Source organism: Pongo abelii, chromosome 7, assembly GCF_028885655.2.
Source record: "Pongo abelii isolate AG06213 chromosome 7, NHGRI_mPonAbe1-v2.0_pri, whole genome shotgun sequence".
Lineage (NCBI taxonomy): Eukaryota > Metazoa > Chordata > Mammalia > Primates > Hominidae > Pongo > Pongo abelii.
Genome location: NC_071992.2, coordinates 58,506,920 through 58,579,008, shown reverse-complemented (window position 1 = coordinate 58,579,008; position 72,089 = coordinate 58,506,920). Strand labels below are relative to the sequence as shown.

The window sequence follows — 72,089 nt, the reverse complement described above, 5'->3', positions numbered from 1 at the left end:
TCTAGTGCTTGAATATACATAGATATAAGTAATAATAGAGGGATCTGAAATGACTTTTTCCTTTTTCATGAGCCTCTATAATCCCAGGGTAGAGAAAAGTGTCTGTTCGCAGGCCATTTATGGACACTCTTCTGTGTAATAGGCTGATCTCTCTCTTCCCCTCCTAATCCTCATAGTGCTATTATTGAATGCCCAATACAGGCTTTGGCAGCCAACTGTGGGTGGCTCTGGAACCTGTCCAGGGTTGGCAGCTTCCTTCTCTTTTTTACAAATCTGATTTCTCGAATCTCTATGACACCCCATGTGGGAGGCTTCCTACAGTACAAAGCTGGTCTCTGTGCCAGAACATGCGAGCATGCTCTGCAGGCTACTTCAGAACAGATTAAACCTCTGCGCATTGACACCCCAAAGCCAGTGGGTTAAGAAGACTGATAGCCTTTTAAAAAGTCGTAACTCAGGAGAGAGTTCTAAGAGGCAAATTCCATAAAGTCATTCACTGACCAAGCGCTTATTAAACATTTACTATGGGCCCAGAACTCTGTCCCCTGCTCCCTATTTGACTTTGAATATGCCTAATGGATTCACCACCCTCTTCTTACTATGCTAGTGCTCTCTGCTTCTGGTTTCTCTAGGAAGAGCAGAGCCATCTATAAAGACTGGTCAGAAGTGAGTTAGAGTTCATTTTTGCCCCTTCCAATTATGGAATCTATATCTAAGCTTACCGACCTTTGAGATTTGTTGAGAGTTTACCAGTCACAAAGAGACTCCAGAGGACTGAAACTAGAGAAATAAAGAAATTGTACAGGTTTTGGCAGGTCTTCTAGTACAAATTTTGTGAACAATAGTCAAAATCCTTCCAATATTATACTTTGGTGAATTTACATGGGATCCCATATAAATAGATGGTTATAGTCACTTTATAAGTCATTCGCATCAAAAATATTTCTTGTGTCCCAACCTAAAATGAAGCATAGAGTTACAGGAAAAGTAGAGTTGACAACTTCTTTATTTGTTCCCTTTGCTGTCTCTAGAGCAGAGCTCCACAATAAATTTTTCCATAACTGAATTATAATAATGTATTTGCATTCTTGTCCCTTCCACTTCTCTGCACCTCACTGAGGACCAACTCAGGGTCTGATTCACCTTCATGTATCGAGTATTTGGACCGCTGCTTGAGACAATAAATGGTTTGTGAACACATAAATAAAAACATCTTGAGAAACAAAAGAGGTAAAGAGAGAACTACAGAAAGCTCACACATGGTGCAATGGGGGAACTACTGTAAGGTGAGTAGTAACGTATGTGATGATAGTCTGCATTTTTGAGCATGAGGGTTGGGAGAATTTCAGGTAAGAAAAAAAAACGTTTAGGGTTAAAATGGTCTATGCAGGGTTTCATGGAAGAAAGCATTGAGGTGGACCTTAAGGGATAGGATTTGAAATGACAGAATAAAAGCATTTTTAGTAGAAAGGCAAATAAGACTATAGAATGGAAATTTATAGAAGATATCAATGATTGTATCATAAGTTTGCTGAGTAGAGTAATGAATGAAAGGGGCTTTCTCTTGCTTGAAATCTCCCTCCACATTTTCTTTTGTAAATAGTCCACCTGTTCTTCAAAGTAATGTGCGTAACTCACTCTCCTTCCTCAGCTGACCCAGACTGACTCTTGTTACCTCCCATAAAATTATTCCTGCACATTATTTTCTTGTCCCATTTGATACTTAAAGTATACTACAGTGAAATGGTGAAAAGAAAGTCCCCAAAATTGACATTTCAATATTAGCTCTTCAACTGACTGGTTTGGTGACTTTGACTAATCGTTAAGCCTCCCGGGGACTCTCTGTCTCCTAGACAATTTCTAAGATCCTTTGCAAAATAAGAGCCTAAAATTTGTCTTTTTGGCCCTTTGGCATCAAAAGGAGAAAATATCAGACAGAGCCTTCAGTCTGACCAGTTTCAGAAACTCATATGCATTTTCTAACCCAATCCATGTCTTGTCCTGGTGGGGGAGGTCTTCTGTGGCCTTCTCTAGCTACACAAAGTATTCATATAGAAATTGACTCTCAAGTCAGACTGCCTTGCTTTGAATTCAATGCTATTACTTTCTAAGTGTTTAAATTGATCAAACTGCTTAACCTTACTATGCACAAAATAGGGCTATCAGAGTACCTACTCCGTAAGTTTGTTGCAAAGATTAAAAGAGATAATCCATAAAGAATTTAGCACAAGTATTCTCAAAGGACAAACAGAATGAAGTTATTTTCTTCCTCTCTTCCAGTCTGCTGAAACACTGCTGCAAGAATCATGACTGCCCTTAGCAGCCATTTGAGCCATTAACATTGCTGTACCTGGCGTAGTATAAGCTGATCTTGTCCACATTCTCGGTCCTTCAACTTCCAAGCTAATTTCTAGGTGTCATTCAATAAGAAATGTTTAGCTTTCTCCACAGGTAGTGATGGTCAGAAGAAATAAGATTAACATATATATATTCAACCCTAGGTTCGAATTCTCCCATCACTAAATGTAGGAGTGTTCCTGACATGTTCTAACGTTGTATTGCTCTATCTCTAAAGATCTTTGAGTTAAGCAGTTTCTAATCAACGAGGCTGAGGAGTGGACGACTTAATTTTGTAGGCAAAGAAAAAAACTATACATTTCTTCAGGGACTAATGAACAAGGAAGTGATAATTCAGGACAAGTGAACAGGCATTGTGGTACAAGAGGTACTGAATCTGGGGAAAGAAGAGATTTTTGTTCCCAAATGTGTGTGTTCCTTATGGAATTAAGATGTACTATATTTAGAAACACTTTGAAAAATAAGATCTCATCCAGGTGTCAAAATCTAATTAATAGAGTTCTGCTCTCAGAAGCAATTTGAAAGGAAGGGAGGAATATATTGAAGGAAGGAGTTTCAGAGGGAGGGAAAGACCCAAGAGATGCTTGGTTTGTTTTTTTAACTTTTTAATAATTGCCAGAATAGAAGTTATAAACAGAAATGCTAGTTTCTGACCTAAACATATTTTAAATAATAAGATTTTCATGTATGCCTAGGTTCTAGAATCCACAATAGTATTTTAAAATCTGTAGAGTGAGTTTTCAAATGACTGTTTTAATGGCATCTCACTAAAAGAGGAGCAAACAGACTGAAATTTTGAACTAGTATGTTTCATCTTCAGTAACTTGTCAAGGAGGCACCCCGTAGGTAATGTGCATTCTGGAAACTAAAGCCAAAACTGAGTTGAATTTGGTAAGGAAAAATGTTCTTAGCAACTATCCAAAATGAGCAAAGCAAAGTTTCATTTTCCTCAACCAATAATGGGAAAATGAATAAAAATAAACTATTATGCAAAAAAGTTCTGGAAAATAATAAAGTCATTTTTCCCAAATATAGCACATTTTTAAAAAATTGAATTCACCCTTTGAAAAAACACACAGGCTGAATGCAGTGGCTCACACCTGTAAGACCAGCAGTATGAGGGGCCGGGGTGGGTGGATCACTTGAGCCCAAGAGTTTGAGACAAGTCTGGGCAACATGGTGAAACCCCATCTCTATGAAAAATGCAAAAAATTGGCCAGGCATGGTGACGTGCACCTGTGGTCCCAGCTACTCGGGAGGATGAGGCAGGAGGATCACCTGAGCCCTGGAGACTGAGGTTGCAGTGAGCCAAGATCACATCACTGCCCTTGAGCCAGAGCAACAGAAAGAGACTCTATCTCAAAAAAATAAAAAATAAAGAAAACACACAACTCTAATTCCTGAAACTTCCCTAATTGCCCTTCAATTCAATTGCTATTCAACTGATCAAAGAATACAAGTTATATTATTCATAAATTCAAGAATATATGTTGCTTTATTGTGGTTTTTTTTCATAATTATAGTGAATTAAATGAGGAAATATAGCTCTGGTGTTAAATATAAAATATTATTTTCATATTATATAGCAAACATAAACTTAATTCAATTCAGAATGAAGTACACACTTAAATATGTATGATTTCACATATGATCATTTTATTTTTAATAAGAATTTATATTCATATTTTACTTTTTTATATCTAAAAGTAATATGAAGCTGTTTATATCATCTCATAACTCAATATATGCATATTTATCTTATAAATTATATTCCTTATTCCCGCTCATCTTTTCTTCTTCCCCCTGAGGAGAGACTGTATTAGAAGAAAGCATTCGAAAGAGAGAAGGAACAATGGCTTTTCAGGAAGAAGAGAAAGAAACCTGATTGGTAAGAAAAAAGCCCAGGTTGGGCTGGTGCTCTCAGCTTCCTATTGGAGAGGCACAGCACTGATTTCTAAGAAGACTTTGAGAGAGGGCAATTGTCAGACAGAAATTCCTATAGACCTATAAAATAACCTGACATACAAATGCTGCAAGCATGTGTCAGAGTAATTATGTTGAGGTGAGCCAAACTTAAGGCAAAAGATTCTGAAGAGGTGGTAGGTACACTAAATAAAATAAGAATTTGCTTCCATAATTTCCCACTCAAGTTGCTTTATTTTTATTGACATCCATATTTCTCGCAATTTGCTATTTGGTTTTTGTACAATTAACTTAAGGTGTTTTTGCCTTGACAGAATTTTTATGCTTTCGAATTCATCAATCTTTTCTTTTGAATATGGATTCTTAATCATAGTTTAAAAGTGTTTTCCTATACCTAGATTATAGAAGAATTCATCCATCCTTTAGTACTTTCATGGATTCTTTCTTTTTATCTCTTGTTCATGTGTGAGAGGTGAGAAAATGGTCTGACTGTATCTTTTGTCAAATGACTTAACTCTTTTTTTTAATTTATTTTATTTATTTTATTTTATTTTTTTTTTTTTTTTGAGACAAGGTCTCACTCTGTAGCCCAGGCTGGAGTTCAGTGGCATGATCTTGGTTCAGTGCAACCTCAACCTTTTGGCTCTAGTGATTCTCCCACCCTTGCCTCCAGAGTAGATGCGACTACAGGCGCATGCCACCACACCGAGCTAACTCTTTGTATTTTTTGTAAAGACAGGGCTTCGCCATGTTGCCCAAACTTGCTGGTCTCAAACTTCCGGGCTCAGGTGATCTGCCTGCCTTGCCTCTCAAAGTGCTGGGATTACAGGCATGAGCCACTGCACCTAGCCAACTTTCTTCTTTTCCCAGCAATTTATTTAAAAGTCTATCTTTAGTCTAGTAATTTGAGACATTACTTTCATTAATATTAAATTTCCATATTTACTTTGATCTATTTCTAGACTTTTTATTCTATTTCACTAGTCTATCTGCCTACTCATGTGACAGTACCACAGGTGCTAATTACAGAGGCTTTCTAGCACATTTTAATAGATGGTAAAGAAAGTCTCCTCATAGCTTTTTTTTTTTTCCAGTATTTTACTGGCTATTCTGGTTTTAAGATTGCGTTAAAGTTATAAACTAACGTAGAGAGAAATGACATCTTTATGATTGAGTCATCTTACCCAAAATTAATGGAGATCTCTTCTTTTTTTTAATTTTTTGAGACGGAGTCTCACTTTGTTGCCCAGGCTGGAGTGCCGTGGCGTGATCTTGGCTCACTGCAAGCTCCGCCTCCCGGGTTCACGCCATTCTCCTGCCTCAGCCTCCCGAGTAGCTGGGACTACAGGCAGGCACCCGCCACCATGCCCAGCTAATTTCTTTTTGTATTTTTAATAGAGACGGGGTTTCACCGTGTTAGCCAAGATGACTACGATCTCCTGACCTCGTGATCCGCCCGCCTCGGCCTCCCAAAGTGCTGGAATTACGGGCGTGAGCCACCGCACCCGGCCTCTGTTCAGTTTTAAGTATTTATCTTCTTTTGCTATGTAAATGAAGTTTTCTGTATCATTGTATCTTTTAGCTTGCTATTTTTATTTTGTGTATAAATGCTATTTCTATATATTAATTTTATATCCTGCTACATTACTGAATTGTTTTGTTATCTGAGTCCATGGACATTCATTTGAAAGCTACATACTACAGACATTGTGACAGATGACATTGCTTAATTGAGGATGCTGTACTTTGGTCAAGGGTATGTGATGTTATTTAGAGTTGAAGGAAAATAATCTACAACTATGTTGAGCCTTAAAAATCTGTTTGTTTCAAGAAGAAATCAGCATACTTCCTGATTTTAAAACGGTCTATGAAGAAATGGTAATGAAACCAGTGTGATACTGCTACAAGAATAGACATCTATACCAAATAAATAGAATTGAGAGTCTAGGTATAAAACCATACATTTACAGAATGGACAAATGGAAGCCAGGGCCAGAAAGGAAATTATGATCTGCTGCATAGTTCTGACTTTCAGAAAAGGGCGAGCAAGTTGGCCGGGTGCGGTGGCCCACGCCTGTAATCTCAACACTCTGGGAGGCCGACGGGGGTGGTGGATTACCTCAAGTCAGGAGTTCAAGACCAGCGTGGCCAACAGGGCAAAACCCCATCTGTACTAAAAAATACAAATAATTAGGCAGGTGTGGTGGCCAGCGCTTGTAATCCCAGCTACTGGGGAGGCTGAGGCAGGAGAATCACTTGAACACGGGAGGCAGGCTGCAGTGAGCCAAGATGGTGCCACTGCACTCCAGCTAGGCAACAGGGCAAGACTCCATCTCAAAAATAAAAATAAAAAAGGAAAGAGCGAGTTGATCAGTTCCCAACTACTTAATCTTTTTATCTGCCACTAAACTCTTGAAAGTCTAAAAGAAATTTTATAAAAAGAGCTATTGAAGAATTTAACATGAATATTCCATAATATGCATATTTATGGTAATAGTTACAATTATAATTCTTCCAAATTACTTAAACTAGAAATATACAGTGTCTTATTAAATTGTATTATATCAGATTTCAGGAGATTGTTGAAGGTAAGGAAAGAATTATGTGAGAATCACTAAATTTACGAACAAAATGAAAATTTGTAGGAGTTCTTTAATCTTTAAATGGACTCTGGCCTCAAAATTGTGATTGTGAAAAACTGCCATTCTTCATCAAATATTTGAGACAGAAAAACTAGTGAAACACAAAAGTCATGCATGCAAACGTACAGTCTTTATATTTTAAAAAAAATAGTAGCCACAGTTTAATGAGAACTTGCTAGGTTCTAAGTGTTGTGTTAGTACTTTAAAACGTTATATTACTGAAGCCTCACAAGCACCTAATGCAGTTGCTGTTTATAGTCACTACTTTACAGATAAGGAAACTAAATGTGAGAAGCAGTGGGAGTTTTGTCAATGGTCCACAACCACAGCTAGTCCATGGTTGAGCTTGTTACTTTAGCAGATGACTTGCTTTCACATAGCAGGGCTCCCAATAATTAATATTTCTCGACATGTTACCAATGAATAAAATAACTAAAAATGTGAAATTGTGTATATAAAAGAGGAACATTTTCACCATATTGTTTATCTTAGATTGCTTTAATTTATTATTTATCTTCTTAAAGATTTGGCTGGTCGTTTTTCACCTGTCTCTCTTTTGTCAGAAGCAAACTCAGTGTTATATAAAAATATGATCACATTTCCCAAAAGGCAAGGTAGTCAGAAAAAGCCAGTGATGATGATATGATACTGGACATTAAATATAGCCTTAAGCCAGACTTAAATTTCAGGTGGAGTCACTTGTCTGCCGAGAGAAATGCCATCATTGCTGATAAAGATTTTTAGACCCTAGCTTCAGAGTCCTGAGTTCTGAGTGATAGTTCCAAATGGGCAGTTAAAATCTGAGGTCAGAGCCTAGTGTGAATTCTATCAAGTCATGGCACTGAGTCCAAGAGCAAGATTGATTGTACATTTGCAGACTTGGCAGCTTTTGAGGTGATGATTTAGGGTAATCAACTTTCACCTCTTCCTTTCCTCTGAGATTTATGGAGAACATATTTAGTCTTGGAGGTATTTTTGTTTTGTTTTGTTTTGTTTTTGTTTTTGTTTTCTTACAGAAGAGGGATGCCTAGTTTTAGTGACACTCTAACTTCAGAACTAATTCAGAAAATCACACTAAAGTCTTTAATATGTTTGCATAATAACACATATTTAAAGCATTATAATTACAATAAAAGTAGGATAAATCACCTTCTGGGTATTTATAACCAACTTTAAGCTAAAGTAAAAGCTCAACATACAGTGTGCAAATTATTTAGATTCTCTGTTTCTTCTCCTGTGGTTTCTACCTGGCTTTTGGCTTGTTGTTAAAAGCTGCATAGAGTAGAAGAAAATAGCTTTGCAGGTATTATTTTTAAAAAGAAGAGAACTTGAAGTTAACTTGATTGCATTCTAATTATTTATGGATTAAATTTTCTATGTGCTGGTTGCCTATTCCTGTTAACCTCTAAAGAAGTTTAGAGAGACTTCATTGAGCATACATCTAAACTTGTGTCCTAAAATATAAATAAATTTATATAAAGATGCATTTTAGTGAGCACACACATTCCCTTTAAGAAATCAACAGGGAAATCACTAAAATATATGGAAAAAAATCATTGGATTGAGTCAGAGTCCTTTTTTATTTTTGGTGACAAATGGATCAGTAATCTCCAACATCAAGACTCCTACTGTCTTGATGTTGAAACTTTTCCTGTCCTTTGAATGTCTGCCTCAGTCTTAGACCAATGCATTGTCATTACCCCTAACAAGTGCAGTTGTCTATGGCTCTCAAATATTGCCCAGGTCAAAATCTCTCAGCCTAGCTTGTGTCCTCTCTTGTGACCTTCAGCCAGCCTGGTCCTGGCATTTACATAAGAACAGGATATTAAAACATTCCCTGTGTGTGTTTGAAGTTGATACTCACTGCACAATTATTTCAGAAACTTTTTAGAACAACTGCTCTATCTTTAAACTGTCTGCAGACAGGTGTCATAAATGGGCCATCCACGAATGTCAGAAACCATCAAAGCATTATTTGCAAAGTCAAAGCACTCTAGTGATGTTATTCATTGAACACAGTCTCAAAGTTTGCAGGTCATCTAGTCCAACTCTCTATCTAATTTAATAAATTCTTTCTCCAGCATTCGTGGAAGGGGGCCTGAGGGGAAAGAGCACACGATATTTGTGAAGTCAGAAGGCCTGGGCCTGAGTCCAACTCCAGTTCATTCTACCTCTGTGTAAGCAAAATACAAACTCTCTGAACCTCAATTGAACATGTTAAGTACTTGGGTACATAGTAAGTGCTTAATACATAATTTTGAATGAATAAATATGACAACAACATCAGTCTCTCGAAGTTGTACTTGTAATTTTCCAAATCATTCTCTTCCTCTCAACTGTGCATTTGCATATCCTATATTCTGCCTGGGATTGCCTTTGCACCATTTCACCTGGTTAACTAGTACCTGTCCAGAGAAATCTCTCCTGACAAGAGCCTCCTACCCCAGGCACCTGAAGCCTGTCTAAGGTACCCTCTTTAAACATTCTGTGCTTATCGAATTAATCATGTGTTACAATCACTTGTCTCTACCTATGTCTGCCTACCAAGCTGTGAGTTTCTTGAGGACAGGGACTATGTTTTATTCCTTTATTTATGTACTTTCTGCAGGTGCAGAAGGTCAAGTTAATCACATCTCTCAGTTCAGGGGAAATTGCCATTATTCCTGGGAAAGTCCCTTTCTTCTTTTCCCCCTTTGTTATATTACTTTTTAACTTATTCTTTTTTGTATCCCCATAACCATCTCCCATTTTTCTCCCCTGCACAAGCATTCATTATAATGCAACTATATGTATCTTTTTGTTTGCATGTATTTTCTAAATGAGCTATGTTGTTCTATATAGCTATGTCTTGCTTGATTTTAATGAATTGACATATTTTTGTACCAACACTTGTTTCCTGACTGGCACATCTTTAATTTTCAACAAATGTCTGTGGAATTACAAAGGAATAAGTTTAAAATGTGGTCAGTGAATTTACTGTGAATCTGGCTTAGAAAGAAAATTGTGAAATAAAGTATGTGAAATTGATGTACAAATAGTATATTACATTACAAGAGTTACTAGTAACTAGTAATCTTTTAGCTTTTTCTAATGTAATTTGAATGGCAGGAAACTCACTAGTTCACAAGAGAGTACATGGTAATCTAAAACAGGGATCCTCAACCTTTTTGGCACCAGGGACCAGTTTCATGGAAGATAATTTTTCCGCAGACCGACGTGGGGGCGGGAATAATTTTGGGATGATTCAAGCAGATTACATGTATTTTGCACTTTATTTCTATTGTTATTACATTGTAATATATAATGAAATAATTGTACAACTCACTGTAATGTAGAATCAGTAGGAGCCCTGAGCTTGATTTCCTGCAACTAGAAGTTTCCATCTGGTGGTGCGGAGAGACACTGACAGATCATCAGGCATTAGATTCTCATAAGGAGCACACAAACTAGATCTCTTGCTTGCACAGTTCTCAATAGGGTTCATACTCCTATGAGAACCTAATGCCACTGCTGATCTGACATGAAGTAGAGCTCAGGCATTAATGTGAGTGATGGGGAGCAGCTGTAAATACAGATGAAGCTTCCCTCGCTGGCCTGCCACTCACCCCCTGCTGTACAGCCCTGTTCCTAACAGGCTAGAGACCTGTACTGTGACCTGTTAGATCAGGGGACTCCTGATCTAAAACACAAAATTTGTATCATTCATTCTTAGTGAACCAATGCTGGCACTTGGTGATTACCTCCATCTTTTGGTTTGTAATGTTTATGAGGGTATTTATGCACAGAAATAGTCTCTTAGTCTACAATATAGGGTTTTCTTTTCTTTCTTATTGTGTTTTTCTTTTTTTTTTCTTTTTTTTTTTTCTGTAATTGTGCTGTCCTGACCCAGTTTGAAGCCCTGGCTAAAGGCTGATAAATTCCTTTTCTCCAGCAGCTGAGTAATTCCACACCTTGAAGACTTTCCTTATCATGCTCTCACACTCACATCTGCCCTAATCTGCCCTGGGACCTAGCACCAAACAACTAGGGACAGTCCCTAAACCCCAGGGCCCACCAAAATTATTTAAATCATCCAATCCACAGACAGCCTATGAAACCAAGCTAGCCCCACCCTGTGTGCCATACGTAAGCTGCCTCCTGTAGCTTGCAGTTACTCAGTTACTCGGTCCCCGACACAACTCCTGTAAGTGTCCACCATCAAAAGTCTTCAAATCTTATAAACAATTGGTACTGTGAGCAGGAAGGTGTGGCCATGATTGTGAACTCTTGGGTAGCTCCTTGCGGGGGCAGAGTGCAGGGTGTGAGGGTCTGCTCTTGGCTTACTCATTGGCTCCAGACCCGCACCAGCACAACTAGGGATGCAACTGCTGCCTGTTGGTGAGCTGCACTTTAGCTGGTGCTGCTGTGCCTGCCGGTGGTTTCCAAGTCTCTCCTTATCCACATTCCTGTGTTGGAATATTAAAAATGATCAGTGCTGAGTGGCTAAACTCCAAAGCTATACACTAGTACAGCTGGGGCCCACCTTAGACCATTAGGAGTGATGAGCCACTTGAGCTGCCCTTTGCAGGGTCTGCATTCCCCATGCTTCTGCTCATAGCCTGTGTTTGGCAGAAGCCTATTCCAGGAGTCTGTAACTTCTTTGGAAGCAGTGTTTCTTTATTATTATGTAGGGCAGAATCCTGTTTGTCTGAGTGTTTCAGGTAAACTTTTGTGGAGGAAAGTGTTGGTTGGGCTCTCCCACAACACAGAAATGGCACCCCGGTCTCATTGTCAACTCGACCAATTTAACCAATTACTATAAAGGAACTATAAAGGAACATAGAAATTGGTTAAATTGGAGGGCTTCCTACAGACTAATACTGGAGTTACAGCCTCAGCCATAGATATATTAATTGGCAAACAACCTGACACCCTATTAACCATATGCACTCAAATCAGGCCATATGATTTAAAACCTGTGTACAGCAGAACCCCTCTCATCACACGTCTAGAAAAACCAGGGACTGTTGAGAGCTTTTATATTCAGCTTCCTTTATTTTTATCAATTTCATTTTATTTTAAGTTCTGGGACACAGGTGCAGGATATGCAGGTTTGTTACATAGGTAAACCTGTGCCATGGTGGTTTGCTGCACCTATCAACCCATCACCTAGGTATTTAGCCCCACATTCATTAGCTATTTATCCTTATGCTCTCCCTCCCCCTGCCATCACCCCTGAGAAAGGCCCCAGTGTGTGCTGTTCCCCTCCCTGTGTCCACGTGTTCTCATTGTTCAGCTCCCACTTATAAGTGAGAACATGAGGTGTTTGGTTTTCTGTTCCTGTATTAGTTTGCTGAGGATAATGGCTTTGAGCTCCAGGATGCAAAATCAATGTACAAAAATCACAAGCATTCCTATACACCAACAGTAGACAAGCAGAGAGTCAAATCATGAATGAACTCTCATTCACAATTGCTGCAAAGAGAATAAAATACCTAGGAATACAGCTAACAAGGAAAGTGAAGGACCTCTTCAAAGAGAACTAAAAACCACTGCTCAATGAAATCTGAGAGGACACAAACAAATGGGAAAACATTCCATGCTCATGGATAGGAAGAATCAATATCATGAAAATGGCCAAAATGCCCAAAGTGATTTACAGATTTAATGCTATTCCCATCACGCTACCATTGACTTTCTTCACAAAACTAGAAAAAAACTACTTTAAAAGTAATGTGGAACCAAAAAAGTGCCCATATAGCCAAGACAATCCTAAGCAAAAAGAACAAAGATGGAGGCATTACATTACCCTACTTCAAACTATACTACAAGTTTACAGTAACCAAAGCAGCATGGTACTGGTACAAAAACAGATACATAGACCAATGGAATAGAATAGCAATCTCAGAAATAAGACTGCACATCTACAACCATCTGATCTTTGACAAACCTGACAAAAACAAGTAACGGGGAAAAGATTCCTTATTTAGTAAGTGGTGCCGGGAGAACTGGCTAGCCATATGCAGAAAATTGAAACTGAACCCCTTCCTCACATCTTACACAAAAATTAACTCAAGATGAATTAAAGACTTCGATGTAAAACGCAAAAGTAAAAAAAAAAAAAAAAACCCAGAAGAAAATCCAGGCAATACCATTCATAACATAGGCATAGGCAAAGATTTCATGACAAAAATGTCAAAAGCAATTGCAACAAAAGCAAAAATTGACAAATGGGATCTAATTAAACTAAAGAGCTTCTGCACAGCAAAAGGAGCTATCATTAGAGCAAACAGGCAACCTACAGAGTGGGAGAAAATTTTTGCAATCTATCTATCTGACAAAGGTCTAATATGCAGAATCTTCAAGGAACTTAAACAAATTTATAAGAAAAAAAATGAACAACCCCATTAAAAAGTGGGCAAAGCCCATTAACAAACACTTCTCAAAAGAAGACATATATGTGGTCAAGAAACATAAAAAAAGCTCAACATCACTGATCATTACAGGAATGCACATCAAAACCACAATGAGATATGATCTCACACCTGTCAGAATGGTGATTATTAAAAAGTCAAGAAACAACAGATGCTGGCGAGGCTATGGAGAAATAGGAGTGCTTTTCCACTGTTGGTGAGAATGTAAATTAGTTCCCCCATTGTGGAAGACATTGTAGCAATTCCTTAAAGACCTAGAACCAGAAATAGCATTTGACACAGCAATCTCATTACTGGGTATATACACCCAAAAGAATATAAATTATTCTATTATAAAGATACATGCTTATGTATGTTCATTGCAGCACTATTCACAATAACAAAGATGTGGAATCAACCCAAATGCCCATCAATGATAGACTATAAAGAAAATGTGGTACATACACACCATGGAATACTATGCCGCCATAAAATGGAACAAGATCCTGTCCTTTGTAGGGACACTTAGCTGCCTTTAATTGAGACTTTGATTGTACCATTCAGATTGTGGCACTTTGGTCCAATTATAGCAGTATTCTGGATGTCAGCATCTTTGCTAGCTGTGCATCCACAAAGCCTTTGACTTAAAAGACATTTGCGAATCAAGCTCCCAGGACCCAACATTGTATTCAAATTCTACAAATGACTCAGCCTCATTATAACACAACAGAGCCACAAAAATACGGCCCACATCAACCCTAGTGGGTATCCATTTGGGAAGGATACCCTAGTCCGACACTGCCCTAGCTCAAGACCACGCCATTAAAGATGACATGCCCTCTGCCTCCCAACCAACTACGAGCAGTGCCAACTACACCAGCACGTGGAATGTCTTGCCATTCACAGGAGACCAGAGGCTCTTGGTTTTCCAGTAGCTGGTTACACTGCTGACTTCTGTTTTAAAAAAGCAAGACCCACAAAACTGGAGTAACTTTCCAGACTTTACAGACACCTATAAAACTCTAAGTTCTGCTCCCTGTGATTGTAATTCCACTCTATACCAGGTTAAGCCCTTATGAGACCAAGTCCAATGCCTCCTTAATGCTTCTAAGATTCGGGTTCCTGCTAATCCCACCCACTTCTCCTGACTAAAGGGTAACCTAACTGAAGTATCTATCCTGTGTGCTCTCCTAGGAGTAAAAGGAGCATCTGCTGGTCTCCCACTGTCAAACCATTTATTCCCTTCCATCCTCTTCCCCTTCACTTTCTCATTGTCAGTATCCCTACTCCCACCCCCATCTCTTCCATCCTAACAGCATCTTCTCCTCTTGCCCTCTAAAAGACTACATAAGTAAAATTCAAACCCACTGTCCCAGCTTCTCTGATATTTATACGGACATCCATAATACAAACACATTTGACTGAAGTAGACTCTTCTGCACTGACTATCCATAACTCATCACCCTGCCTCCACATATCCCACACCACACATTTACCCAACTGATAATTTCCCCAGAGATGAAAAATACTGAGAAATGAAAACCACTTCCAAACGGCCTTTTCTCCTGTATTGTGGTGCCCCCTCATGGCAAGTGGCAACTGCACTCATATTTCCTCAATACATACCACAGATGGGCTACCCAATGAACAACTGCATATTCTCACCTTATGCCCAACAAAAGCCACTGTCTTCCTCCAGTCCTATTCTTTAGTAATTTCCCTTTACCTAAATCAAGGTACAATTTTCCAATCTAAAGGTAATGCCACAAAACAATATTGTGCCCCAACCAACAAGGGTGTTTATCCCCTCTCCTTTGCCCTTCCATTACTCTGAAACTGGAAGCCACGAGATGCATTCTGGCCTCTCTTGGCATTCCTATTTATATAAATGTTAATTATTCTTTCCCCACCCAGCCAAATGTCATTGATGTGCCACGTTCGTACCTATAATACAGGGACTCACCACTGCTCTGGGACTTGCTGCAATGGCCACAAGGACCATTGCTTTAGCCCAACAGTCAAAAATAATTGACGCTACCCTACAAATGTCCAAAATTCGAGTATATCATATTTCTAAATTACAGCAAATATTAGTTCTGCTAGACCAGGGAGCTTTGGCAAAAATGTTTTTTGACAGTAAATTTGTCCTTGATTATATGTTAACTAGTCAAAGAGGTGTTCGTAACATTATTAGAGCTTCTGGTTGTAGGTGGGTTAACACCACCAGTCAAGAGGTCATTCTAACAGAAAGCCTAGATCACAAAACCATCACCCTAAAAAAACATGCCTTACATATTTAACACACTCTGAAATCCAGTCAAAATATGACTAAAGGCCCTTGCCATGACTGATGTATTCTCCCGGCCAACACCAAACAAATGGGAGCCTGGTTACAAGTCAGCCTTCAGGGACTTGTCACATTTCTACTTGGTTTCTTCCTTGTTATTGTCATAATAAAATGTTTTCTATGCTGTTTGGTGCAACTTAGGCCTTATTCTGTAGAAGTCTCCTCTACTATTCAGGCCACTCAAATACCCCAAATAATTGAGTTCAAAATCGACATCAAGATATAAAGGAGTCAGTGACTAAATATATTTTATATATGGTATTTTTATTGATTATTGTGCTGTCTTGACCTAGTATGGAGGCCTCTGCTAGAGGCTGGTCAGTTTCCTCTCTTGAGCATCTGATTAAATCCACACCCCAACCACTTCCCTTATCAGGTTCTCACACTCCGGGGCCACTATGTACCCACTCTAATCACCACAGGGCCAGATATCAGACAATTAAGGACAGCGCCCATGCCCCAAAGCCTGCGAAAATTATGCAAATTATTCAACCTAGCTAACCCCACCCTTTTTGCTCTACATAAGCTGCCCTTTCCCCCTCCAGCTTGTGGTACCCGGTCCTCAGGTGCAACCCCTTGCGTGGTCCTCTGTGGCAGCCTTCTCTCATTTGGAGCTGTAAGTAACAAAGACTTCTGCCTTTCATCTAGCTGAGCATTGAAGTGTTTTGTCCGACAGCCAAAAGAATCTTTAAATCTTATAAAATACAGTCGTACCTACATCTTAATTACTATTCAATGAATGAAAGCTGTAAAGTTTAAAAAGCCTTTATAGTTTTTCTAAACCTTTTATATTTATCAAGCAGATATCTGTAAATCTGAAAAGGATAATATAAATTACCTTTTTTTTTTTTGAGACAGAGTCTTACTTGGCAGCCTAGGCTGGAGCACGGTGGCACCATCTCTGCTAACTGTAACCTCTGCCTCCCAGGTTCAAGTGATTCTCCTGCCTCAGCCTCCCGAGTAGCTGGGATTACAGGCACATGCCACCACACCTGGCTAATTATTGTATTTTTAGTAGAGGGGATTTCACCATGTTTGCAAGGCTTGTCTCGAACTACTGACCTCAGGTGATCTGCCCTCCTCAGCCTCCCAAAGTGCTGGGACTACTGCAGGCATGAGCCACCGCAACCGGCCAATATAAATTACCATTTAAACTTATTCCATGACTAATGTTCAATTTGACGTTAATTCCCCTAAACAATTAATGCAACTGATAGACTTGGTTAATTAAGTTCCTTTAAATATTATATATTATATCAATTACAAATTTATTCTACCTGAATCTCTCAAACATTTCAAATGCCTGACACATTAGTATCTTTTATACATCTTGCAAGTTTACAAAAGGAGGGAGGGGGTTCTAATAATTAAAGCAATTCCAGTAAAAGTAATAAACCAAATGTATGCAGTACTAAGTTATGTTCTCTTGAACATTCAAACACTGTGTATAGACTGAAGAAAATGCTCTTGTACTTTAAAATTGAAATTATATGGTTCATATATCTTATTTTCTAATATATCAGGTTATATTAAATGCTTCAAGTAACTTAACAAACAATCTTTCATAGGTTATCTCAAGGATTAAATAATTAAATTTCTAAAGTTAATACAAATGTGTTAATACTGTGGATTTGACTAACTTCAACATTCTTATAGTTATTTCTCTCTTCTCCCAGTATTGTAAAGCCACTTATGCAAATAAAGAGAATAGAAAGATGTATGATCTGATTGGGCTGAGGATACTGTATCAGAGAATCAAGGCCAGGGTTGAAGTGTCAGTTAAAGAATTTGAGAGAGGGTCAGGGACCTAATTAGGTACCACACATGGCCAGGGTGCCTCTACACAACCCAAAAGTCAATGTGCTGGGCATCTCCTTGAGGTAACAGAGCTTTCCAAACTCACAATGTTTCATGCAGTCTAGTATATCATGTGTACCCTTACCTAGTTTTATTTTATTTATTTATTTATTTATTTATTTATTTTTGAGACAGTGTCTCTGTCGCCAGGCTGGAGTGCAGTGGTGGAATCTCGGCTCACTGTAACCTCTGCCTCCTGGGTTCAAGCGATTCTCTTGCCTCAGTCTCCCGAGTAGCTGGGACTACAGGCATGTGACACCACGCCTGTCTAATTTTTGTATTTTTAGTAGAGACAGGGTTTCACCATGTTGGCCAGGATTGTCTCAATCTCTTGACCTCTGATGATCCGCCTGCCTCGGCCTCCCAAAGTGCTAGGATTATAGGTGTGAGGCACCGTGCCCGGCCCCCTTACCCAATTTTTAAAGTTACCTCTTTCATAACTTTTTTGTTTTTTTGAGACAGAATCTCACTCTGTCAACCAGGTTGGAGTGTAGTGTCACGATCTCTGCTCACTGCAACCTCTGCCTCCCGGTTCAAGCAATTCTCATGTCTCAGCCTCCCAAGTAGCTGGGATTACAAGTATGCGCCACCACGCCCAGCCAATTTTTGTATTTTTAGTAGAGATGGGGTTTCACCATGTTGGCCAGGCTGGTCCCAAACTCCTGACCTCAAGCAATCAACCAGCCTGGACCTCCCAAAGTACTGGGATTAAAGGCGTGAGCCACCATGCCCAGCTTCTTTTATAACTTATAACTGTGTAATTTGATAGTTGAAATTCCCTCTGTAGGATATTATTCAGTACTGGACTGAATTTAATCTCTTTATTGCCTGATTGGGGTCAACTTGTGTTTTACGTGTTTTATATCCAGTTCAATATCAAGAATCCTTTTGTCATTTTATTGGCCATTCCCTACGTGATTAACACTATCTACTGAACACTGTATCTTAGAATATTACCCACATTTGCATCAAGCTCATGATCTATAGCTCACCTACATCCACCATTCTATTTTTGAAATTTGGGATAGCAATTGCCAGGATACAGTTGTTCTGCCTGAGTCTTCACTGCACCTCAAGTTATTTTGAGGTTCATCCATCTTATCTGAACTTTCTCTGTGCTCTGGATTTTATTTCTCTCCAAGAGACACAAACTCATTTAGAGCATGTAGATCTTCCCTTGGGATGTTTCTGCCTATTTTATTCCTTGTTTCTATCATGCCAACATTTGTTCTAATCTTTCTATTTGTTCTAATTTTTTTTTTCAAAAGAAAAGGAAAAAAACAGGTATTTTAGGCACCACTGGTCAGTGTAGGGCCGGTGGGTGGGACATGGCATTAGATGTGCTAGTTGAGCAGAGCTGTGCTGTTAATTTTCTGAAAGTGGTAACAAATTACATAAAATAAAACAGTGCAATGCCAGGACAGGCCAGCATGAGATAGGTGAGTTCTTCCCTCCGAAGCCTTCCTTCCAGGCTGTTTTATGTGCCTTTCCTTAGTGTGTCCTTCCTGTCTAATTAGGTTTCTCTCATTGCCCTTGTCCTAATGTTTTACAGTTATCTAAGGTGGAATAGCACAGTGGAGAGAAGCAAAAATATTGGAGTGAGACAGACTTAGGCAGAGGTGGCAATATTGTAAAAATAATGATGCTTAAGATGTAAGACTATTCATTGCTTGATTTACTTCCAAGATCCCAGAAGGGCACAAGAAATGTGTTCACACAATCATATGTTTTAAATAAAATTTGCAAAAGATATTTAACCACAATCAGTCAACCCCATTATCATTTTACTCTGACTGTCCGGCATCATATTTCCTGTATCAGGTGGTATTGGAGGGTCTGTGGGCATTTTTGAGACCCAAATGGGGGAAGTTGAGTTGAGAATAATTTCAGTTTGGCTTTAGTGGGACATATTTATGTGGGTGTCAGTCATATCTGTATATTGATAATTTATTGCTAGCCATTCAGGGTAGCATCCACTATGCCAAAACAAATATGCAGGGCCAGAAGTCATATCAAAAAGTGAAAGTGTGCTTCCCAATGGCTCCCAGGTTCAGAAATTTGTAGGTTATTGAAGAGAAGCAGATGGTGAAATGCACAGAGACAAAGCTAATCCAGGGAAAATAATTTCAATCATCCAGTGTGTAAAGCTGCAGACAGAGAATTTGGTTTTAGAATTTGACCAGAAAACCTAGTTAAGACAGGTTCTGTCAGGAATGTATCTGATAATGTCTTATGTACAATTAAAACCACATCATACGTTACAAAATTTTTTTGATGAAAATAGTACAAAATTAAAGAATCCTGTGTATTAAGACGCAAACCTATAGCAGTACTTCAAATGTGTGTGAAATTTTATGAATCCCAGTATTAATAAGAACAAACATAAATTTTAATCAACTGTGCTTGAAATAAGACTGAAATATCTTTCTATTCTCTCTACAGAAAATAATATAAAATTTTTGTTATATGAAGAGATAATCCAGAATTATGAAATTAAAATATAGATAAAAGCTATTAGAGAATTCTGTCTGGCATTGGCTGAATATAAAATATTGTTTTTTTGATTATGTGATATTTTTGATATTTAACTTTATAAAATATTTGATTTATTATAAATCATTTTCTTGTTCTAAATAGATATTCACTTTTGTCACTAATTTTATTATTAATTTTGTATTCTTTTTGTGGTAAAATTAAATTTACTACTTTAAACATTTTAAGGTATACAGGTCTGTGGCATTAAGTACATTGACGTTGCTGTGCAACCCCCATCGCGCATCATCTCCATAACTTTTTCATCTTTCCAAATGGAAACTCCATATTCATTAAACAATAACCCCCCACTCCTTCCTTCCCCGAGCTCTGGCAGCAATTATTCTATTTTCTAGCTCGATAAATTTGACTATTCTAGTTATCCCATATAAGTGGAATCACACAGTATTTGTCCTTTTGTATATGGCTTATTTCACTTAGCACAGTGTCTTCAATCTTCATCCATATTGCAGCATGTATCATTTCTTTTAAAGGCTGAATAATATTCCCTTGTATATACAGTAGTCCCCCTTATCTGTGAGGATACGTTACAAGACAATACATGAAACCATGGCTAGTACCGAACCCTATAAACACTATGTTTTTTTTCCTTATACAAACACACCTATGATAAAGTTTAAATTATAAATTAGGAATAGGAAGAGATTAACAACAATAACTAATAATAAAATAGAACAACTATAACAATATATCATAATAAAAGTTATGTGAATGTAGTCTCTCTCTCTCAAAATATTGCATTGTACCGTACTCACCTTTCTTGTGATGGGAGATGCTGTGATGTCTCTGTGATGAGATGACAGGAGGTGAATGATGTAAGCATTGTGATGTAGCCATAGGCTACTACTGATCTTCCTTATTTCTGAATCTGTGTAACCAGCCCTTTGCGGTGTGGTGTCACTCATTTCTTGCTTGCTGAAGTCTTCGTAGATGCTCAGTGCTTTCTGGTGCAACAGGTTGTTATCAAAACATGTTTTCTATTCATGTCTTCCACCCACCCATTTAAAGTCTTTTCCGTCTTAACAAAACACCCATCTTCCACTGTAGCTGTAACTTTTACAGTTTGAGTTGCAACAGCAACACTAGCATGAATTTCTTTTTCCTCCTTCACAATTGCCTGGATAGAAGATTTGTTCTTACCATAGATCTTAGCAACCTCAGTATATGACTTTTTTCCTTTCCTTATTAAGCCAAAAGTTTTCAAATTTTCACTTAAAGGAAGGACTGATGGCTTCTCTTTGGCATATCCAAATTACCAGCATCACAAGTCTTGGGCTTTGGGACCATTATGAAGTAAAATAAAGGTTACTTGAACACAAGCACTGCAACATGGCAACAGCAAATCTGATAACTGAGAAGGCTACTAAGTGACTCAGGGGAGGGCAGTGTGTACAGAGGCGATACGATGGACAAAGGGAAGATTCACGGCCCCATCAGGATGGAGTGGGATGCTGTGAGATGTCATCACACTACTCACAATGGCATACAATTGAAAACGTATTAATTATTTCTGGAGGTTTCCATTTAATAATTTTGGACTGTGGTGGAACATACATAACTGAAACAGAGGAAAGCAAAGCTTTGGTTAAGGGGGAAACTACTGTATATATAGTACCACATTTTGTTTATTCATTCATCTGACGATAAACACTGGGTTTGTTTCCACCTTTGGACTATTGTGAATAACGCTGCTATGAATACAGGTGTACAAATATCTGTAGAAGCCCCTGTTCTCAGTTCTTTCAGATATATACTCAGAAGTGGAATGCTGGACCATAAGGTAGTTCTGTGTTTAATTCTTTGAGGAATCACTATACTGCTTTCCACAATGGCAACAGCTCTTTACATTCCCACCAGAAATGCACAAGGGTTCTCATTTCTCCACATCATCACCAACACTAGTTTTCTGCTGTATTTTTGTCTGGTTGGTTTTCTTTTTGTTTCGTAGTAGCCATCTGATGAGTACAAAGTGCATAATCTTTTAAAGACGGCCTCCCAAAAACCTGGGTCTTCTCTGTGCTCGCGTCTGAATTTTAGTTCTACCATGGCATATGGTCCATCGTCCATGATTTTGTTTCCTCGCTTGTAAAATGAGGATAAAAATAAACATGACTCTAGGATTGTTTTAAAGATTTGGTGAAATAATATATGTGAAACCATTAGCACGTAGTCTACACTTAAAAAGTAGCAATCCCTTTCATTATTATTTACTTACTTGTCTTTCTCCTGTACAACATTATGAGCTCCTCACTCATTTTCTGTCCTCAACACCCAGCATAGGACCTGACATATACTTGGTGTTTAATGGAGGTTTGATGGTTGAGCTTAAAATCATCCATAGAAGACAGGCCACAATTCTTTTAGTCACAATGCATATAGAAGTCAAAAGTTCCTCAGTGAAGAGGAACTGAAAGTAAATATCAGAACCTTGCTGCTCTGTAATTCACTGAGTGCAATCAAGTCTTTATCAACACAGTAAAACCTTTTCTGTTCTCATTCTCTAAAGTAGCTTCACTCACGCTCAGCAAATGATTTTATTTTTCTCATTAAGTTGTAAATCATATTACCTCTCTGGGTATTGCTTTAGACAAATATTTGTATTGGGTGGACCCTACCTGACTACTGCTGACAAGATTCTGGTGCACCAAAGGGCAAGAAAGTTTCAATGGCATGTGATTTAGGATGCTGCCCCAGCTGGGCTGATTTCTGCTTAGGTGTACTACACATGGCATTAAAGCCTGCAATATTCAGAGACCCCATTCTTTGGGGGTTGCCTTAGGATTCATGAAAGCCCAGAAACTGTATTCAAAATTGTGAGCATGTGTGTATACGCACACACACCTGAGAATATGTGCACTTTCAAAGGAAACAAACCTAACTTTTGTCATAATTTCAAAGGAATGCATGACCAAAAGAATTAAGACTAACAGACCTAGAATGCCTAGGGTGGCAGAATCATTATCAAGCCAGAGGCTTACCTTTAGGAAAAGAAACAGGTCTTGAAACAATTTGTGGCATGAGTTCAGATCTTTAGGGGAGCTAGAACCCCCAATTACTAGGACCAAGGCACAGAATCAGCTAACCAAACTCCAAGGATGAAGAGTCATTGGAGTTGGCAGGGCAATTTAAATCTCCTTTAAACTCCCTCTAACTGCACATAAGTTAAATCCAGAATCTGTGGATCCATCCTAAAGATGGCAGTAGTCATTATAGCTGGGAGCTATTCAGAGAGGCATTCAAATATCACAGTGTGTCATATGTTAAATGCAGACAACCAAAGGTGATAGAATTATGACATCAAATTTAAAATTCTTAGAAGTATCCAGAATAGTATGAAAATGTAAATTTAGCACTTCTAAGATCCATTTAAACACAATGGCAAATTATATTTTAACCTATTTTGTGTCTTAATCTGATAAGAAGAAATTTGAAATTGTGCATCTTTTAATACAGGACTGAATGAAATAATTTCTGAGAAAAGTCAATAAAAATAAATATTAGCTGAGAAAAGAAAATCTAAGACATAAATTTAAAATAGTGTATCCGTACATACTTATACTACAGGTTGTCATACATTTTGACAGTACTTGTAATTTTTAGAAAATTGAAATTACTTTCTATTTACTCTCTGTAAATAAAAAGCATCTCTACTGAGACATGGTTACTGAGTTCCATATTTACAGAAATGAGCTAGAATGTTTTACTCTCTAACTACAATAAAATCACCCAAGGTGATCATAAAGTTCCCATATCTCTTTCTAAAAAATAAAAATAAAATAGAACAAAGCTAAAAGATTTTAAAACTTTAAAAAAAAATCCAAGGTCTTAGTACTATTAAAAAATGCCTAAGTTTAGAGAGTTTTGATTCAATTTCCTCTTAATTTCACTCTTCCCATGATAACCAGTCACTACCATTTTTATCCCCAGAGGTTTGAATGAAGTCTGACAAAAGTTTACTTCAATTGATTTCCTGCCATTCTGAGATAGGCTGAGACTGTCAAAGTGAAGGAAAAACAGTACAAATAAACATATAAAATACAAGAAGCATAAATCTTTATGGGCTTATAAATTACAGGTATTAATATACAACAATCACTAGTTCTCTAGAACAGTCCTAACCCATTCTATGGCTGTGCCATCTAGCCCTTAATGACAGGGTTCAGCTTCAAAGAGAGCTGGTTCAACATCTCCCCATTTCAGTTCCTGGCCTGATTCCGAAAGGTTTGGTGTCATGTTATTTCTCACTACAGAGGAAAAAGTTTGCTAGACACATTAAACCCTACGTAGCCAAATTCCAGGGATCTTATTTGGTCATATATTACTTGGCTACTTGTTGAACTGTAATCCTATCCTCTACATACAAGTCCAGGACTATAACAGTTTCTTAATCATAAGTAAAAGTAATTTCCAATTAATAAGAAACAGACTAACATGGGTAACAGGCGTAAGGGATGAATGGAGAACATCAAGATTAACCCACCATAGTGCCAGGGTTCCCATTCATTTCCCCTTCAGGTAGCCATTTGGAGTATACTTTTAAAAGAGAACCCTGTTCACATGCTTTCTCTTAAGTACAACTTTTGCATCAACCAAACGTGGACTAGCTATTATGATGCAAAGGACCACGGGAAGCTGCTCTGGCTAAACATCTCCTTCTTGCTGGTCCTACCAGTCCACCGCATTTCATTGTTCAAAATGCATTTCTTTACTTAAGTTCGTTGGAGTTGAAAATCACTATGTAAAGCAAAGATGTGACTAGAAGTTACCACATTAAGCTCTTTTCTGTCATTAATGCATTGATATGAATTTGTTTCAAGATGGTTAACTAGCCAAGGTTAGGCATTGAAAGTTGGACAGATGCATCCTAGGCAAGCCGGGGTGATCTCCAAAGTGGGGTAACCAAGAGCATTAGGAAACTGAAGTTGGAAAAGAGAGGGTAGCATGAAAGATGAAATCTGATATAAATAAGGGGGTAGCAGGGCAAAGCCATTTCACAGATCTGTAAACAAACTGCAATGCTGACCTCTGGTTTCCCTAACATAAGAGCTTTCACAAAGTAAACATGTTATTTAAAAATAATATCTCAAATAGCCATGCAGTTATGATGCACAGTTTAACTGAGGCAGGGGAGATTCTCAGAGGGAAGAACCCAGAGATCAGGGTTCAAGGCTGGGAGAGAAGTGGCTACTTCCTTGGAAATGTTCCTAGGTGTCCTGATCTGCCACTGAGCTACAGCCTTCAAACTCAAACTACAAGGGAAGCTTTTTTTGAGCCTCCCTGGAAAAAACCCATGACCCCAAAATCCTTCCCTCGAAACTCTGTCCAGAGGCTTGGTACTGCTTCAAGTAGAAAATCTGATTTGGTTTCTGGGAAGGAGGACCTGTTGGAAAGTTACAAGATTGACATGACAGTGACAAGTCTGGAACCTCCTGGCTCTGATGCACAGTGCTTGAACTCCCTTAGAAATGAAGCATTGCCCCCAAGATAGTATAAAGTTACAGTTATCTAAAGTTTTCTCTCTTTTTTTTTTTTACCTGTTTCTCTTTCTCCAAAAAAAAGTTTAATTTTAAGAACAATGAAAAATCAATCTTAAACAATTATAGGGAAACCCAAAAGAGCACACTGTGCATTTCAGCTACTTCAGTCACAATGAAACAATCATTAAAAAGATATTATGTTTCACACAAAGAAAATGTGAAAAAAAAACCCTCCATACTGTTAAAGCAATCATGTACCACAACTAAAGACAGGTAGAGTTTTTAAATTTTAAATTTGGCCGGGTGCGGTGGCTCACACCTGTAATCTCAGCACTTTGGGAGGCAGAGAAGGGCAGATCACGAGGTCAGGAGTTCAAGACCAGCCTAGCCAACATGGTGAAACCTCATCTCTACTAAAAATACAAAAAAATTACCGGGGCATGGTGGCACACTCGTCTAGTCCCAGCTACTCAGGAGACTGAGGCATGAGAATTGCTTGAACCTGGGAGGCAGAGTTTGTGGTGAGCCGAGATTGCGCCACTGCACGCCAGCCTGACAACAGAGTGAGATTCTGCCTCAAAATAATAATTATTATTATTTTATTTAATTTTTTAATTTTAAAATTACAAATGATTCGTAAACATTCTGTCCTCTCTTCTTTCAATATTTTATTTATTTTCTAATATGTATAACTAGCTGGAAAATTGTACAGTTCATATTCTTTTATAACTAATGAAAAGAAAATAAGTGAGATTTAATATATATAAATAATTTTCTATTATTCTTTAATGCTTTTTATTTATTTAGTGCTTTTGTTTTATACAACATACAAAATACTACCGCAGCACATGTAGTGTAATAGACAGCTTAGTCGTAATCTTACTTTTCAAAAAATTGTATATAATACATAATCTCAACCCCAGTATCAGATATCACTTGTGTACATCTTGCCTTTATTCCTATTCTTGCTTCTGGAAATCTTAGCCATTTCTGGCAAAGGGTATACAAGGAATAGTTCTAAAGCAGTGGCTCTTTAAGTGTGTTCCCCAGAGCAGCAGTATCAGCATCACCTGGGACTTGCTAGAAATGCAGATTCTCAGCTTCCATCCCAGACCTACTGAATCAGAAACTCTGAAGGTGAGGCTGGGCAATCTGTGTTTTAACAAAGCCCTCTGATGCACAGAAATGTTTGAGAACCACTCAATTAAAGGAACCACAAGGCAAATATTTTTTACATGCTTCAGAACTTATCCCTAGCTTTGTTTTTCTCTTTTCAATCATTTAATTTAGATGTTTTCTCTTATGCCACAGAGTTGAGTGAGATTCCCCTGACTCCCTTGGTTTTTTTCAAACAAGTACATTTCTTTTCCTCTTAGGAGTATAATTATCATGTAGATCGTACAAAATAAAATAACTTCTCCATGTGTTCATCTGCTTAGGAGATTTCCAATTTTATAAGGCAATAAAATAGTATTCAAAAGGGGGCACAATAGCTATATTGACATGTCAGTAGACATGTAGAAACTATAGAAATGGTTCTTTTCCTCTTATAAACTTTTTTTATTGGTTAAAACAAGATTTTATTAAAATATTGGCTTATTTTTAGGCAAGAAATTTTTAATTTTTAAATTCTATAATCTGTCTCTTGGAAATTCTTCAGATTAATATCTCAAAATCTTATAAACTTTTAAATATGAGGTTAAGAAAAAATTTAAATAATTTTATTACAAAAATGATATATGTTCTTTGCAACTATCAAACAATACAGATGTAAATCAAGTAACAATTAACAATCTGTCATCTTTTAAAATCATAGTCTCTTCAAGGCAACAAATGTTACCAGATTGGTGTTTCTTTCTAATCTCTCTTCACTGAATGCATAAGTGTGTAGATGCAAAACAATTTTATATGCAAAATCAGGATCATATTATGCCATTGCTCTTCAATTCACTTTTTACACTTAAAGTATCACAAATGCACTTGTCTAGTATCACTATTTAATTCCATTCCCCTTTAGGTTATTTTGAAATGCCTGCTCTTATAAACATTGATTCAGTTAGCATCCTTGCACATTTATTTCCAATTACTCTTGTTAATTTTTCAATTACGCAGACTCCTAAATGGGGAATATTTGAATCTAACTCTATGTCCATTTATAATTTAATTAAATGCTGCAAATGAATTATTGGAGTACTTCGTGTTTCCACAGGAATATTATCAGTCTTTTGAATTTTGCCTCCCATTCCCATGGTCTCTCATTGTTTTGATCTACGTTTCTCTAAACAGTGGTCACATAGATGATCTTTTCTCACACTGTTGGCCATTGGCTATTTTGTGAGCAAAAGGTCAAAAGTCTTCCTTGGAGGCTAAGGGGGAAAAGTGACCTTTTGAAGCTCAGGGTGAGAAACAGCATGATGGGTAGCACACAGTAACTCACACCTGTAATCCTAACACTTTGGGAGGCTGAAGTGGGAGGATCACTTGAGCTCAGGAGTTCGAAACCAGCCTGGGCAACATAGTGGGACCTCATCTCTACAAGGAATCTTAAAAAAAAAAAAAAAAGAAGAAAGAGCATGGTGGGGCTTCTTCCCTCCTTAACTGTGTGGATTAACAATAGTTCTGCTCAAAGTTGCAGTTCCTCTCCAGGGCTGCTAAAGTTGGCCTGCAGAAGCAAGCTGTACATAGGACATTGGCAAAGGCAATTTTTCTCCAAAGACCAAGAGACATCTACTGGGTTTCACTGACTGCACTCACTCAGGGAGCCAAGGGTTCTGAGTTCCTTATCCCAGGGCAAAACATCAACCCTGTACCTAGAGGAGACACTGCCCTCTGCCTGGGTCTATAAAAGCCTTCATTATTTTGGAGGTCCCTAGGCCTTGCTTATTCTACTGATTGACTCTCACCTGCAGGGCACTAGCAAGAAGAGGGAGGTCATGGATACGCAAGGAAATTGTCATCTGTCCCAATATTTTGTATTTTCTTCATGTGTATGGCCACAGTTGTTCTCCCTGAACTTAAAAATAAATTAACAAGCCCAGGCTATACTGAAGGTGAAGAAGAGATGGTTTTAAAATAAGTTTTAAAGGGAATCAACAATTTATAAATTTATTTAGAATATAACACAAGTAAAGTGCATAAAATGATTTACCAGTTCTTCCAAATGCTCATTTTAAAGCAAAAGCCCTGTGTACGAATGAGTGCAGAACACTGTGGCACAAAGTCCATCTTTGGCTTCCCCAGCCTGCAATGTGAGAGATTCCTTTTACCATAATAATATTAGGGAGGCTCTGTCTAGCCAAGCAGTGCTCACTTTCTTAAGTCATAGAGGTTTATCATGTCAGGCAAAGTTCAGAATCATTTAATCTCACCTTTCATCATCCATGTTGGTAGAGACAGAGCTACCTACTTCTAGATTTATGTGCCTGTAATTTTTTCATGTTGTTCTGAAATGAAGTGCCTGTTAAGTTTACTCCCCAGATAATCCTTTGTTTCTGGAAGTTCATGGAAGTCACCCTTTGTCATCATTAATGTAATATTGTCTCACAAGCAGGTATTATAACTCAATTCTGAGATTCCCTCACCCTTTTATATACCGATGATGCCATAACTAATTACTCTGCTTCATATAGCTCAGCTGTATCTCCAACCAGGGCCTGAGGCCTCCTCTTAAGCCCCTACCCCATCTGACCACCCACCTCCCCACCTCATCCTGGACCTCTTGCCCACAGAGGGAGAGCAGAGGGCTGCCTCCAGAGCCAAGAGACAGCTGCTGCTGCCAGTACCGTCTAGAAGCTGAACACCTACACCCACCCTCAGCACCTTTCTCTCCACATGCCCCTCGGCTGGCACTGCAGGGTGGATAATGCTCAAGTTAATTTGATACTCCCAGCCCTGTCAGAGTTATGAGCTATTAAAAATTGAAACTTATTTATTCTCCAGGTAGGTTTCACATTTCTGGTACTAAGACGAGGTCATGTCTTAGGGAAAGAAATGGTATCTCTTTCCTGAAAATAGTGTACTAAGATTCTGGCACCGTTTCCAGCATGAGATTTTTCATAGCTCAGTGGGTATTATAGCAGTGTAGCTTGATTAAAAATTCTGTTACTCTAGTTCCAGATGGTTTTTATTTTGGATGTGCTCAAAGTGTTTGTTCACCACATCACTAATGTTCCATAGAAATAAATTAACAAAATCAATTCACTTGCTTATTCATTCCAATATTTAACAAAAGTTTTTGATTATCTACTGAAGAGAATGGAAGATTCCTAGGATTGATAAAATTCAGACTCTGATTTTAAGAGTCTTACTACCCATCTGGTGGAGAGACAAGTATACACATAAATACAACCACGGTTTCAACGTGTGAGTGCTGTCATAAGAAAGATGTAAAACAAACTCTATGGCAATGCAAAGATGAAAGACTTTATTCAAGAAACACCTATCATCTGAGATGCATTTTTGATGATAGGTTAGATTTTCACAAGTGGATATGTGTGTTTGGGACAAGAGTTGGGCATTTCATATTAAAGAGCAGCACATCGCAAAGTCTGAAGGTAAAGAGAGAAAGACACAGAATAAATTTGGGGTTAATAGCCAGGTGCAGTGGCTCACGCCTGTAACTCCAGCATTTTGGGAGGCCAAGGTGGGCAGATCGCTTGAGCCCAGGAGCTCAAGACCAGACTGGGCAACATGGTGAGACCCTGTATCTATTGAAAAAAAAAAAAAAAGAAAAAAGAAAAGAATGGAAAGGAAAGAAAAGGAATTTGGGGACAACATATAGTCCTGCTTTACTGAAAAATAAACAGTATAAAGGAAACTATTGAAATAAAAATCTGGAAAAGTAGATCTGAGGCCCTTGCCTGCTAGGTTGTGGTGTCTGCCTATTATGCAAAGCACTGGGAAGCTGTCGAAAATTCCCTGACAATGAATAAGGTGACTGGAACAGGGCTTCAGGGCTATCATTCTTGCAGTAGGTCTTTAGCTGTATATGAGGGAGCAAAGGCTTAGACAATGAGATCAGTTAGGATGTGATTTGATGTCAGCAGGTAAGAGGCAATGGTGATGAAAGGAGAAGGAAGGAAAGAACACCAGAGGGGTTGTGAAGATAGAATTGGCAGCATTTACCACGAGAGCCTAAGGAAAGGGAAGGAGACACAGATAACTCCAAACCAGTGGGCCTAGACCCTTACCATTGATAAGGATGGCAACAGTAACCAACACACTGGAGGCAGGAAGGGAACAATCACCAATTCATTTGGAGGCAGGAAGAGCTCAGAGTGTGGGCAAGTCACTCAGGTGGTGCTCCCTTCAGCAGAAAGGCTGTGTAGATGAGTGTTTAGTTAAAGAACTGACATTTTCACAGATATGCCTTGAAAATATGTAAATCTGTATTTCTTAAATGGTTAGCAAGCGGAGCCCTCAACAGCATTTATCACCTGCATGAACAGAATTATTTATTGTGCTGTGCTCCTGTGAATGGTATTCCAGGAATTGGAAAGATGTGGACAAAGTTTTGTTTTAAAATTAACTCTTAAAGAACAGGAATTTCTCTCATTAGTAGTAAAAGCAACAAGAGGTTGCCAAAAGCAAAAGTGTTGAGAAAGAAACATGTTCCCTTTACTTTTTCTTTAAATTATAAGTGAATGGACATGACACAAAACAGCAACCATGATGACTGAGCAAACCTATGTAGACTTAACAGCCCTTATAAAACTCACATCACCCTGACTTGCTTTCGTGCTATTGTGCCACAAGGGAATTGCAGGCAAACAGTTCACATAGATGACTATATTGATAATCATTCTGCCAAACTACACATCTTTAGTTCTTTCTAATTGCTTCTTCTCATGTATCTATTGCTAATATCAGCACTGATATTTTCATCAAAATAATATATGATAAGTTATCTGCCTAAAAATTTCAATAGAATCAATAGAATCGATGGATGACTCTTTTCTGCTACATCAACTACAGCCAATTGAATGATATCCATCAATATCCAGAGAATGATAAGCTTTAGTAATGAAACTATTTGTACATTTTATTATTTCAACCATCACTAACTCCCCTTGCTCTCCCCCTACACACCACAATTATACTCCCAATTTTGCTTTTTAGAAAGCAAAATCCCTGAATCTTTTTCAGCTCTCAGTGAAGCTAATTTCCTTGAATCCCACCCCCTCAAAATATGCCAATTCAATTACACCCAGGGCCAAAAATCATCTTTTATTTCCTGTTTGGCCTGTTTCCTCCTCAATACCCCAACCACCACAACCTTCAAACGCCACCATCACTAAACGAGTCCTTGAGAAGTTTCCCCTTGCTTCCTACCTGTAGTAGGCTAAATAACTGGCCCCAGTGATGTCCACATCTTAATCCCCAGAATCTTTGAAAATGTCTTACACAACACAAGGGACTTCACTGACGTGATTAAATGAAGGATCTGGAGATGGGAGATTATTCTGATTCATCCAGATGGGCCTGATATAATCACAAAGATTCTTATAAGAAGGAGGAAGAAAAGACGAGGGAGAGAAGATTTTATACTGCTTACTTTGAGGATGGAGAAGGGATCATAAGCCAAGGACTGTAGGAGGCATATAGAAACTGGAAAAGACAACAAAACAAATTCTCCCCTAGAGACTGCAGAAGGAATGCAACCCTGCCAACCCCTTGATTTTAGCCCCAAAAACATATTTTGGATTTGTGACTGCCAGAAGTGTCAGGAGAATAAATTTGTATTGTAAGAGGCTAAACTTTTGGTGATTTGTTTCAGCAGCAGTAGAAAACTACTATATTACCTCTCTGTATGGTCTGCCATAAACTCAATACCATAAAGATGTGGATTGCCTGCCCAGAGAAGGTAACTTGCATGATCGATGTGTACCTTCAGATGATAGTAGCTGGTGAATTGGTGCTAATAGCGCTGGTCCAGTGAAGAAAGGATGAGGTGCAATCCACATGGAGTTTCCACATAGTAAGCCCCACTGAGTGTTAGACATCAAGCTCAATACTTCACGTCTGTTATTTTATTTTATTTTAGTTTATTTTTTGACAGAGTCTTGCTCTGAGTCTTGCTCTGTCACCTAGAGGGCATCTCACATTGCACCCAGGGAATGCAGTGGTGTGATGGCTCACTGCAACCTCTGCCTCCTGGGTTCAAGTGATTCTCATGTCTCGGCCTCCCATGTAGGTGGGATTACAGGTGCCTGCCACCATGCCCAGCTAACTTGTGTATTTTTAGTAGAGAGAGGGTTTCGTCGTATTGGCCAGGCTGGTCTCAATCTCCTGGCATCAAGCAATCTTTCCGCTTCAGCTTCCCAAAGTGCTGAGATTACAGGTGTGAGCCATGGTGCCTGGCCACATCTGATATCTCTTTAACATTTTCTTCTTTATTATCTTTTCAAATGTATTTGACACATACAGTGCTTATCTTCTTGGGTATCTGGTGGTCTTCATAAACTCATTATTTGATGATTTGGGGGAGTCCTAAATTCCTAAACTGGACAATCTTTCCTTAAAGAGATCAGTAGCCAGTGGTCATCAGCAACCATGAACCAGTTCAGCTCCCTTGAGAGTGTCTGAGCAGAAGAGTCACAGACTCAGATTTCCCCTCCCACTGGCCTGAGCCTCAGATTTATTATTGGCATCCACTCTCAGGATGGGACACCATGTGTCTCTAAGGTCCAGTTCTCAGTTTTGGGGGGGTTTGCTTTGTGTTTAGAGGGAAAAGGTGCATTTCCTGAAAGGATCAATTACTTCTTGCAGAACCCACATTCTCTCCAGGAGTGTGGTCTCCCCAGGGCCTGGTGGTTCTGCAAGAGAGAAATGGTCGATGGCAGATGGTGGTGCAAAAGTAGATGATTTAAATTACATTTAGGAAGAAGAAGCTATTAAACTTGCTGCTGATTTGATAAATAGATTTTGTGAAAGGAAATATTCAAAGAGGACTCCTAGGTTTCTTCCTTAAGAAATAGGGATGGTATAATGCCATTTACAGTTACCGGAGATGAGAAACAAGAGTTATGCTTGTATCATTTTTAATTGTTTATTCATATATTTATTTATTTATTTAGAGACAGGGGGTGTCGCCCAGGCTGGAGTGCAGTGCTGCAAACACAGCTTACTGCAGCTTTGACCTCCCAGGCTCAAGCAATCCTTCGGCCTCAGTCCACCAAGTAGCTGGGACTACAGGCACATGCCAGCACGCTTGGCTAATTTTTGCATTTTTTAGTAGAGATGGGGTTTTGCCATGTTGCCCAGGCTGGTCTGGAATTCCTGAGCTCAAGTGATACTCCTGCCTTGACCTCCCAAAGTGCTAGGATTATGGGCCTGAGCCACTACACCCAGCCAACGCTTGTGTTGTTTTCTAAAAAGGCTTTACTGTTGAGTGCCCAGGCCATTTTAAAAACTTTTTATCTTTTAGATTGACAAGGAAAGGTCAGCAGTGTCTTTAGTTTCACATTTAGGCCTACTTTCAGGGAAAACTGGTATTTCATCTTCTTATAAATAAAATCTGGCTGGCTTGATTTTTCTATTTAAGATATGAAAAATTACTAGATATTTCAAGCAAGTTAGGGTTAGAGGAGGTAAAAGACTACAAAATCTCATATTTTATCTTTCTAGAAGGATTTATGGAAGAAGGGCTATGGAATTTGTTCCCAAAGACTGGCTAACAAAGATTCAATGGGACTTGAACCGTTCTTTCTATATGTTCATAGCTTGCTTTTTCAGTGTCTTCTTTTTAACCAAATGCTACAACCAGAAAACATAATTTGTCTGGAACATCAGCACATGTTTTCCATGGTCTTCCAGGGAATTTAGTCTCCTTATTGGTAAATCATACACAATACCAATAAGTGGGTTTTAAGCTCCGGGACTCAGGTTTCAGGGTATCTGGATGTCCCAGAGTACATCAAAGAGGCCAGTGCACAGAGATAAGATACATGCCTACATTTTTAGGCACATTAGTGGAATAAGCCTTTGTTATAGCACCTACCAAGTTATCAACAATATGTGAAAGACTGTTGCAAGCAGCTTCTTCTGTGCTCTTGCACAAACAAAGATAAACAGAAAATAACTGTTGATGAAATTAGTCTTTTGTTTCTCCAGCTGCCCTGTCCTGTCTCATGTCATTTCCATGCAGGGCTTCCTTTTTATTCGAGGTTCAGTGTCTCTTCTTCCAAACCCTCTCCACCAATTAACACAAGAAGAGTCCTGATATCATCATTTACAAGTGGTTGAATCTTATTTTTCATTCGTTAGCAGTTCCAGGTCTTTCTATTTTTAAGAGTTACTTGAATTTCCCTAGGACTCATCCACCGAACGAAGTCACTGACTCATAGATCTGGCCTGCAGGAATAGATTCTCCCCATACTCCACTCCAGTCAAAACCCACCATGTTAATTCTTGGATGTTTCATGTGCTCAGAAACAAGTCTGCTCATGTTCTTCCATCTGGCCTTCCAGTTATGGCCTTTCTTGCCTCAAAAGCTATTTTTAAAAGGCACTTCCTCTCTACCTTGGCTTCTGAAAACCATTAAGAGAATATGGCTTTGCTGAGTAGGGTACAGTGTGTGGGTGCCTTCCCAACTGCACAGCATCAAGGTACAAAGTGACACTTCATTTCTTTCAGTTCTCACTGTGTTCAAGGTCCTATGTTGTACTTGGTGAACTAATGGGCTAAAGATTTTGCAAATTACCACCTAAGCCTTCACACAACTTTGCTTTGGCCTTTGATCTCACCAAAATCACCTTGAAAAGAGTTCCTTTTGTTTCTACCTGCCATATTTGCTTCATTTAAAAATAATAATAATAAATTGTTGATACCATTAAAGCTTTAATCTAGATTTCCCATTTTCTTGCTTTATCTTTTCCTTCCTGGAGGCAACTGTGATCACCTGAACAGGTAGTTATTTTTCTCGAGTGTATTGTTCATGTGATTGCTACCTAGTCTGAATTTGTAAGTTACATGTTGCATTGCTATGCATATTTTTAAACATTATAAAATTGGTATTATGCTATATACATTGTTCTCCAATTTAACTTTTCTTGATTAATTATGTTTTTGAGAATTATGTATGTTGAGCATATAGTTCTGTTTATACTCTACTGTATAACAATGCCACAGTGTACTTGTCTATTCTCCTGTTGCTGATATGTAAGTGGTTTCTAGTTTTTAGCTACTAATGACTATGCTTCAATAAGTATTTTTCCTTTTAAATGGATTTGAAGCAATAGTAAGTGTGGAAAACTTATTAGGTTGGTGCAAAAGGGTAATTATGGTTTCTGCCATTATGTTCAATGGCAATTACCCTTGTACACCAACCAGATAGAATAAGGATGTGTTGTTCTTCAGAGCTCATACTTAGTTATGGTTGTCACAGAGGGTCATCTACAATTTGGCAGAAGAGTAGTAAGAAGAAAAAGTTGCTTTCCTGGAATATCGCTTTCTTTCCTTTTATCTTCTCCCTAACTCTAACACAACTTTTCACCTCCTCTCTTTCTGCCACCAAAACTCTCATATATTGCCAACCCAGAGCCCATCCAGATCTTATATTGACAATAGCTTGCTTTTGGAATTAGGAAGACCTAAGTTAAAATGCCGCCTCCACTTCTGTGAAAGTTTGGACAAAGCTATATAGATCATTTAAACTTCATTTTTCTCATCTGTAAAAATTTGAGTGATATTAATTACATGATACTGGTATTGTGAGGATTAAGAGACAATATCCGGGAACTTATGGTGGACTGCACTCTTCCCATAGAAAGATAAGGTATATCTCCTCCTCTTGAATTTCGGGGCAGAGCCCGGTAAATGGGCCTCTCCATGTAATTGCTCCAGCAGAATAATTAGCTTTCTAAACAGATGCTCAGGCCTCCCAGAGAGTGTTCCTAAAGAAGGGAAGTAGAGGCTACCAGTCTGATAAGGCCTAAGCCTGGGAACTGGTGCCGGGTCTCTTCCACCATATCCCATTACTCAAAGCAGCAAAAGATATCTGGAATAGCCTCCTAACTGATCTTTTCAGTAATAAGTCTTCCCTTCCTTCAAACCTGTTAATTTCCATTGTGTTTAACATACAGTAACTTGACGTGTGTAAGGTTCTGAACGATTGTTTTGCTTTCTAAACCATCGAATACTACCTTCGCCTGCTCGCTATGCCTCGGCTCTGTTTCAGGTTTTTTGCACATAGCAGACCACCCAAAAACTCAGTGGCTTAGAGTGACAACTTTTGTTTTCTTCTCACTGTTACGGGGTTGATGGGTGGATATTTCTATTGGTTTTACCTGGACTTACTCACTGAGCGCATTTCAGCTGGGTGGCTGAATTTCAGCTGGGACAGCTGGAATGCCAGCACCTTGCTCTCCAAGTGGTATTTCCTCTTGAAGGAGACCAGACCAAGCAGGACTTTCTCACATGGCTCATCTGTGTTCTGAACAAGCACTTATCAAGCCTTCGCTTGTGCTGTTCGCTGATGTCCCATTGGCCAAATAAGTCATGTGGCCGTGCCCTGAGTCAGTAAGGGAGGAGACTACATAAGGGCATGGATAAGAGAAGGCAGGATTCATTGGAGGCCATTAGCATCAACAAGACCCAAATGCCTCATTTTATTTCCTAGAATGCACCGGGCTCTTTTTTGCTTTAAGGTCTTTTCATAGTCTTCCTTTTAATCATTCAACAAATACTTAGGCACCCTCAGACACTGGACAAAATGCTCAGAGCTCTCAAGAGTCTTTCCTTCTAAAGAGGGAAAGCATATAATAAATATATGCAAAACTAGAAAAGATAATTTCAGAAGGTTATAAAACCTCCGAAAAAATAAACTCGGATAATGGGTAGAAAGTGATTGGCAAAAGTGCAGAGTGAAATGAAGTTCAGCCAGGTCAAGAAGGCCTTCTGAGGGGATGGCACTCCATCTGAAAGCTGGTGATAAGAAAGCACAGCAGTGAGGTGTCACAGAGGAGGAGTGTTCTGGCCATACCTCAACCTTGGTCATGGCTGTCCTCTCTCCTCTTGCCTTCCTCCTTGTAAGTAGCCCATTCCTGCCCTTACCACTGCCCACCTAGTTTATCCCTTTAGAAAATTCACCACAATTTTGGGTGATTTGCTGTTGCTCCTTGTTTAAGTCCCTCATAAACTATAATGCTAATGAAGATAGAGTTGTTTCTGTATGTTTCTTGGATATTTTCATAGATCTATGCTAAGTTGACATTCAAAAACAATTGCTAAATGAATAAATGAATGAATTCACATAGTCACTCATGCAGGTTGAACACATGACCACAGATGCTCAGGGTGAGACAGGTTCCTATGTCCAGTTCCTCATGGGCCCAGACTACATTTGCCTGTCTCTCAGTTGGGACCAACCCACTGTGCAAGTTCTTTCTACCCTCCTGGATGTTTCATTTCAGGGGTTCTTTGGACTCTTTGGAACTTCCCTGACTCTGAGCTGAGAACAGTTGCTATTCTGTCCAGCCTAATAGGTTTCAATAAATGTTAAGTCCCAGAGACAAAGCTTTGGGGCCTTGCCCCTTTTCCCTTTAGGAAGTCTGCTAGAATTCATATACAAAATTTCTACCCCTTTTCCCTGCTACTTTCAAATTTGAAATAATAAAAAAAGAGATTTTATTCTATTTCATTAGATACCACCTCTCATGAACAATGATAGCAGCTATCAATCATACTGTAAGTACCAGGTAACTAGACCCCTGGCCTATATTATCATTAACCCTCACCACAATCCTGCAAGATAGGATTCTTTTCCCCATTTTCAGATAAGGAAACAGAGGCTTATAGAGGTGAAATAATTTCCACAATAAATCCGAGGATTAAAATGTAGATCAGGTGTTCAGGCCTACTTGAGTCCAGATCTGATGATCTTCCTACCAGACACGTTACCTTTGTGTTGACCCGCTCCATAGTGGGGATAAAAATACAGCTCCTTGTGGTTTTGATTTGCATTTCTCTGATGGCCAGTGATGGTGAGCATTTTTTCATGTGTTTTTTGGCTGCATAAATGTCTTCTTTTGAGAAGTGTCTGTTCATGTCCTTCGCCCACTTTTTGATGGGGTTGTTTGTTTTTTTCTTGCAAATTTGTTGGAGTTCATTGTAGATTCTGGATATTAGCCCTTTGTCAGATGAGTAGGTTGCGAAAATTTTCTCCCATTTTGTAGGTTGCCTGTTCACTCTGATGGTAGTTTCTTTTGCTGTGCAGAAGCTCTTGAGTTTAATTAGATCCCATTTGTCAATTTTGGCTTTTGTTGCCATTGCTTTTGGTGTTTTAGACATGAAGTCCTTGCCCATGCCTATGTCCTGAATGGTAATGCCTAGGTTTTCTTCTAGGGTTTTTATGGTTTTAGGTCTGACATTTAAGTCTTTAATCCATCTTGAATTGATTTTTGTATACGGTGTAAGGAAGGGATCCTGTTTCGGCTTTCTACATATGGCTAGCCAGTTTTCCCAGCACCATTTATTAAATAGGGAATCCTTTCACCATTTCTTGTTTTTGTCAGGTTTGTCAAAGATCAGATACTTGTAGATATGTGGCATTATTTCTGACGGCTCTGTTCTGTTCCTTTGATCTATATCTCTGTTTTGGTACCAGTACCATGCTGTTTTGGTTACTGTAGCCTTGTAGTATAGTTTGAAGTCAGGTAGTGTGATGCCTCCACCTTTGTTCTTTTGGCTTAGAATGAGATACCATCTCACACCAGTTAGAATGGCAATCATTAAAAAGTCAGGAAACAACAGGTGCTGGAGAGGATGTGGAGAAATAGGAACACTTTTACACTGTTGGTGGGACTGTAAACTAGTTCAACCCTTGTGGAAGTCAGTGTGGCGATTCCTCAGGGATCTAGAGCTAGAAATTCCATTCGACCCAGCCATCCCATTACTGGGTATATACCCAAAGGACTATAAATCATGCTGCTATAAAGACACATGCACACGTATGTTTATTGCGGCATTATTCACAATAGCAAAGACTTGGAACCAACCCAAATGTCCAACAATGATAGACTGGATTAAGAAAATGTGGCACATATACACCATGGAATACTATGCAGCCATAAAAAATGATGAGTTCATGTCCTTTGTAGGGACATGGATGAAATTGGAAATCATCATTCTCAGTAAACTATCGCAAGAACAAAAAACCAAACACCGCATATTCTCACTCATAGGTGGGAATTGAACAATGAGAACACATGGACACAGGAAGGGGAACATCACACTTCGGGGACTGTTGTGGGGTGGGGGGAGGGGGGAGGGATAGCATTGGGAGATATACCTAATGCTAGATGACGAGTTAATGGGTGCAGCACACCAGCATGGCACATGTATACATATGTAACTTACCTGCACATTGCGCACATGTACCATAAAACCTAAAGTATAATAATAATAATAATAAAAGAAAAAAAAAATACAGCTCCACTGTCTCTTATCTCCAGCTCTGAAATCCAAAAATTTCTGAAAACCAAAACTGTTCCTGAAAGCACATGACCTGATGTGACCTGAACTCATCTGTGGGCCTAACCTGACCTGACACGAAGCTATTTATAGTCTTTATTTATTCCCTGTACTATGACTATTCATACTTTTGCTCCAAAAATAGTAACATGTTCAATTACAGGGTACTCCCCCAGACCCTGATAAGGGAATTCATATATAGTGTTTGCATTGTATTGCTTTCCAAAAATCTGAGAAATTCTGAATTCTGAAACACATGTGGCCCCAGGGTTTTCAGGTGTGCAACTGGGATTCTGTAATAATAAATTATGTTTGTGAATGGTTTTAGAGCTCACAAAGTTTTTAAGGGTTGAGGAAATTTTATTTTGTTTTCCTCTAGTACACAAAGAGTAATTTAGGAGATTTATCTGCACCTTATTTTCTTACTCTTCCATAAAGCAGCTTTATTCCTGATTTCAGGCTATTAATCATACTTGATCCCAACAGAAGTCTCAAGTTATTTCTTCTTGCAGAAAGACATTTAGTTTTAAGATTAAGAGAAATGAAAAAAAAGGAAAGCACTTTTCAGAAGCACTCGTATTCACTTCACTTAAACTAACTCTAAATTTTTAATTTCCTAAAATAATGGCTTAGAATAGCACTAAAGTGAATACACTAAATGGATCCAACCATTAAAACGTATTCTAAAAATAGTGAATAAATATTTTTAAATGTAAGAAAACAATTATAATAAGAGTACCTTGCATTTATTAATTTGCAATTTATAAAACATTTTCACCTACCTGATCTCCTATACAATAATAATTATTATTATCATTATAGGAAAGTTGCCATTCACTGAGTGCTATCTTTTCATGAGACACTTTATATATACTATTTACTTATCCTCACAACTGTTTAAGGTTGTTATTATTATTTCTACCTCACAAACAAGAAAATTGAAGCTCAATGAGGCTGATATATTTGCTTCCAATTGCACAAATAGAAGGTTAGAGTGAGTACCTGAGAAAAGCTGTGTGTAGAAGGCATTTACTTTTTGGTATTTTATTCTTACCAACATATGACAACATTCAATGTGTTTTTAATTTCAAGGTTCCTGATTGTCATGGAAAAAACTCTTGGGCTGGAGGCACAAAAAGTAGGATCAAATATCAACACTGCCACCCTGACTTCTGGCAAGTGACAAAATATTTCAACTTAAATCTACTCATTTGTGAAATGAAGGACATTATATTCAGTCCGCACGTTTTCATGGGAATTATGTCAAATACTAGAAGGATTAAATGCTAGTAAAGGAAGCCAAGAAAGTCACGGCAGGCTGAGGTTCTTGATCTTTCAAGAAGAAGAAGAAAAAAAAACTAGACCTGCCATTTATCACTGATCAAAATGGCTTGGTTCACACAGTAAGTTTAGCTTCAAGTTACATTAAAACAAAATAAATAAAATACACTTAATCACTTTTTTAAAATAAAAAATATATACTTTTTAAAGTAAAAATTTAAATCTGGGCCAAGCACAGTGGCTCATGCCTATAATGCCCCTACTTTGAGAGGCCAAGACAAGAGGATTCCTGGAGCCCACGAGTTCAAGACCAGCCTGAGCAACATAGCAAGACTCTGTCTCTACTGAAAGTAAAAAAAAAAAAAAAGGAACTAGACATAGTGGCATGCACCTGTAGTCCCAGCTGCTTGGGAGGCTGAGGCAGGAGGATCGCTAGAGCCCAGGACCTGGATGCTGCAGTGATCTGCACCCAGCCTGGGTGACAGAGCAAGACCCTGTCTTTTAAAAATTTGTTTTTAATTTTTAAATGAAAAAATAAGTGCACAGGTACATTTAGTTGCTTTCTCACTGAGCTTTAAAGTTTCTTTCTTTGTATATTCACCTTCATACCTCAGTTAGAGAAAAACAATTTTGGGGTGATGTTTCTCAGTGTTCATGTGTACCATTTCTTCCTTTGCAGCTACAGTTTTTCTCGCACAGCAGTCAGTGATCTCAGTGCTCTGATTGGCTGCATTTCTCTCAACCTCTGGTTCAAGCAGTCACTTGACCCTGCACTCAACTAGTGGTCAGTATCAGGCCATGAAAAAGGGTGAGATAAGAGGGTCCTGGAGTAGAAGCTGGGTTGAGCTGGCAGGAAGGGGGTGGGCAGAGCAGGGACATGCATCCTGACACAGGCAGCAGTCAGTGGCTGTGAAATAAGACCAACCACAGGTCAAAGGCAAGGTCACAGTCTAGATTGGAAAACTGGGGCTAAGGTCCAGAGAGCTGAGTTGCTCCAGACGGCACAGGACAGAATGGAAAGCAGGCATACAGGTACAGGTTGGACATTCAAGCTAACCTAAATCTAGCTTCCAGAAAAGACAGGTCCATACATATCTATTCCAGGATGTAACTAAGGTATGCTCCCTTGGTTTTAAGACTGTGCTCACAAACTTGTTTTCTCTCTTTATATCAAACACAAAAGTTGTCCTGGAGAGCTATTTATAAGGACAATGAGACTGCTCCTGCCTCCCCACCACCACACACACCTTTCAATCAGAAGCTGGTTCGCCACCATGAATGATCTCTCTTCTCTGTTGTCTCAGTGACTTCCACTGGTGACTCCATCTTGAATCTGCTATCAATCATGTAAAAGTCATCCTTGTTCTATGAGCTATTTGTTTTCCTTTACTTTGTATATGTATGAGGAATCAGATATTTTTTAAAGCACTCTAAAAACAGATCATCCCAACAAGATTTTGTCTTAGCACTTTTTCTGGAAGGAAGAATGGACTTCTCTGTTAAAAAGTGGTACTCTGGGGTGTATCTAAGAGATGAATTTCCTTCCATTCAACTTTCCCTTTAAAGAAAGCTGTTACTTTGTCTCTCTCTAGATATGTTTTTCCTTATGTTAAAAAAAAAAAAAAGAAAAAAAGAAAGAAAAATGGGCCAGGCACAGTAGCTCGCACCTATAATCCCAGCACTTTGGGAGGCCAAGGTGGGCGGATCACTTGAGGTCAGGAGTTTGAGACCAGCCTGGTCAACATGGTGAAACCCCATCCCTACTAAAAATACAAAAAAAAAAAAAAAAATTAGCTGGATGTGGTGGCACGGGCCTGTAATCCCAGCTACTTGGGAGGCTGAGCTGGGAGGATCTCTTGAACCCAGGAGGCAGAGGTTGCAGTGAGCCGAGATCCAAGTCACTGCACTCCAGCCTGGTTGACAGAGTAAGACTCTGTCTCAAAAAAAGAAAAGAAAAAAAAAGTATGTATTACCTTTCCCTCCCTGTCAGGATAGTTATTAGAATCTAAGCAGTGAGAAGTCATTGAGAAGAACAAAAATCTGTGTATTTATTTATAAGGTATTCATATTACTAGGCCCCTTTTCCTGTATCCAGGGCAAGTCCTCTCCATATACAAGGAAATGTACCATTCATTTCAACTTTGTTTATAACAATGAGAAATAACCTAAATGCCCGTTGATTGAGGAATGGCTAAATAAACAACGGCAATCCATAAAAAGAACATTGCAAAGCCAAATAAAAAAATACTCTTTGCATAATGGCCAAATTCCAAGATAATGAGTTAAGGAAAAAAAGTAAAACAAAACATGTAAAACAAAAAGAAATAAAATTACTCTTTGTGTAGTAATAGGGCCAAATTCTAATGTATTAAGGGGAAAAAGTAAGGGACAAAACAAGCATATACAGTATGTATTATTTGTATTTTTTTCAAAAGAGCAAAATAATACATGCAGTTATACCCGTGTATATGCGTCAAATATCTCTTTAAATGTATGAAATAAATTGATAACTTTAGTTTTCACTGGGACAGAAAATGGGAGAAGATTGTTTTTTACTTTGTACCCTTTTATACCTTTGAATTTGAAACCACATGAACACAGTACCCGTCCAACAAAATTAAATTAAGATCATAAATAAAAATATCCCTGAGTGATTTTTCACAATGTGTGAGAAACTCAAGATGCAAATGCTGCCCAAGTGAGCTGAGTTGCAAGTTTATAGCCTCATGTTAGTTATTAGTGTAGCACAAGATTACTGGCTCATGTTCTTCTTGCTTTCACTTTTCTCCCACTTAAGCCAGATATTTCTCCTCAAATTTTTGACCACTGGAGAGCACACAGTGCCCTTTGTTTCTGGCTCAAAGCAGCCTGTACTCTCCCCTCTGGGACGTGGGTCCTTCAGCAGTATTCTTCTCAGGCCTAAACTCTCAGCCTCTGGTCTAAGCAGTCACTTGAGCCTGAACTCAACAAGCGGTCAGCATTAGATCATGGAATAGGATGGTGTAAGAGGTCCTGGATTAGAAGCTAGGCTGAGTTTGTGACCAGTCTGTCTAACTTGGCAAAACCCCGTCTCTATTAAAAATACAAAAATTAGCCAAGCATGGTGGCACATGCCTGTAGTCCCAGCTACCTGCAGGCTGAGGCACAAGAATCGCTTGAATCTGGGAGGCAGAGGTTGCAGTGAGCTGAGATCACACCACTGCACTCCAGCCTGGGCAACAGAGTGAGATTATGTCTCAAAAAAAAAAAATGGAGCTGGGGGCTGAGCTGGCAGGAAGGGGATGGGCAGAGCAGGGGCATGCATCCTGACACAGGCAGCAGTCAGTGGCTGTGAAATAAGACCAACCACAGGTCACAGGCAAGGTCACAGTCTAGATTGGAAAACTGGGGCTAAGGTCCAGAGAGCTGAGTTGCTCCAGATGGCACAGGACAGAATGGAAAGCAGGCATACGGGTGTTGGTTGGACATTCAAGCTAACCTAAATCTAGCTTCCAGAAAAGACAGGCTCACACATATCTATTCAGGATGTTACTAAGGTATGCCCCCTCAAATGGTTTTAGCACTTTTCCTGCTGAGGATGTAGAGAGAGGGAGCCAGGATTCTGCAAGTGCCACTTTTAACATGTAGCGGGGCCAAATGTGATTCTCTCCCCTCCCACACTCAGTGCTGTCTAGCCCAAATTTTACACCCTAAGAAGCCATGGATCATTGAGTTCAAAACACACTGTCTCCATCCACCCCTTGAGGTTAGGTTGAATGATTTGGGTGCAGACCTGGTGTTTAAGGAGACAGATTGGTGACATTAATTGTAATATGCAACTATGAGTTACAAAATAAACCCATAGCTAATTTCAACGACCAGAAGTTGTGGTGCCTGAGACAGTGCCCAACTGCCATGGTACCATTTGTTTTGTTCCTTGTTCATATTATGATGAGGGGATTAAGTTGTGCTCGAATCAGCTTCATCTAGACACTGCAGTTCAAGTCTTTCATCAGTAGCTGCATTTTAATTCTACTGGGTTTAATAACAATACTAAAAATCTTTATGGTATGTCATTTAATCATCGACCTTTGCATTACTTCAACAGCAGCCTTACAAGTAACAAAGAATCAATCCTGTGCTTGCCTCTAGGTTTTCCACAGAGGTAGTGAAAAGAACTGGATTTTCAAGTTCACTTTGCAAGAGGCAAGTAGGAAGGAGACTGAAAGCTGCTCGTAAATCAGTAAATCAGTTGCTTTAGGCAGGACACCTGCCCTGTCAGTCTCAGCTACATCCAAATGTAAAAATGGGTGATCTAGGATTACCCTCAGGTGATGCCAATGGCCAAGGCACTAAAAGGTCACATCTATTATTGCTGGCATTTCTCTCCCCACTGGGCTGTTTTTTGAGTGGATGTCATACTCATCTCATACAGAAGGCATGTCCATCATGCTAGAGCAGTGCTGTCAATGTTGGATCTAATAAAATACACTCTATTTTTCTTTTCTGCAAACTTCATTATACCTAGCTGCTGCTAAAAGATGATTCCTTTTTTCCTTGCCACTCCAACATTACACTTTAGGGACATGAATCCTTAAGCAAAGTTTCATTTGCCACCTCTGATTTTAAAGTTAAAATGAGCCTTTTAAAAACATTAACCAAAATAAATGGCACAGTGAGTGCCATACCCAGAAGTGGCTACATAAAACCACTACATAAACAGTCAATGCTCCCTTGGAAGAAGTCACTGGGCTTTACTAAGAATATCATGTTCACCAGCAAACAATTTGTCAAGTGTGTATTATCAGAAGTTGGGGGAGGACTAGAAACACAATCTTAACACACAAAAATAAATGTGGATAAAAAAGTGTAGTAACAGCTGTTGCCAGCTGCAAGCAACCACGCAGTAAAATGCTGTCCAACTCTGCAGGGGACTGTATGAGGACTCTTGGAGCCTGAGATAGGAGTGACAAAAGATCGCATTGTAAGAACATCAAACGTGAACCCTGGCTAGCAAGCTAGGAATTACCAATAGGAGGAATTGAGAACATTGCCAAGAATTCTTCTTCCCCAGATCAAATCACTGCATGAAATCAGCCCTATTTGTTCTAAGAAGTCCACATTCATAAGCTTCATTTTAACTGAGCTTGGTTCTTAGCCTATAAGGCCCATAAGAACTCCTCTGGAATCTGCGGATCTCCATTTTAAAAGCATTATTGACATGAACCTGGGGAGGTGTTTTTCCTGGAGTTCTTTCTCACCAGACTGGTTCTGGCTGCCTCCTGGGTGATGACGGAAAACTGAGGCACTTGCCAACATGTCATCCCCTCATTTTGCAACCCTCAGGCAATTGCACAAAGGCTATGTGGAACTTTACCAACTAGTTAAAGGCAGAGTCTGGGACAGTCTTAAAGGAATTAGGACTACTGCAATGTCCAAGTGTTGCATATTAAGGAACTCCATCACAGGGACAGATAAACTAGGTGCAAGGTGATGCAATTAAGAGCCTTTCATTCAACACCTCTTCACTCATAACCCTGGGGTTTTGAAATGCAGAGCCTTTCAAGTCACACTTGAAAACTGTTGCCTAAGCAGCCTCTCCAGAGTTTTCTGATTCCAGAAGCTAAAAGAGCCCTAAGAAACCACAGGAGAAGCTGCCCTGCACTCCTTCTGTGGGAGTCACTGAGGACAGAAGAGTTACTCGATATCAAAGATCTTTAAGAGGCCTGAAAATTCTTCACTTACTTAGAGCTAAACCCATCTTAGAAATCTGCTTATTGTATATGTTTAGGTAACTCTCATTTGCCTGGAGCAACTTGAAAAAAAATTTTTTAGAAAGTAAAACAGGAAATTCAGAATAAGACATGGCCTTGACCAGCTAAATTAATTGCCCAAGTAACCTTTTGCATAAAGGAAACAGGATCAGGAAGGACTTTCATTCAAACCTTGCTATTTTGCCTTTAGCTAAGAGGACAGGATTCTTTTCTGAAATTTTTCTGTGAAGACCCTAATAAATAATTTTGCCTTTTTCTCCTTCCTATTCTAGAAATAGAAGGGAGGAGGACCTATTTTGTTCCATCCTGTAGGCTGATCCTTTACACTTAGGACTGGAAGAAATAAAGTAGATTTTTGTGGAAATATAGAATATGCATTCACCAGCTACATTGGAATCAGGAAGCATAAATCACAAGTAGCTTGGTCTCCACAGAAATGTGGAAATGGTAGGCCCTGAAAGAGCCTCAGTAGGGATGCATGTGATAGCTTCGTGGGCTGGGCAGACTAGCTGTGGAGATGCAAAAACCACAGCATGCAGCATGCATTCTCTCCAAAGATGGTCCATACCCCATCACCAGCACCCATGGACAAAATCAAGCCAAAGTTATGGGGTCTGTTTTAGGGAAACTACAACGACTGTTTTGAGGTAATAGCTTCCCATGTGACTAAACCCTTTTGTGATAATAAAGTAAAAAGTAATGAAAAAAAGTTATTGTTAGTTTGATTTTATAATTTATCATAGTGGGAAGAATTCTTGACCCAGAGTTTAAAGACTTGACATTCCACTTTTAACAGTTTCATCTGACTTTGGACAAGTGGCTTAATTTTCTCATCTGTGAAAGCCTCTTTCTTCCTTTTGAAATGGAAATACTGATATTTGTTTTTCTCAGCCTCTGAATTTCTTAAAATTATAAATTAAGATCATGTGATTAAAAAAAGTACTGGAGTAAAATGGTCTCATTCTATTGGGCTATTCTAAAAGAAACTATTTATATTTCTTTCTTTAAAAGCACCTGTTGTGTCCTTAGTGTAGAAGCTAAAAATAAAAAGATTTTTTAAAAATCAGAAAGCACTTGTAATCATTCCGTTTATTCCTTCCCCACTTATTAGAAAAACTCCAGGGTGAGGGGGTCAGATTATGTCCCTTGATTTCAAGGCTGAGCAGCTAATGTACATCATCAAATCCTTGGAAGCTCAGACATAGCCATGTGTCCTCCTTAACACCTGGCTGCATTTAAGTTTCAACCACAGCCCACACAGTTTTCTATTAGTAGTAGCACACTCAGTAAAAAATAAAAGCCATCTTTTACTGTGCATCTGCTATGTGCAATTAATCATTAATCCTCATTTAGAAAATATTTTTAGGTATTTTATACTTATTAACCCAGGTTTATCACAAAGAAACAGCATTACTCAAAGAAATTGGGTTAGACAGATTTAAAAAATTTTACCGTTAATGCTAATTCTTAAAAATAACTCTGAAGCAAAAGACAGTCTAGAGACTAAAGGAACATTGTAGATACTACTTCATCCTCATTCTATGTCTTTGTTTGCTCTTTTAAGATCAGTAAAGAGGACCTCTGTAATGTACTTTTTCTGTGAACCCTGCCCTTGAGTAATGAGTCGTTCTGAAAATCATTAGTTCAAATAGTGCACTTGCCACTTTTCTTTGGTAGATCTACTAAGACAAAGATCAGATAAGAGTAAATTAAAATGACAATCTCCTGCAGGCAACAATTGGTATTTCCATTACTAGAAGGCATTTAGTTATTGTATCTGTCTTTACTTAATCATGGCTCTGACTTGAGCATTTGATTTAAAAACTACTGCAGAGCAAGTCACCACCCTGTATTTAGCATACTGACTTAATAGTTAAAAGGGTATCACAAAAAATGAATGAAAAAAAAATTTATTCACTGGGGTTAGGTACTAGTAAAAGCATTAAAAATTCAAGAAATCTTATGGGGGAAATCTAATTTAGAAAAACAGTGAGTAGTTTTTGAAGTGGCTGTTGAAGTGAATATTAATTCAGTATTCTTCCTAAAGGAGAAAGCATGTCAAGAAAACAGCATTTAGGATTTTTAAAAATGTTTGTGAAAGTCGACAAATATGTTTTTAATATATTACCTGGAAATGTTTGTTAAAAACATAGATTCCCAGGTCTTGCATGCAGAGATTTTGATTCAGTAGTGTTATAATTATACATCACTTCAGTATAAATAACTTGTGTTCATATAATCTAATGCCTAATAGGAATGCTTGATAGTGTCCTAATCAGGACCTGCCCTCTTCAGAGGTGGCTACTTAGCTATTTGTAGTGAAATCAACACCTAAAGTTTTGTTATTTACTATAAAAGGTGTTAGAAAGAATTTTGTACAATTAGAGGTATCAAGAGTAGTAACTGCGAAGGAAAAATTTTCTGGACCCAGAAAATGTCTTGTATGAACAAGACATAGGAGTGGAGAAGCCCAGCACTAAAATGTCATTGATGGACTATGTGAGGTCTAAGCCCCACTGAACTCAGCTGCCTGACCCAAAAGAGGTCTTGATGTCATTGACGTCTGTTTGGAGTGAGCTTTTCATGCAAGGTGCTGGTTGGTGATCCTCACTTGCAGCCAGCCCGCCTGAAATTACAGGCAAGACATATGACTATTTTCTGGCTGTTTGCTTATAACACATGTACACTTGGGAAATTCGATTGTTGAAGACTTGCTTTCACTGAAATACACCTCTTGGTAATTAGATTGTGAGGATGGAGCCATCTAACTCCCAGTTACCTCTAACAAAGCTACCAATACTTACTAAAAGAGCTTATTTGTTGATCATCTAAACTGGCCAAGGCCATTCACAAAAATAAAGGATTGGTTGAGACACACACATTGTGTTTTAATATCACTTCAGGTGACTCTGAAGCAGGTGATTTACAAACCGTACACTGGGAACCACTGGATTAAGAAAAGACATGTCATTACAAATGTATTTTAGAAATCTAGTCTTTGATAAAAGGATTTAAGAGCTGATTTCAGGAGTAATAAGACATTTTTTTAATCTTAAAATGATTTTAGGTAGCTAGAACGCCCAAAAAGATGCATGAAGGATGTTACTACAAGGTAACTAATAGAACTGACTTTCACCTCCCTTAATATTTACACTTGAGAACTTATCTCTTTTCATATTTACATATAAGATTTAGTTTAATCTACAGCAAACATGTATCTATGTAGCAAGTGTTTGAATTTCAGGCCACATGCAATATTTGAACTATTTTGTTTTATATCATCATCTATTTGCCTGAGAGTTAAAATCAAACTCTTTTTTTTTTTTTGAGGCTTATGTCGATCATTTATATTTGTGCAGAATTTTATTATTTATTTATTTATTTATTTATTTATTTTGAGACGGAGTTTCACTCTTGTTGCCCAGGCTGGAGTGCAGCGGTGCAGTCTCGGCTCACTGCAACCTCTGGCTCCCGGGTTCAAGCGATTCTCCTGCCTCAGCCTCCTGAGTAGCTGGGATTACAGGTGCCTGCCACCATACCTGGCTAATTTTTTGTATTTTAGTAGAGACGGGATTTCATGATGTTGGCCAGGCTGGTCTCAAACTCCTGACCTCAGGTGATCCACCTGTCTCAGTTTCCCAAGGTGCTGGGATTACAGGCATGAGCCACCATGCCTGGCAGAATTTTATGCTTTATAAATCATTAATGAATGTTATTTTCTTTTTAGGTGAAAAATGTTACTTAATAGTGTCATCATCTGTTCTACAAGACTCATTAATTTCCCAAATAGTTATAGAAGATAAGATACAAATAGTATATTCTCAATTTTAAAAATAAATACAGGGATAGTACTATTAACCTGCCCAAGTTATCCATTCATGCAGTAGAAGAGATTCCTAATTATTAACATAAAAGTTCACTAGACATTCTCTGAATATACAGTGTGTCTTTCTAGCTGGTAATTTCAATAAGCATGACAGTCAATGAGATATACTTAAAATTTAATATTTTCAAAAGCATGAAATTGTAGGACATTGTGAATGCCTCTATGCTGTGTATTAAAATGATTACATATAAAGAGTTGACTTGGTTGTTAATAAAAAACACCTATTAGCAGATTTAACAACTGTGTTAAAAATAAAATATTCCAAGACAGGAAATAAAAGGTTGAAACTTTTCTTTAGTTACAGCAATAAAAGCCATAAAAGTGATGGATTTTTGAAATTTATATGTCAAATTTCAAACTATATTTGAAGAGTTAGATTTTGACACTTACAAAGTGTCATAAACTTGACACTTACAAAGATCAGTGTTCTCATTCTCCCAGTAATGACTGACAGACACAGACGGGTCACTTCATTCCTCCCATTAATAGAACTGAGAGGGGAAAGGCTTTTTCCTAAATCCAAAAACAAACATGAGTATAGCAAATCTCATTCACATGCCCAAATATCAATGTACCACACAACCTGGGTTCAGACCAGTGCACTTGGGTAAGCATAGTCCCTGATAACATTCTGTTCTTCTACATCTTTAAAAATATACAATAGTTTAAATTAAAAATGACCATTTAATTATTCTCTCTATAAGTGTCTATTGAGCGCCACTGTTTTCCAGGCATATTATAGGTGAAGAGAACATGGTGGTGAAGAAAATGATCAAGGCTTTATCATATCATAGAGATGCCATTTTAGAGATCGTTATAGACATTAAGCAAGTAAATTAATTTCACAATACAAACAAGATGTGACAAATGCTATGAAAGAAATAAGACAGAATGCTATCATGGAGTGACTGGGAAAAGGAGGACATGTGAATTTGGAGTTCAGGAAAGTCATTTCTAAGCAGGAGATATTTGAGGCTATACAAAGGTCTGGGTACAGAGCAATCTGGACAGCAGCACAGCAAGCACAAAGGTCCTAAAATGGGAACAAGCTCGGTATGGATGGAGACAAATACAAACCCTGGAAGGAATAAAGCTACCAACACAGCTTTGTTACAGGTGATGAGAAAGCCCAACTGAGAGAAAACGATAGCTGTGAAATCCAGATAACCCATCCTGCCACTTCAGTTGATTAATCAGAATTTCTAGTTGTCTCAATGCAGAAATGTCTAGGCTAACATCACCATTTTCCATGACCTACTTCTCCACTGGAAATAAGATTTATCTTGCCACCCCAAATGATACCATTTCTGGAGGGGCAGGGAATTTAGGAGGCAATGTGAGAGTCAGGCCAAATTTAGTAGTCAACAATGACACTTATTTTCACAATATATAATTCCTCATTTTAGGGAAAATATGAATCCCAGGAAAGCCACTTATTGTTGTGGAACTCTAAGCATTGTAGAGCAGCTATGGCTTTTTGGAATTTGGTCCTGCCAAGGTGTGGATTTTTCCTTTCAGTGGCATTTAGCAGATCTCCTCCGTAACTAGGCACGGATGGCACTCTTTTTCACTTTTTGTTCCTTTTATACCAGAGTTATTTTCTAAGTACAAATTTAAATTTGAAACTCAACATAATTTATTTGCTTCCAGAAGAGTTCATGTTTTTAATTTTTAAATATTAAAATAAAAATTAGATGAAAAGTATCAAAGGAACTAGAAGAACAAAAGCTAAAATAAGAAATACTAAGGCTCTCAAATACAATTTAAAACTGACTTAAATATATACTTAAAAACACTGAAGAAATGCTTTTTTGAAAAACATTTTAGGTTACTAAAAAATCTTTAGGTGAAATTAATTGGTGTTAATAAATAAATGTAATAATCTAATATATATATTATATATGTATAAATTCAAATTATATTATATACTATATATAATATATAATTATCTACTATATATAATATATAATTATCTACTATATAATATATAATTATCTACTATATATAATATATAATTATATACTATATATAATATATAATTATATACTATATACAATATATAATTATATACTATATATAATATATAATTATATACTATATATAACATATAATTATATACTATATATAATATATAATTATATTATATATCTAAATTTAAGAGTTATATATAAAATTTAAAAGTATATATATATATACACTTTTAGTTTAGAAGAGCAGAGTCTGTGTAGATTAAACTCCTTCTTGGTAGGCAAAAGTAACCCAAAGATCATTCTGGAAAAGTATACTGGGAGGAGGCTGTTGGTGAAAGTGAAGTGAATACAAAACTAAACATCTTGAATTTGGCATAGATTCAGCTGAGAGAAGCAAAATTTGTAAGCAGAAAAAGAAGGATAAAGGTAAATGGGAAGGGTGTTTGGACTTATAAAGGCTCATTAAACTTTATATCCTTTCTCTAAATAATTTTCTGCCAGTACAATAACACACCCTGGGTACACAATAAAATAAAAGGTGATAATAGTGAGGGTCCAGTGTCATTCTGCACCTAAAACTTTAAATAAATTCCCATTCCATATGGATGTTAAAGCATTTATGTGACGAATCATCGCATAATTGTGTAATGAAAGGGGGTTGCTGTTTTTCAAATCTGTTGATTAATAGAGTAGTTCAAGCTAAAGTTACTTTTTACAAAGTATACAATATTAGGAGGTAAATTACCTGGCAGGGGGTAGCCTGCTCCTGTCATTCCATGAGCTTCTGGAGTGAAGAAAGCCCAAGGACGAAGCTGACTCTTGGTCATCTTGAGCCAAACCAAGCTACATCACCTAATCCAATCCTCCAGAAAATAGAATCAACTGGAGGTCAGTGGACAATTGTTGACAGTGGAAGGCTAAGCAAATGTATTAGCTTTGGAATTACACAGATCTAGGTTTAAACCCTAGGCTTATGGGATATAAGCAGCCACTTGCAAGTTTTGTAACCCTGAGGTGTCTTCACCTCTCTAAGCCTCAATTTTTTTTTAATGTAAAACTCAATTTTTTTTCTTTTTTCAGAAACAGAGTGTCACTATGTTGCCCAAGCTGGTCTGGACCTCCTAGGCTCAAGAGATCCTCCCACCTCAGCCTAAAACACAGATTTTAATGCCCAATTTTGGTACAATAAGAATTAAATAAATTAATGCACGTAAAGTTTTTAGCACAGCAGTTGATCCCTATTGGGCCTTCAATAAACAGTACTTTGAAAAAAAAAGGAATTCCCTTTTAAACAATACCTTCTTATGCTTACTAAAGCCATAGAATGGGAGCTTGAGCCTCTTCCCACTCTGTGGATGTTCATGACCACAGCCCACTCTGCATATGAGATAATGAACCATCACTAACTGCAAAGGAGCAAACAACGTGTCTCCAGTCAGCCTTGGTGAAAATTGCTCGTGATCCCTCTCTTCTTTCAGGGGTTGCAGCAGCTAAGACAATCCTTACCGTGTGAAAGGAGGAATACTGTCATGGCATGAAAAAAGCATCACTATGGAAGCTTATTTTTCTGGTTTTCTTTTCTTTGAGCATGTTTAGAGCTTTGAACATGTAGAACTGGCCAGAGTCTGGCACATCCTAATCAGTTTTCTTTGCCTTCCTGAAAAGTCCTGTGTACCTTCTCATCATTCAGTTGGCATCAGTTCTCATCTTGGTCCAGGCTTAACTTGGACTTAAGAGTATCATGAGCATAGGAGGGGAATTAGTGTGGCATTTGGTGGAGGTATAGTGAAGAAGGGAACTGGATTAGGAGGCTGAAGTCTTGGCTTCTTGGCTTGTTGCCAGTTGTGGCAAAGTACCTCAACATTTCTCAATTACAAATGCTAATTCTTACTATATAGCATTTGTATGTACGTGTGATGTGAAATAAAATAATAAGAAAGGGGTTTATAAATTATATAGAGCTATTTAAAAATAAGACTTTTATTCTAGTAGACCTATTTGATTTATAAAATAAATATTGTGTTATATTTAACTTTAATATTAATAAAATCTTCTCCATTTATGAATTCCAATATTACTCCAAAATGGACTTTATTCTTACCCTGCATATCTATAAAATGTGCCATTATAAATAACATATATTACAAATGATTAGTAATTTAATTATCTGATTTTAAATTAACATTAAGATACTAGTTCAGATCAGCCTGTAAACACACAAATTATTCTCCTGATAAATTACTTTTGCTTATACTGCTCAAGTAACTAACAAAGGTAGAGTTGGAAATCTTGAGTGTACAAAATATTTTTCGTTTAGAAAATCTAAAGAATTACATATTATAATATTAAGCCATATCTTCTGCTAACATGAGTGAAACAGGACTTGGCTTTATAAAATCTAGGATTTGATAATTCTCTTTTACAATATAAGAAAATTAAGCAATTGAAACTAACATAGCCCTTGTAGAATTTTTTACAACACCTTTTTTTAGATATGTGTACTTCCTGATAAGCAGAGATGATGAAATAATGGCCTATTAAAAGCAAATAAGTTTCTATAAAAATGCCCAAGCATGGATTTAAGGCATCTCCTGCATGCACAGTTGCAGTTAATTATTCCAGGTATTATTTTTGTTTTCAGGAAAAGAAAACTCAGTAGAAGATAATGGCAAGTCCAGACTGGGGATATGATGACAAAAATGGTAAGAGTTCTCCTGTTTATATAGATCAAAATGATAGCTTGTTCCCATTTCCAACAGAAGAGATATTAAGCATTTAAAGTAATTGTACAGCCATAGGTTAATTGTTGAACTGTCTGCCTTAAATAATTATACTATCTTTGCACGTATTCTTAGCATTGTCTTTTGGGGCACGGCTGACTACAAAACATGTTTGATATGTATATACAGGCATACCTCAGAGATACTGAAGTTGCAATTGCAGACCTCTATCATTAAGCAAATATCACAAGAAAGCAAGTCACATAAAATTTGGAGTTTCCCAGGGCATTTACAGGTTATGTTTACACTATGCTGTTGTCTATTAAGTGTGCAATAGCATGTTTAAAAAATCTACATACTCTAATTAAAAATACTTTATTGCTGAAGTATGCTAGTGATCATCTCAGCCTTCAGAAGTATTAATTTTTTTTCTTTGACACAGAGTCTTGCTCTGTCGCCCAGGCTAGAGTGCAATGGCATGATCTAGGCTCACTGCAACCTCTGCCTCCCAGGTTCAAGTGATTCTCCTGCCTCAGCCTCCAGAGTAGCTGGGACTACAGGTGCCCACCACCACGCCTAGCTAATTTTTTTGTATTTTTAGTAGAGATGGGGTTCCACCATGTTAGCCAGGATGCTCTCAATCTCCTGACTTCATGATCTGCCCTCCTTGGCCTCCCAATGTGCTGGGATTACAGGCATGAGCCACTGCACTCAGCCAAGTATTAATCTTTTTGATGGTGGAGGGTCTTGCCTCAATGTGGATGACTGCTGACTGATCAGGATAGTGGTTGCTGAAGGTTGGGAAGGCTCAAAGTTATCCATGTCTTTGGAATCAACTTCTTCCAAACTCCTGTTAGTGTTGATAACTTGACCTTCTCCCATGAATTACAAATGTTCATGCAGAATGGTGAATCCTTTCCAGACAACTTCCATTTCCTTTACTCAGATCCATCATAAAAAAAAATTATTATCTATGGGAACTACAGCCTTACAAAGTATATTCTTAAATAAGATTTGAAAGTTGAAATTACTCCTTGATCCATAGACTGCAGAATAGATGCTGTGTTAGCAGGCATGCACATAACATCAATCTCCTTGTACATCTCCATCAGAGCTCCTGGGTGACCACGTGCTTTGTCAATGAGCAGTGATATTTTGAAAGGAATCTTCTTTTACTGAGGAGTAGAGCTCAACAGTGGACTTGAAAATAGTCAGTAAACCAGGCTGTAAACAGATGTGCTGTCATTCAGGCTTTGTTGTTCCTTTTATAAAGCACAGGCAGAGTAGATTGAGCATAATTCTTAAGGGTCCTAGGATTTTCAGAATGTTAAATGAGTGTTGGCTTCAACTTAAAGTCAACAGCTGCATTTGACCCTAACAAAAGAGTCAGGCTGTTTTTAAAAATTTTGAAACCATGCATTGACTTCTCCTCTCTAGCTATGAAAGTCCTAGATGCTATCTTTTTCCAAAAGATGGCTGTTTTTTCTACTCTGAAAACCTGTTGTTTAGTGTAGTCACCTTCATTGGTTATCTTAGCTAGATCTTCTGTATAACTGTCTGTGGCTTCTGTATCAGCACTTGCCACATCACCTCACACTTTCATGTTATGGAGATGGCATTTTTCTTTAAATCTCATGAACCAACCTCCACTAGCTTCTAACTTTTCTTCTGCAGCTTCTTTGCCTTTCTCAGTCTTCACAGAATTAAAGAGAGCTATAGCCTTGCTCTGATTAGGATTTGGCTTAAGGGAATGTGGTTGTTGGTTTGATCTTCTATCCAAACTACTCAAACTTTCTCTATATCAGCAATAATGCTGCTTTGCTTTCTTATCATTTGTGTGTGCACTGGTGTAGCACCTTTAATTTTCTCCAAGAACTTTTCTTTTGCATTCATGACTTGGCTAACTGGCAAAAGAGGTCTAGTTTTTGGCCTGTCTCAACTCTTGACATGCCTTCCTCACTGAGCTTAATCATTTCTAGCTTTTGATTTAAAGTGAGAAACATGTGACTCTTCCTCTCACTGGAGTACTTACTTACAGGTCTTTGTAGGGTTATTAAACAGATTGATTTCCATATTCTTGTCTCAGGGAATAGGGAGACTTATAGAGAGGGAGATAGATGGGGAATAGCCAGTCAGTAAAGTTGTTAAAACACACACAACATTTACAGATTAAGTTCATCATCTTACTTGGACATGGTTTATGGTGCCACAACACTATTATAATAGTAACATCAAAGATCTCCATGATAGATATATGAACAATTAAAAAGTTTAAAATATTGTGAGAATTACAAAATGTGACACAGAGACATGAAATAAACACATGCTGTTGAAAATATGCCCCTAATAAGCTTGCTTGATGCAAGGTTGCTACAAATCTTCAGTTTGTAAAAAATGCAATATCTGCAAAGCACAATAAAGTGAAGTGCAACAAAATGAGGTAAGCTTGTATTAGAAATCTATTGCTAATAATAAAATATGTATGGTCTGATTCTATAGACTATAAGTACACATCTATATTAGTAGTATTGACAAATACACTATTTTATAGTACAACATAGAAAAGGGGCCTGGTGCAGTGGCTCATGCTTGTAATCCCAGCACTTTGGGAGACCGAGGCAGGTGGATCACTTGAAGTCAGGAATTCAAGACAAGCCTGGAAAACTTAATGAAATCCCATTTCTACTAAAAATACAAAAAAAAATGGCCAGGCATGGTGGCATGTGCCTGTAATCCCAGCTACTTGGAAAACTGAGGCATGAGAATCGCTTGAGCTTGGGAGGCGGAGGTTGCAGTGAGCCGAGAGCGCATCACTGCACTCCAGCCTGGGTGACAGAGCAAGGCTCTGTCAAAAAAAAAAAAAGAAAGAGAGAGAGAGAAAGAAAGAAAGAAAGAATGAAAGAAAGAAAGAGAGAGAAAGAAAGAAAGAAAAGAAAGAAAGAAAGAAAGAAAGCAAAAGAAAGAAAGAGAAAAAGAGAGAGAGTAAGAAAGAAAGAAAAGGGACATTTTCAAACACAGAATTTCTATTAATCTTAAGAGAATATCATTTAATACACTTAAATAAACCCTAATCTAATAAGGAAACAGGTAACTATACTCCTAAAACTTGGAATCAAGCATTTGATAAAGCATTGATTTTACACGTGTTTGTCCTGGTAGGTCCTGAACAATGGAGCAAGCTGTATCCCATTGCCAATGGAAATAACCAGTCCCCTGTTGACATTAAAACCAGTGAAGCCAAACATGACACCTCTCTGAAACCTATTAGTGTCTCCTACAACCCAGCCACAGCCAAAGAAATTATCAATGTGGGACATTCCTTCCATGTAAATTTTGAGGACAACGATAACCGATCAGGTGAGCTGAAGGACCCTTCTGATATTTTTTTTCTTACAGTCTACTGGGGAAATTTAAAAAACAGTACTCAAAAAATATGACACCCATTCTAAGTCTTTTGTGCTTGTGTGCAGCATTCTGTAATCTACTGAGGCATCTTGGACTTCTGGAAAACTCCCAGGTGGTAAAGAAAATTTTTGGAACTCCCAGCTCTCTATTTTCAGTCTTTCTTTTCAAAGTCACCATCACGTCTCTTCTCGTCATTCCAGTATCTGTATGCTCACTTCACTGTCTCTGAATAAACAGCATTTATCCAGAAAGGTCTTGTGAACCAGTCATTACAAATAGAACAACTAAAAAGAAAAATATTTTCTAATTGGGATGAGTATGAATGAGCACAGTAGAAAAGAAAAACAAAGCAGTAACTGAATTATCCTTATACTCCAGAATCTGGAACAAATTTTGCTACAGAGTTAGCTTTTCATGAAGTTTTATTGAATATTTTATTAAATGACAATTCCATAAAAGAGTTCTACAGATTTAAAATGCTAAATTTGTTTACTAGTTTCTGAGGCCTATATTTTAGGCACCTTGGGGCTATGTCCATTATTAATATTAGATTAGGTCTGGTATTATGTGCATTTAACTAATATTATCATTGGATAGTCTCTCCAAACAAAGTTTTATAAGTGCCCCACTGCCCCACTGGTACTCTCTCTTGGTCCCTGGGCAGGGATTCTCAACAAAGCTGTCAAGATATACTGTTGTGTCTTCATCAGTTACATAGTAGGTGATGAATGGTTCATTACTCAAAATAAACTACTAAAGATTTTTGATGCATACTGTCTTTGTTGAAAGAATGAAGGAATAAACTTGCAAATTAAAGGAGATTCAAGGACAGCCCTGTAATGATGTAATTCACTCACATGGCAATATGCTTTCTAGGAGTTAGAAACAGGTAAAATTGTAGCTCGTGTGCTGGGAAATGTGTATAATTCATGGAATATCTCATCAATGCCACAGTCAAGGGTGCACCATACATATGACTGTCATCCTCATGGATGTGGGGGAAAACAAGATGAAAGTCTAGGCACTAATGTTTGTTTTCACTTCTACTCAACACAATTTAGTGTTAGTTTATATTAAATGCAAAGATAAGCTAGAGTTTGTGGAGCATCAGGCTAACAATCGGTTCCCTTTTCTTCCAGTGCTGAAAGGTGGACCTCTCTCTGACAGCTATAGGCTTTTTCAGTTCCATTTTCACTGGGGCAGTACAAATGAGCATGGTTCAGAACATACAGTGGATGGAGTCAAATATTCTGCCGAGGTAATGTAATTTAGTAAGTGAGAGATAATTACCCTGAGAGTACTCCCAGAAGCAGCTTCTCCCTTCTCTTCTAAGACAACATCATAATGACTCCAAAGGAATGGGTATTCCAGTAAGGAACTCCCAGGTTCCATTAAAATCAAGCACAGACACATAATGTTTGGCAAGAGAGGGAAAATTTTCATGTGGAAAGAGGCAGCTAAACTACTGAGCCCAAGATTCACCTTTCCCTGAGAATGCCTCAAAAACTGTTACCTTGATATCAAAGCTAGCTTCAAAGGGTGGCACTGCTCTCCTTTAAAGCTGTAACCCCAAATGGAACACACCACCATTTCCTCTTTATTTAAATGTTCAAGTTTGGATACACCAGCAGTATCGTTGTGGCCAAGCCAGGACAATTCAATGAGACTCTACTAAGAGCAATGGTCATAGCAATGGTCACCGAACAGCATACACCTAGATGAGGGTCTGAGCTTCCCTGGCTCTTAACTTGCTCTCACATGGAAGCTTGTGATTTATTTCAGGACATTATTATCAGTATATCCAAAGAAAAATGGAGACATGTACACCAAACTGTCAACAGAGGGCCTGGGAGATTAAAATGGGAGAAATTTTGCTCTTTACTTTAGATGTATGAATTATATAATACATGTGTACCCATATATGCAGGTTGACTTTTTAGTTTTATTTTCATCAGATGAATTCTATAATATATATAATTTTGCAATCTGCTTTTTTTCTATTTACTCAATTATCATGACAATTTTTAAAAATCAGAAGATTGAATTCCACCTTTTTTACTGTCACCATAGTATTTCATTTGGGTGAATGCATCAGAATTTATTTAACTGCCTTCTATTGATGAACAATCACAACATATGATTTTTGTTATATTGGTTTCTTTTGCTTTTATTTAAAAATGCTTCAGTGAATATATCGGTACATATATCTTGTGCACTAGTGAAAGTAATTATGTAGGATAGATTTTTACAGGGAAGACTGCTACGTTACAAAGTATGTGTATCTTTTATTATGATAGAATATCAGCAGATTGTATACAAATAAAACTTGCTTTACCTTGTGTTGTAAAGCATGACTAACACCTTTCAATGCACAGAAATCTGTTAATTGGGTTTTCCCCTCCATAAAATTGAATGCAGATTAAAATGAAATGGACTAAGAGCCTAAATTAGTATTATCTTTTTGGAAGGATTGTTGGTAGTATCCAAGAAAATTAAATTAGTGACTCTCTCATCTAAATTGAGAAAAATCAATATAATCCATGCTAGATATGAGAGACAGCCACAAAGTTTAGCATATGATTAAATTCAGTTCAGTAAACCCTCTTGGGATACCTACAAGACAATAGGTTTGAGTGGCAGTGCAGCCTGTTGCTTAAGAATGCAAGTACCCAGCTGACTGCCAGGGTTTGAATCAAAGCTCGACCACTTACTAGCTGTACAACTTCGAACAAATCACTCTACACTCCAATATTCCTATATAGAGAATCTAGATAATATAGCATTAGTATCTATCTTAATAATTGTTGACAGCATGAAAAGAGTCAACCCATACAGAGCACACTTAGACCAGCACCTTTCATGTTGCATGTGCTGAATAATGTTACTTAACATTTCCATAGAGACACAAGCAAACGCTTTTCAAGCAGGGAAGTATAGGCATAAATTATTGTGATTAAATATAGCAGTAAATGGCAGTATGACTATTCACAAAGAAGCATGGGAATACAGATGTAAGAATAATTAATTACAAGAAGGGACAGAATCTACACTGGCATGGTCAGAGGAAATTGCAATAAGTGATCCCTCTTAATATACTGTCTTAATCATTCTTTTTTCATTCATCAGATATTCATTGAACACCTGCAATATGCCAGATACCGTCTTTATTTATTTTTTGTTGTTATTTATTTATTTATTTTTGAGAAAGAGTCTTGCTCTCTTGCCCAGGCTGGAGTCCAGAGGCACGATCTCGGCTCACTGCAACCTCCTCTTCTCAGGTTCAAGTGATTCTCCTACCTCGGCCTCCTGAGTAGCTGAGATTACAGGCATGTGCCACCACACCCGGCTAATTTTGTATTTTTAGTAGAGATGGAGTTTCACCACGTTGGTCAGGCTGATCTCAAACTCCTGACCTCATAATCTGCCCGCCTCGGCCTCCCACAGTGCTGGAATTACAGGCGGGAGATACTGTTTTTAAAAAGTACTTGCTATCAGAACTTGCATTTGATAGGGAAAATAAAAATTTCAGAGGCAGGAAGGCAGGAAAGAAGGGAGGGAGGGAGGAAGGAAGTGAGGGAGGAAGAAAGGGAAGGAGGGAGGAAGGAAGGGAGGGAGGGAGGAAGGGAGGAAGGAGAACAGGAAGGAGAGAGATTAAATAAGTGATATGGATAGAACTGTTTTTATTTGTGGTGGTTACTTTATATTGGATGATCAGAAAAGAATTAAGGAGTGGCATTTGAGTTCAACCCTAATTCAAGACAAAAGTCTGCCATTTGAAGATCATGGGGAAGGAAATTCCAGAGAAAGTTAGAAGCTAATGCAAAGGCTCAAAGTTGTGAACATGTGACGAAGTATAATCTGTAAGATGTGAATGTTAATAGGTGGGGAAAGTAAGAAATGAATGATAATTGTTGTACTTATTGATTGAGCAATTTAAAAACCTTATCCTAAGAAGGTAAAATTAAGCAGGTATGGCAAGAAGAAAATCTAGAGTTCTATTTTGGCCAGATTAAGTCTGAAATATCTATTAGACATCCATGTAGATATATCAAGAATAAATCAAGAATACGTATATACATACTTGGATGTACAAATCTAGAGTTTGCAGAGACATTAAGCTGGAGATATTTATTTGAGAGGTGTTTGGAAAGGGCACTAATGTGCCCGAAAGAATCTGTTCTTGGCCAAGACTCCCAGGTACTCCAGGAACCCTTTCTCATAAATTTACTATAAAGTACCTCATGTGAGAGAAAATTACTTCAATTATTTTCTCAAAAACTAGTTAGTCATATTTCCTGATCTTTTCATAACAAAGAGAGATACATTTAAAGGCGTAATATCCAATAACAGTATCATAGGAAAGGACATTTTGCTTACTGCTTCCAGGTTTTGTAATCTCTACTTGGCACACAGATAACCCTTCCTACGAGTGAGAACATAACTCTTCTAATCCACTGGATAAAGGTTCACATAAGTTTTATGTGTCTAAGCCAAGATACATCATCATATGGTAACAAGTTAACTTATAACTTACCTTTTTTCATCACACTGGTATAAATAATTAATTAACCATAGTATCATTTTTAGCTTCACGTAGCTCACTGGAATTCTGCAAAGTACTCCAGCCTTGCTGAAGCTGTCTCAAAGGCTGATGGTTTGGCAGTTATTGGTGTTTTGATGAAGGTGAGTTACAGATAATTACACAGCTCTGCTTCCACTGTCTTACCAATTAGACCTCAAAATAGAAGGATATAAGGTAACATATATTTTAGAATTTCTTATTTTAAAGTTTCCATTTAACTGATGACTACAGGTGAACAAATAGTTCCCTAGTATTTTATTGCTTGGTTTTATCTCTGCCCTCTTAAAGAGAGAAATGAGTTTCAGGTGGAGGTGAGATAGAACGGTGTTCATAGGGAAAAAGGAATTTCTATTTTCCATCTCTTCCAAATTCCTCTTCCTCTAAACTTCCTACATCGTATATTCTGAAATTTATTAATTTAATATCTCATCAGGAAAGAAATATTATTAAATGTTAATAAGGAAACCTGAAATCATAGATTCAGAAATTTAACAATTTAATATCTCATTAGGAAAGAAATAGTAAGAGAATTTTTTCTTGCAAAGAACATTCAATTGATTTTTTAAATGGCAGATGTTGTTCAAATCCTCTATAGAAGAATCCCTGAAAAGTTCCACGAAAAAGTTATTATTAAATTGGGTATGCCTGGGTAACCAAGTAACTCTTGAAATTATAGCACCTCTACTTAACCTTTACTGAGCACTTACAATATGCCAAATACTGTAGTAATGAAAACTAATATAACAGACCAAAATAAGAGATTTGTTTTTGTGTCAGTTTTGATAAATTACTAGATTTTGCCCTGTATAACTTTGAACATATTGCCAATAATTAAGTTTAAATCAAGCTTTTAGTTTGCTACTTTATCTGTAGGTACATATTATAAACAATTTATAGAGTACAAAGGCCCTCAAAGACATACAGCTTGAAAAATTTCCCCTTCTAAAGCAGAGAGAAAATACCTTACCTCTTGTCAGTTGTTAATCGAAAAAAAATTCAAAACTTAGTTAAGCAGTGTTCGATTGATAATAATCTTTATCGCATACTTTATTTTCTTAAATCTCCAGGTTGGTGAGGCCAACCCAAAGCTGCAGAAAGTACTTGATGCCCTCCAAGCAATTAAAACCAAGGTAAACACACTAAGTAGTTTAAATCAGAGATCAAGAATTTACAGATCTATGGAAATCATTTAATGAAGTATTAAAACTGGGGAGTAGGAAGGCCATAGCAAAAGCTACCAGCTGAAAATCAAGGTGCTACTTCAATACTGCCTACCTCTGAGAAAGTCTCTAATGCAGGGAATTGTTTTGGTTTTTTGTTTTTCATAGTTATGGTTTATTTATTTCAGCAGAATATGGCCTGTAGAAAACCAGATTACATAGCCATTTAAATTTGCTTGAAAAACTATATCTAACAAAATTGTAATTTTCCATTTCATAAATAAAGATATCTCTAGTTTTTTAGCAGTACAAAAATTCAGAAGTAAAGGGCATTCTTTTGAGATATGATTGATATACAATCTTTGATAACCGTAAGTCTTGTCAACTCAAAAAAACATGGATTTTTTGATATACACAAACAGCTTTATTGTTTTAATGGTAAGCAGTTAAACCATAAATCAGAGATTTGTCATGTTTTGCAGCATGGAGAACTGTCATATATTTGTGTAAAATAAATCTGATTTATGCTGATTCTAGAAAAGATTAAACTTAAATGAGTGTCTTATAAAGTATAAATGACAGAAGATAAAAAATAAGCCCTCAACTCAAGAGTTATCAAAAAAAAAATGAAAAGAAAATATAAGGAAATAATTAGTGAAGATAAAAGCAGAAAAGAATAAAATAAGAAAGAAAAATGATGGCTGGGTGTGGTGGCTCATGCCTGTAATCCCTGCACTTTGGGAGGCCGAGGCGGGTAGATTGCTTGAGGTCAGGAGCTCAAGACCAGCCTGGCCAACATAGTGAAATCCTGTCTCTACTAAAAATACAAAAAATTCGCTGGGCATGGTGGTGCACACATGTAGTCCTAGCTACTCAGGAGATTGAGGCAGGAGAATCGCTTGAACCCAGGAGGTGGAGGTTGCAGTGCGCCAAGATTGTGCCACTGCACTCCAGCCTGGGTAACAGAGTAAGACTTCTTCTTAAATAAATAAATAAATAAATTTTAAAAAGAAAAATGATGACTAAGTAAGGGGTAAAATTTTATCAATAAATTGAAAAGTTGATTCTTTGGAAGAACAACAAAAAAGTCAGACTTTGGGGAAGCTGGATAAAGAGAAAAAAAGCAGTACATATGAAACATTATTAGAAATAAATAGGTTGTGACTAAAGATATAGAAGAGAATTTTAAGAGACAAAATTTTTTATAACATTATGGCAGTAAATTTTAAAATTTAGATAAAATGCATAATTTTCCAAGAAAATGTGAAGTAAAGGCATTGACTCAAAAGGAGTTAGAATACCTAAATAGACTGAGAACCTAAATGTAAATTTAAACAGTAGTCAAAATGTATCTATTAAACAAAAAGACTAGGCCCAGACCACTTCATGGAAAAGGGTTACTCAACTTTTAAGAAACAATCATGCCAGTGTTAACTAAACTGCCCATGAAGGAACAGACAGAAAACTTCCCATCAATTTAATGGAATCTGATACCAAAACCGGGTATGAAAACTACAAAACAGACAAACAAAACAAAAAACATAGGATAAACTTTCTTAGGAATGTAGCTAAAGGAAATCCTAAAATTTATTATAACAAATCAAATTCAACAGTGTATTAAAAGAGTAGTTTCTGAACTCGTAGAGTTTCTGAACTAGTATTTTTGGGAAAATACAAGAATGACTCAATATTAGAAAATCTTAAATTAATTCATTATATTAACTAGTTAAAGATGAAGAAAACCTCATGATCAACTTGTTAAATGCTTAAAATCATTTGATAAATGTTAATGCCCTTTCTTTAGGATGAAACAAAATGAAAGAAAACTGTCTGAAAACTTATCAAATTTGATAAAGAATTTACCTAGAAACTTGTATCAACATTTAACTTCATAGTGAAACACTTGAAGCATTTTCATTTCAATCAGGGACAAGACCAAGGTGTCACTGTGACCATCACAATTGAAAATTATAATAAGGGTCCTAGTCAGTGCAACAAAATAATGAAAGAGTACATATTATGATAGATATTGAAATAGAAAAAAAAAACTATCATTGTGTGCAGTTGATATCATCACTAACATCCACCTGAAAACTCCAGAAGAATCATCTAAAATACAGAATGCATAAAAGATTAGCATACAAATATCAGTATATTTCCTATACACCAGTAATAATCAGAAAAGATGATAGGAATAAATAGAATAAAACTAAAACAACCAATATGCATGTCAATAAAGATTTTTGCCATTGAAATAGAATCTGGCATCATTCCTAGAGAAAAAACAAAAGCTTTATACTAGAAATTAAATATGTTTTAAAGATATAGATTGTAAAAAAGGTTTTTGAATCTTTGCTTATCTGCAACCAAATGAAGAAGGAAACGTCTTGGTCAAAAACTTACATATAACACATTTTTCATCTTTTTTTCTTCTGTTGATATTGTTGTTTATATCCACAAACACACCAGTCATTAAATACTAAATAGTAGAAAAATCAATGACTCTTAGCTAAAATCTCTAAATAATGTATAACAAGATAATATAGCATATATATGTCACATATATTCATATTAAGTATTTTATATCATGCTGTAATGATGTATTCTTTTCTTCCAGGGCAAACGAGCCCCATTCACAAATTTTGACCCCTCTACTCTCCTTCCTTCATCCCTGGATTTCTGGACCTACCCTGGCTCTCTGACTCATCCTCCTCTTTATGAGAGTGTAACTTGGATCATCTTTAAGGAGAGCATCAGTGCCAGCTCAGAGCAGGTAGAGCTATGAATGAATGGGAACTGGGAATGCGTAGCAGGAATATTACTTTAATTGATAGTATCAGTGAGAGAGATTATTATTTCAGTCAGCTTTGTGAGAAGTTCATTTTTCCTCCCAACTTAAAAATATTAATTTGGGGACATAGGTTTATTAAACTATCCAAAAATGCATTATAATACTTTTTTTTGCCTTTGGCAGAAAAAAAAAATGACTCCCACCACTCTTTCCTCCTTAATAAGGAAAAGTCCAACCTTGTTAAATATCTTCTTAAGCATTTCAGAAATAAAGGAAAAACTGTGACTGGACATTTCAATAAGACTTTGGGGAATTGTGGCTCCCAGCTGGCATACCTTGATAGTTGGCAAAATATTTTTATTCCTTTTGTGGAGTTTAAACTTTTAAATATTCAACAAAATATCTCATTAACTGTTGTTTATAATGGTGATTATAGTATCATTCATTGCTCAACCACGTTTATTAGGTGCCTTACATATATTTTATTAGCCGATTCTCATAACAAACCTACAGGACAAGCATTGCAGCCTGTTGCTAACTGACATTTAATGAGCACATGCTATATGTCAAGCAACATTCTAAGGGCTTTGCGTGTATTAACCCATTTAATCTTCACAACAACACAGTGAAGTAAGTACTATATGGAAACTAAGGTACCAAGCTAATAAGTCACTCACCCAATGTACCCCCAGCTGAAATTGAAAAGTTGATACTTTAACCCAGTTATCAATAATTAAAGCAAAATGTCTGGTTCAAAGGAATGAATATAAAGGATTTGGGGCTTTCTCTCTTCCTATTAGTGATATTACTGCAATTTCTAACTCAGTTTTCTAAATATCAGTGGTTGGTAATCCTGTAAATAAAATGCTTTATGTAACTTTAAAAACTTTGTATTTTAAAAATATTTTATCCTTCCAGCTGGCACAATTCCGCAGTCTTCTATCAAATGTTGAAGGTGATAACGCTGTCCCCATTCAGCACAACAACCGCCCAACCCAACCTCTGAAGGGCAGAACAGTGAGAGCTTCATTTTGATGAGTCTGAGAAGAAGCTTGTCCTTCCTCAAGAACACAGCCCTGCTTCAGACATAATCCAGTAAAATAATAATTTTTAAGAAATAAATTTATTTCAATATTAGCAAGACAGCATGCCTTCAAATCAATCTGTAAAACTAAGAAACTTAAATTTTAGTTCTTACTGCTTAATTCAAATAATAATTAGTAAGCTAGCAAATAGTAATCTGTAAGCATAAGCTTATGCTTAAATTCAAGTTTAGTTTGAGGAATTCTTTAAAATTACAACTAAGTGATTTGTATGTCTATTTTTTCCAGTTTATTTGAACCAATAAAATAATTTTATCTCTTTCTTTCTATTGTGCAGTTTCTAAAACCATTAAGTTTCTACTCCATTTACATTCAAAAATCTTAAATACTTTACTTGCAAGAGTATTTTGCCTCAAATATAACAACCTAGGAGCAGCTGGAGATGAAATATTGAGAAATTAGTTTGCTTACTCCTGAAGACAAAAATACAGCTGAGATGACAACTGGATTTAATATCGTTATGCTGGCCCAACATTGCCACCATTTGTGTTGTCTGTGATCAAAATGATTATCTTTTATATAGGAAGATGATGCTTCTAGATATTGCTTTCACTTCTTCTCCCCACGTTAGCAAGGACAATGCTTCTCTGCCATTATTACAACTAGTTAGATTGCATGGAGAATCCTTACTTTAAAATTGGAAGAAAAGTCACAAGTGAATGGTTTATAAAAATGCTAAAGAAGTCATTTGTGCTTAGAATCCTATAGAAACATCATGCAATCTTTTAGTCAGATGTGCACTTCACCTTATGCTATTTTTATCTTTAATTGACACACAATAATTGTACATGTTTATGGAGTACAGTGTGGTGTTTTTTGTTTGTTTGTTTTTTGAGACAAGGTCTCACTCTGCCAGTCAGGGAGAATGCGATGGTGGGATCATAGCTCACTGCAGCCTCAAACCCCTGGGCTCAAGGGATCCTCTCACCTCAGCCTCTTGAGTAGCTGGGACTAGAGATGCATGTCACCATGCCAGCCTAATTTTTAAATTTTTTTTGTAGAGACATGGTCTCTCTATGTTGCCCAGGCTAGAAGTGTGATATTTTGATTCATGTATACAATGTGTAATGATCAAATCAGGGTAATTAGCATATCCATCACCTTAAACATTTATCATTTCTTTGTGTTGAGAATATTCAAAATCCTTTCCTCCAGCTATTTTAAAATATACAATAAAGTATTGTTTATTATAGTCACTCTATTATGCTGTAAAACACTAGAACTTATTCCTCCTATTTTGCCGAAGCCATATCTACATCCAGAATTCTACAAATCCTGTGTCCGGTGTTTAATCTTGTGATTTACTTTAGTTATCTCATTTGAACTAGTAGAGACCAAGCCCAGTTGTTCATTTCTGTACGTTTTAGTAAAATTACTTTAAAAACATTAAGCAGATTCTTCACTGCCCTAATAAGCCTTTCTGCAAAGGCTGTGTTTGTTTTACACCTAAAAACCATACTAAGAGACTTCTTTTGAAATATTTGACTTGGGGCCTAGAATTTAGGTGAATCCTCTTTATTAAAATGTAATTTGTTTTTATTTTATTTTTAATCAAAATTGATTTGTTTTTCTACACAAAGATGGGAAATTTAGAATTTATTAATTGAAAAAAATAAATACAAATATAATGGAGTCAACTAACACATTAGCTCTGCCCCCAAATGCAATCTCTAAATATAAAATACTTTATTTGCAAAGGAATCCAACTGTGTATGATACTCTGTAATTGTCAAATACTGAGAAAGCCTGCAACACTTATACCTGGCCTAGGATCCTATTACTTCACATGAGTTGTATTGATAGGATTTTAATTACAAAGTTATAAAAGTCTCTCAAAAGGTGAGACCCAAAGAAAGAGAGATATGAGCTGAAGTTGAGAAACACATTTGCAAAAGATGTTCATTTGAAAACATTTTCTGAAAAGAAATTAAACAATTTAGAAATAAGTTTCACAGGAAGGATCTGAAATACAATTGACCTGATGGTCCATATATTTTTTAAGAAGGTTAAAATGGATTCCAGCATTTAGATATAAGTCTGTAAGTCTTATTATGGACAGGGCAAAGATGTGACAAAAAATACATGATGACCATCAAACATTATCCCTAACGCAAATGCCAAATGGGGAGCATGTTTCTCCTTACTGCCTCTGCCAGAATTTCATATATTTGGCAGAACTCATGAGATGCATTATTAATTTCTCTGAAGTAGCTGATAAAAACAGCTCTTGAGAGAAGGTATGAAAACTAGGCACTGGATCATCTGAGAGTGTAACTCATATGTGTCACTGACTCACCCTCCTCTTGTATGTCCTCATCCTTTGTCAACTTACGTAAAGAATTTAAACATCCTGCAAGGATTCTCTGGTTTTTCCATGATGTTTGGCAGCTGACCTTCTTTATACCACATCTATTGGCATCTAGAATGATAAGCCAGCTGGTGAGGCCCAGCGTGGGCTCAAGGATAAAGAGTGCTCCTACTCCATGCTGTTTTCTGTCTTTTCACTTGCCCTTCAGAAACACCCTGATGTACCCTTATCACTATGGCACCCTTCTGCTGAATTGTGAGTCCAAGTAGACCAAAATATTTTCTACTTTGTTCATTTAAGTAAAGTTTAGCAAAATGACTCAAAATACATTAAATTCATCATAATAGGAATTAGGGCAAAGAAAGAAAGAAAAAGAAATATTTTCATTAAATTTAATTTCCTTACATGACTCAAAAGAGCAGATATCTATTTATTATAACTCTAGGAACTCCCTATCCTTGGTCCTTCTCTGTTTTGTGGTGGCAGATTCCTACCAATATGTGATTAAAGCTATGAAACTTCTCTCCCTTACCAAAAATGTTACATAATCAAATATAGCCAAAATTTTGCACTGAGTCTTAGAATGTTTAGAAACTCAGCCTTTTGCTTCCTTCCCCATCACAAAGTCATTCCTGGACCTCAGGAAAAGACACCTGCTCTAAACTATTTAAAAAGTTAAAAATGGACTCCAAGTCTCTCTTGATCTTGCATCCTAGTGTAATATTTATTTTTGCTTTTCTGTGTCATCCTTCATAACACATACCTACAAATGGAGTGACAGTATATTTCTGATATCATTCATGAATTATCTTTTTTTTTCTTTCTCCTCTAAAAATATTACTTTGGGTTAATATAAGGTTTCATTGTAGAAGAGATATAAAAAGATTTTTTTCAGAAAGAGAACCCAAACCTTAGTGAATTGTTTATTAGTAGGTAATAAAAGATTACAAATGAGAATAAAAGGGCATAGAAGAGAAAGTTTGATTGAGGAAGATATCATTGGATAAATAAAGGGCCAAAATCATTTTAAAAGCCATCAATATTCTCTGCATCCAAGACCATGAAAGCATAAGGAAATACTTATTTTATAAGCATTATCTTCTTGATTATCT

At 37.4% G+C, this 72,089-nt stretch overlaps 1 protein-coding gene across 5 annotated transcripts; it reads left to right on the top strand.

Moving 5' to 3' along the window:
- The first annotated feature begins 16,156 nt into the window (after positions 1-16,156).
- Positions 16,157-68,932, top strand: LOC129060976 (carbonic anhydrase 1). 5 transcript variants are annotated; one of them, XM_054561553.2, is made up of 9 exons: positions 16,210-16,278; positions 41,111-41,193; positions 55,550-55,610; positions 58,788-58,985; positions 60,173-60,291; positions 63,621-63,716; positions 64,683-64,745; positions 67,393-67,548; positions 68,485-68,932. In XM_054561553.2, exons 3-9 carry the CDS (start codon positions 55,574-55,576, stop codon positions 68,599-68,601), a joined length of 786 nt encoding a protein of 261 aa, XP_054417528.2. In that variant the 5' UTR covers positions 16,210-16,278; positions 41,111-41,193; positions 55,550-55,573; the 3' UTR covers positions 68,602-68,932. The 5 variants fall into 5 exon arrangements, with proteins under 5 accessions (XP_054417527.2, XP_054417528.2, XP_063582527.1 ...); XM_054561552.2 differs by lacking the exon at positions 41,111-41,193 and having other exon boundaries at positions 16,157-16,278; XM_063726457.1 differs by lacking the exons at positions 16,210-16,278; positions 41,111-41,193 and adding an exon at positions 41,309-41,421.
- The last annotated feature ends 3,157 nt before the right edge of the window (positions 68,933-72,089 follow it).

Bases quoted from the DNA above. Each gene is read 5' to 3' on its own strand.
- LOC129060976 (XM_054561552.2), top strand. From the start codon at position 55,574: ATGGCAAGTCCAGACTGGGGATATGATGACAAAAATG. The intron at 63,717-64,682 runs GTGAGTTACAGA...TTAAATCTCCAG, and splicing joins TTATTGGTGTTTTGATGAAG to GTTGGTGAGGCCAACCCAAA. The intron at 67,549-68,484 runs GTAGAGCTATGA...TTATCCTTCCAG, and splicing joins TCAGTGCCAGCTCAGAGCAG to CTGGCACAATTCCGCAGTCT.